Genomic DNA, 72089 nt, shown 5'->3' with positions numbered 1-72089 from the left:
TTAAGTAGTTAAAGATAGGTTCATAGTTTCTTAATACACGTTCTCAATTTTCTAGAATTACAGAATGGTTTGGGTTGGAAGGGACCCTAAAGATCATCTAGTCTGACCCCCCCACACCCCTACCATGGGCAGAAACACCTTCCACCAGACCACGTTGCTCAAAGCCCCATCCAGCCTGGCCTTGAACACTGCCAGGGATGGGGCATCCACAGCTCCTCTGGGTGGCCTGTTCCAGGGCCTCACTACCCTCATAGTGAAGAATTTCCTCTTGCCACCCTCATCGTGAAGAATTTTGTCCTTATAACTATCTATATCTACCCTCTTTCAGTTTAAAGCCATTACCCCTTGTCCTGTCACTACATGCCCTTGTAAAAAGTCCCTCTCCAGCTTTCCTGTACGCCTGCTTTGGGCACTATTTAAATCATTTGTGAAGTATATAGTAATGTTCATAGTGTAGCCCAGAACCTGCACTCGAAAACACTAGTGCTTATATCCTGACTACAGGTACTGGAAATGCTTGAGGATGGAGTTCTCTGCCTGGGTATATGTCAAGTCCACAAATCAGCTCTGAGTTACTTCCAGCTCTATTTTTTTTTTTGGTTCAAAGTGTAGTAAGGCCTTTATAACAACCCAGGAGCAGCTTTGTGCCTTTGCAAATGACCTGTCATCTGTTTCATAGTCGTAAAACTTTTGCTTCTTTCAATTTCTTTAAATTTGAACATCAGAACAAATTTCCTAAACTTTGATTCATAAGTTGACTCAGTTGCCTCACCTGCTGGTTCTGTTAGTTGCACTTTTTTGTGCACTGCTTTGATTAAAGTCCTTTTTTTATGCCTCAGATATTCCACAGATCTGAGATCACAGAATCCCAGAATGTCAGAGATTGGAAGGGATCTCAAAAAAACATCTAGTCCAATCCCCATGCTGGATCAGGAACACCCAGATGAGGCTACACAGGAAGGTGTCCAGGCGGGTTTTGAATGTCTCCAGGGCAGGAGACTCCACAACCCCCCTGGGCAGCCTGTTCTAGTGTCTGTCACCCTCACTGAGCATAAGTTTCTTCTCAAATTTAAGTGGAACCTCTTGTGTTCCAGTTTGAACCCATTATCCCTTATCTTACTGTTGGTTGTCACAAAGAAGAGCCTGACTCCATCCTCATTACACTCACCCTTTATATATTTATAAATATTAACAAGGTCACCCCTCAGTCTCTTCTTTTCTAAGCTCAAGAGCCGCAGCTCCCTCAGCATTTCCTCATAAGGGAGGTGCTCCACTCCCTTCAGCATCTTTGTTGCCCTGCACTGGACCCTCTCCAGCAGTTCCCTGTCCTTCTGGAACTGAGGGGCCCAGAACTGGACGCAATATTCCAGATGTGGTCTCACCAGGACAGAGTAGAGGAGGAGGGGAACCTCTCTGGACCTACTGACCACCCCCTTCTAATACACCCCAGGATGCCATTGGCCTTCCTGGCCACAAGGGCACAGTGCTGGCTCATGGTCATCCTACTGTCCACCAGGACCCCCAGCTCCCTTTCCCATATACTGCTCTCTAATAGGTCATTCCCCAAATTATACTGGAATCTCGGGTTGTTCCTGCCCAGATGCAATACTCTACATTTGCCCTTGTTATATTTCATTAAATTTTTCCCTGCCCAACTCTCCATCCTGTCCAGGTCTCTGGATGGCATCACAGCCTTCTGGTGAGTCAGCCACTCCTCCCAGCTTGGTGTCATCAGCAAACTTGCTGACAGTGCACTCTATTCCCTCATCCAAATCATTGATGAATATATGGAATAATATCAGCCCTAGTACTGACCCTTGAGGCACTGCACTAGATACTGGCCTCCAACAGGACTCTGCCTCACTGACCATGACTCTCTGGCTTCTTTCCTTCACCCAGTTCACAGTCCACCTCACTACCCAATTGTCCAGACCACACTCCCTCAGTTTAGTTGTGAGGATGCTGTGGGAGACTGTGTCAAATGCTTTACTGAAATCAGGGTAGACCACATCCACTGCTTTGCCATCGTCTATCCACCTCATTATGTCTTCATAAAAGTCAATGAGGTTGGTTAAGCACAACTTCCCTTCGTGAACCCATGCTGACTGCCTCTAATGACCCTCTTATCCCTGATATGCCTTGAGATGGCACCAAGGATAAATTGTTCCATCAGTTTTCTAGGAATGGAGATGTGGCTGATAGGTCTATAGTTACCCAGGTCTATAGTTACCTCCTTGCCCTTTTTGAAGACTGCAGTGACATTTGCTTTCCTTCAGTCCTCAGGCACCTCTCCCGTTTCCCAAGACTTGGCAAAGATGATGGAGAGAGGTCCAGCAATGACCTCAGCCAGCTCCCTCAGCACCCATGGGTGCATCCCATCTGGACCCATGGATTTATGGATGTCCAGATTGCCTAATTGCTCCCTAACCCAGTCCTCATCAACCAAGGCAATTCCTCCATTGTCCTGACTTCCTCTGGTGCCTCAGCAGTACGAGGCTCCTCAGGACAGTCTCTGGCAGAGCAGACAGAGACAAAGAAGGCATTCAGTAACTCTGCCCTCTCTATATCTTGTCACCAGGGCATCCACCTCATCCATCAGTGGGCCTACATTGCCTCTGGTGTTAGTTTTATCTGCCACATATTAGAAAAAACTCTTCCTGTTGTCCTTGACCCCTCTCACCAGGTTTAATTCTAAGGAGGACTTAACTTTTACTAGCTGCTTTCCCAGATCCTCTGACAACAGCCCTATATTCTCCCCAAGTGGCCAGCCCCTCCTTCCATGATCTATAAACTCTTCTCTTCCACTTGTGCATACTCGGCAGCTCCCTGTTTAACCACGCAGGTCTCCTGGCTCCCTTCCTTGACTTCCTACGTGTCAGGATGCCCTGATTTTGAGCCTGGTAGGAGAAGTCCCTGAACCAACTATCTTGGGCCCCTTTACCTTCAAGCAGTCTTGCCCATGGGATTTCTCCTAGCTATTGTTTGAAAAAGCTGAAGTTGGCCCTGCTGAAGTCCAGGGTTGCAATTCTGCTTGCTATCCTGTTCCTGCCACATGAGATCCTGAACTCCACCATCTCATGGTCACTGCAGCGAAGGCAGCCCTCGGCCTTTACCGCTTCAACCAGACCCTCCTTGTTAGTGAGGATGAGGTCCAGCAGTGCACCTCTCCTAGTCGGCTCCTCCACCATTTGCATCAGAAAGTTCTCATCAGTGCACTGGAGGAACCTCCTGGACTGTGGCTGGCTGAGCAGCCCTTCCAGCAAACATCAGGGAAGTTAAAATCCCCACCACAACCAGGGCCTGTGACTCTGAGGCTGCTCTCAGCTGTCTGTAGAAGGCTTCATCAACTTCCTTATCTGGTGGTCTATAATAGACACCCACAACAGTATCACCCCTGCCAGCTTCCCCTTAATTTTCACCCACAGACTCTCAACTCGCTCCTCATCTGTGCCTGGACAGTACTCAATACATTGTAGTTGCTCTCTCATGTAAAGAGTGACTCCACCACCACGCCTGGCTGGCCTGTCTTTCCTGAGAAGGACATAGCCATCCATGACCACATTCCAGTCATGTGAGCTGTCCCACCATGTCTCTGTAACTGCCACCAGGTCATAATCTCCTGCCCTAACACAGGTTTCTAACTCCTCTTGCTCATTCCCCATGCTGCGTGCATTGGTGTACAGGCGTTTCAGGGAGCGAGCTGAGCACTTCGATTTCACCCTAGGGCTATGGGAGGCCTCCCAGCCTTCATCAACTCTAGAGTGCTGCCCCACTGATGCAAGCCCAGCTACAACCCCATCCCCTTTCGAGTCTAGTTTAAAGCTCTCCAAATGAGCCCTGCTTATTCCTACCCCAGCATCCTTTTGCCACAGTGAGATAAACCTTTCCCACGTATCACTGTCCGCACTGGTGTCTTATAAAACCAGCTGTTATCGAAGAATCCAAAGCCCTGCCTGTAGCACCAGTCTTGGAGCCGATCATTTATGGACTGAATTTTTCTATTCCCTCCCACGTCGTCATCCAAAAATGGAAGGAGGGAAGAGAAAATCACTTGAGCTCCAGACTCTTTCACTATCCATCCCAAGGCCTTGAAATCTTTCTTCATTCCCCTCAGCCTGTGGAATGCAACTTCCTCCCCACCTGTCTGGAAGATCAGCATTGGGTAGTAGTCCATTGGGTGCACCAGGTTGGGGAGCGTCCTGGTGATGTCCCTGATAGACTGCACACTTCCCTATGATGAGGGTCAACTCTTCCTATTGGGCCCTCTGTCCCTCTCAGAAGGGAATTGCCTACTACAGTTACCCTTCTTTCTTTCTTATCTGAGGCGGTCTTGAGGTGTGGAGTCAATTGCCTCTTTCTATATGACCTCATAGGTGGGCCTCACACCACATCCTCACCTGTCTCTTCTTCAAGATCCAGGGCCTCAAACCTGTTACGAAGGGGCACCTGGGGAAGCAAAGCAGGAAGGGAGGGGGGTTGCCCATGATGCTGAACTGGAACTAGCTTCCAACCCTCGTCATCTTTTTGGTCCCCTACCTCCGCCTGACAGCAACAGGGCAGGAGCTGTCTTGGGTCTTCCCCCTCTGCCTGACAGGGACAGGGGTTCCATCACATTTTGGGGGGCATCCCCCTGAAGCCTCTCTGATTACAGATGGAAAGCTACTGTTTGTATGACAAGAAAACCATTCACCTTTGATAAAACTGCCAGTGTGGTTTGTGTGATCAAATATCTTGCCCTCCTCCGATTCATGTCAGAACAAAAGTGGTTTTTTTATAAGGCATGTGGACTTTTTACTTGTCACTGTATACTGTTGTACATGCTGCTGTTTTTCAAATGGGAGGTCAAGTGCTTATAAAAAGCATTGTTTTGCCTTTACCTTTTGCCCTAGTATGTTTTAACTGGAGCAGAACTACCACACTTAGTGTTGTTACTGTTGTGCTGGAAGGACACCAGTCAGATTGCACACAACCATTTTCTTTAAATTAACTTTGTGTTGAACTGTCTTTGGAAGATTTGTTTGCTATATACTGTTTGCCTACTCTTCACAAAGCAAATCCTAACAGTTAGGAATCATGAATTGTTTCAAGAAAGAACAAAAAATTTCTGAGGTTTTATAGCACTGGGATGGGCGATAGCGACAAAATTGGACCGAAGTTTATGTGCCTTCAGTATTTTTACATGTAGGGTTTTTTCATATCTATTGCTGTCTTAAGTATAATAAACACCCTTTCCCCCTGTACATTGTATATTTATATTGTTAAAAGTGAATGCTCTCCACTGATTATACAAGAAGTGAGTTAGAGCTCTTTCAATACAGATTTATTTATCCCTCTGCCTTTACCATTGCAGTTTTTTACTGTAATATGCAGAAATTCAAGCATAACCCATATGTTTCCAATTTCAAATAGTAGTAACATGTTGTGCCTGAAGCAGTCCCAAAGAAATGAAATGCTCACTAAGTTGAAGGTCCTTGATGGATGAAGAAAACATTTACTGTAGCAGACTCACATCTTCACTGTAAGCAGTTTTTCAGTTCTTGGAAACTATTTATAAGCGGGAAGAAGCTACCATCTATGTACTTAATTCATCTTAAGCACTTCCCAATTATTTTTTAATATGTTGCCACTTTCTGCAAACACTCATCTTAAAACCGTAGCGGGACAAGACAAAGGTTCTTGCTAAGCAAACAGGTTCTTGGATCAGAACTTCACCTCACTCTTTGACCAAAGACTGACCTGGTTTTACTGAGACATTTTGTGGAAAACCTACATTTTCTCTCATGCTCCTTTCTGATGATAAGATGCAATGCAAAGTGGCTTTTACTTGGGACAACTATTGGCAGATGAAACATAGTGGAAAATGAGATCACAATGTGAGCCAAGTGGTGCGATATAAGGCAAAAGGTGAATGGACTACTTGACTACTTTTAGTACTGTATTCAAGACACAAAAAGCATGGCTAAGAATTGCTGACATTCCCTCATTTTACATCATCTATTCATAGAAGTTCCCCCTCAGTTTATAAAAAGGTTCATCTAACACAAGAAAATGCTGTGAATATTTGTAACATCACATTTGGGATTTTTTTTTTTTTTTTTTTTAAGGTAAGCATAAAGTGTTTTGGGGAACAAATGAAAGTTTAAAATGTTTCAATACAAAAAAATTGTCTCGTATATTTTAATAAGCAACAGCTTTACTTTGTAAAGCATCCTGTGCCATTGCAGAAAAAGGATTCCATGTCGGTTGAGAACTTAAAACTGAAAAATGTAATATTAAAGAAACATTTTCTGACTGTGTAGTGGTCTGGTTTATGCTGCAATATATTCTGTTTCTTTTAGGTTAGTGTATTTGCTGATTGCTTGATACCTATACCTAACTCTTTTCCTAACTCCAGTTGTTGTTGCCTGCCTTCTAATAAAGGTCATTACAGCTGTACTCACTACACTTTTCCTATGTTCTTCCCTATTGCTTTAGTTTTTTTCTTGTATTATAATTGTGCAGCTAATAACGTCTTATTTTCTGTTATTGTTTGGTTTTGCTTTTTTTTTTTCTTTAGCACACATGGCCATCAAAGCAAAAACTTGTTACATCGAAAGTATTTTAAGAGGAATAATGCACATCTTCAACAACAGCTGAAATTTAGCAGCACCCCAGGTTTCCCCTGAGCAGGGTAGAAAGTCTCATTTCAGGATGGAAATATGTTATACAACTCTAAGCCAATACAGCAGCTGAAGACTGCTCCATCTATTGAGATGGGGATGAGAGACTTCAAGCTTGCGGGCTTCATCAGTGAGAATACTTTCGTTTTCTCTGTTAACATGCTGTACGCCTTTCAAGCCTTAGGATTCAATTCATGTAACTTTCACAAAGATTTTTTAAAATGTGAAAAATAGCTGAAAAATATGATCTACTTTCACCTTCTTGTTTCTCAACTTTTTTTTGTTGGTTGCTTTTCTTTCATACTCTTCTGTTTGTCCTTCTGTGTGTTGCACAACAGTAATTTAGAGCCTTTTATTGTTGCATCCAAAATTCAGGACTGATGGTAAACAGGCAGTAGTTTAAATAAATAGGTACAAGTATGTGGGTGATGTGGGGAGTGCAGTGCCTCTTTCTGAGATAAAACTCTCAGCCAATCTGGTGAAGATTTAATTCTCTGCCACTGAGTCCAGATCTTCAAGAGTCTGAAGTCTCATACAGGTACATAATGACATGCTGTGCATCAAGGCTAGGACTAGAGCACTCATCAAACCTCGTGAAAACTACGTTATTACCGATCTCTGAATGTAGATGCTTTTATAGGGAGTAGAATCTAATTCAGTTTAGACTGGATTGCAGCTTTCAGCAAAATGCTCAGTCTCTGAAGGCTGGACAGGCAGTCCCCAACTGTAACTCTTGATTTTATGCTTGATGCTTAAATACTTGATGAGTATTCTGGAGAAAATGCTACATTTTGGTGGCCAAAATCTGGCTTCTTCTTTTGTCAAATTCTGCCTGAGGAAGTGTAGTAGAAGAGCTGAATTCCTACCTGTTGTCTTCTCCCCTACCCGCTGAACCAAAAAAATAAATCCCATTTCAAATTCTTGTCTGCTGTTGTTGTAACCCTGTAATTTAATAACAAACAATTGTTTTTCCTCAAGTAGTTAATGAGTGTCCATCCTGGAAAATGAAAAAATCTCTCTTAAACAGCATGGATATATAATTTTTGACACCAGAATTTGTTCTGTTACTTGCAAGCAGAAACAGAAAGGGCAGTGACTAGTGAAATTTGCCAACAGATGAGATCTCATATGTTTTGGATCAGTCTCAAAAGATTACTCTACAACCCCAGTGCTCAGCCACTTACAAAGCTGGAAACAAATTAATGTATGTTTTAAAAATAAAACAAAAATCCCCTCTTGGCCCCTTAAGTGCACTTGGATGTTTGGCCTGAAGTTCTTCAGAGTGTAGCAGACGAGTACAAAGATGTCTAAACAAAGGAGATGAAATCGGAAGTCATGGTAGAATATGTAGGTGAGAGGAAACATGTGAGGTAGAGGAAGAGAGGAAAAGAGACCTCAGAGAAGTGAATGCTTCCAGAGACCATCTCCAGACCAATGGCTTTGCTGCTGGCCATAAACTCAGCTCAGATACTGGAAAAAAAAAACAACAATAAAATGAGATAAATTGTCCATTGACGAGTATGAACCTCTTTAGGGTAGTGTAGGGTAGCAACATGAGTTTCCTGACTAAAAAAGCATTCTCAGAGGGAGAGTAATACTTCAGTCTCAGGTTAGTGATCATCCCCACTCCTTAATTATCGCTGCTTAGTCTAAGTCAGTTTGTCAGGGTAGTGCTTTTAGGTCCTGATTTTTATTTCCAGTCTGCTTCAAGTACAGCTAGTCAGTGTCCATCTGAGAGAGAATCTCAGGTTTTAATGCAAGCATTAAATTGTATTTGTTTGAAAAGCAAAGGCACACCTTCTATAGTACTTGCATAAAGTGTACTGTGTAGAGTATTTTTCCATCTGTTATTTAACTGGTTCTCTTGTGTGTGCATATTACTTGTATGATGAAGGGTCTATAATAGTTTTTATTGAGCTTTTTGGTTGGTTAGTTTTGTTTTGTTTCCCCCCTTCCCTCCAGAGCACACCTCAGTCTGAAAAGCCACGTTATTCTATGCTTGGAAACTTTCAAGAGAGAGCTGACTGAAAGATATTGCATAATGCTGCAGGCTTGCAGCTCTGGTTGGACATTTCTACCCTGCTATGGTGCTGCCTAGCACACACCTAGAGAATGTATTTCCAGTGTTTTGTGTTTAATTATCACTGCCTGTAAAAATAAAAATGAAGATTTTTTTTTTTTTAATATATGATCTTAACACAAAAAATGACACTTAGTGATATCTCAAAAGCTAAAATAGCAGGATAACTCTTCTGTTCAGGACTATAAATTCTGTTGGTGATCTGAAAAGAACTTTCTGTAGCTCCATAAACTACTTTAGTCCCTGCAATGTTGGTGGGTGTTTGGAGGGAGGGTTGTAGGATCTTTTCTAATTAAAAACTTTGAAGTCAAGTATTGGCAAAAATATTGAAATTGTCAGGTTTAGTTCTGTCCTGGTTTTGTTAAAAACAAAACCAATTCTTTTAGTGAATTTTCCTTTCAGCTAAGTTCTTCTAAGTACCTTCTAAGTAACTGCACTTTTCTCAATTTAGCTACATGTTTTGCAAGACACTGTGCTCTGGACTGATAAGAATGACCAACGGAATGCAGAAGGCGGCTTATGTTTAGATTTATTGCTATAAAAAACAAGAATTCTGATAACAGGACATATTTGCAAGGGGGGCTGGCGAGAACAGATGACTAAAATTGACCAACTGATTATTCCATACCATACACATCATACACCAAATAAAAGAGGGAGATTACGAGGGTCTCGCTCTCTTCAACCATGGCCGGCATCTGAACAGGATGCTGCCACTCATGCCTGAGACCCTGCATCCCTGAATCCAGTTCCAGTTTGCTGTGAAGTCCTGCCCAGGACTTCAAGGTGCTGCTGGAGTGAGGCCAACTCCATCCACTGCGGGTGGGGAAATGAGCAACCCTGCGCTACCCCAGGATATTTGAGATTGGTTTTGTATATTCTGTATTATTTTCTCTAATTTTTAGTACCATTAGTAAAGCATTTTAAATCCTTTTTTTTTCTAACTTCAAATCTAAGTCTCTCTCCCTTTTCCTTACCACCCCTTCCTACGCAGGGAGGGTGGAGGGTTAACAGAGAGCATCTGCCACGGTTTATTGTCGCCTTGCATTAAACTTTGACAGATTCAGTGGTGGCCTGTACAGGGAAAAGATAAGAAACACCGTGACAAGTTCTTACCAAAGAACATTGCAATGTCACTGGCTGACTTTTCAGCATTTCTAACCTGTCCTTTCCTTCCCTCTCCTTTTATTTCCAATTCTCTCCCATGGCCAAATTGCTCAAAAGCAGTATGAGATTTAATAGCAGCTGCACAGCACGTTCAGCACAATGCTATTCCTGTATATGCAGAATTTGACTCATCTGCTCAACAGATTTGGAAATATCTTGAGAATTGTGTAAGTAAGGTTCCTCATTTTACAAAGCTGTGAGAGTAGTTTTTCTATTTAAGAGCACAGTTGGTTTCTGAAAAGGGTTTGCTACCTGACTACTCTCTTCTGTCACATCTTTTAACCAGAAGTTGTTTCTACACCTTCCTTCATACATGAAATTTGGCTGTGTGACATACTATTTTCCTTTTTGTGTTTGTTCTCAGTGTCAGTGAATAGCTTCAAATTATTTCTTGCTGAGGCTTTAATTGTCTTGTCAAAAGCCTAAAGATTTCCTATATGTGTTTCAACAAGCTTATCCTCTTTCTCAGAGCCTTCATTAGTCTATTAGATACTGAGGTGGTTAAAGATTTTGATAGGAGATGTGTCCCAGCAGTTGAGTGCCTTCCATTTCAACAGTAAACAACAATGCATTATGCTCTCTGAGTTCCCGGATTTCAGCATCTCCTAAGATAAGATCATTAAATGTTGATTCAACCACAGGGCTATAGAAGTTAATACACAACATGATGCTTCTTGATGCTAGGACTTACTATGGCTTAAATGCCTTTTTCTCTCTTTCTGCTCTGGGTTGGCACTGTTGGTTACAGCCTGCCCATCACAAGATGGTTGGGCTAATTTCACTTTTGGGACATGCTATATATGCTTGTCAGAATCCCAAAGAACTTCCTGGAACTCTTTATGGAGTGCTTCATTCAGCACTCAGTGCAGGACTATGACCGCTGCTTGTTAAAACTGCTTTTATTTGAGGATAGTATTCAATTACTGTGTGCCTTTAGCTGTCATACAAACTGCTTAATCTGTGGGGCTTAGGTTCTCTCAACTTTGTGATGGGAAGATCGCATTTTTCATTTAGTTTTTATTTTGATGCATCAGACTTTAATCAAGGCCTCTGAAAAACATTTTCACAGTCATTATTGCCACTCATCAGGAGGAAAATAGGCAAGGAAGAAATTACTTCTGAAGGGTCTGCACAACCATAAGATGTTACCAATAACATCCTGTCTTGCCTAGGATATCTTAGTCACTTACTGTGTCATGTAATCAAACAGGAAAACTACTAATAACTTTGCAGATCAATTGCATAGAAACAATGGGCTTGATTAAGATGCTGAATGCAAGTTGAAAGTCCCTGCTGACTAATCTTGATTTTTTTTTCTCCCAATTATGGGACTGTACCTTCAGCCTAGCTTTAAAACACACCCCTTGGAGTTTTAAAGACTGGAAATAAATTTAAATTGCTTAAAAAAAACCTCAGACTGTGACAGTCAAGGTATTTATTATACTATGAAAGGTTTGGTTATTAAGATTCTACCCCTCTTCTTTGCCACTACAAAGTGTTGATGCAAATAGGAGATTGCCAGTTGACAACATACATTTGGCCTGTAGGGAAAGAAGCCATGGGAAAAGAATGCCCAGCTGCCTGAACAGCTCGAGGAAAACTGTTGGGTTTATAGTCTCTGGTCAATACTTGTTTTTTTCTTCCCATAAGATGGGTGTATGGAATTTGACAAGTCGCCATATTTTCCATGTAATGATTAGAGCACTTCTAGACTGATCTTGTCTCAAAATATGGCAAAGCTAATGGTGAGAGAAGGCTAATACAATCAGAGGGATTTGGTTTTCTTCCTGTACCTATCAAAGTAATTATAATTAATTGTTGCAATAGCCATATGTTATTATTATGTTTTGTGCAGCTGCAATGGCAAGACAAGCACCCCTGTGGATGAGCTGAGGAGCCTGGCAGAGAAGGAAGCATTGAGATTGTTGCCCAGTTCTTCCTCTTCTTATTTTAGCAGGTATTCTAGAATCAGAAAGGAAAAGATGCCTATTCATCTGTCTGGAGACAAGAAAATCATACCACTACATTTTTTCTTTTTAAACTTTTTTCTTTTTATAATGTACAAAGGGGGTGCTGTTAATTTTTATTTACTTTTCCTTTGTGACTCCCTGTCTGTCCTCTTAACTATTGCCTCCAGCCAGCATAACCCTCAAAATAATGACATAATTTGTATATAACAACAGGGAACAACCAGAAGCAATGACTAGTCAGCAGTCTTCTCACACGATATTCCAAGATCCAGTAACGTTAGGACACTCGCCCATAAAATTATTGATGCCAAGTCCTCGAGGTTTAAAAAAAAATGGGGGCAGATTATACTGACATCAAAACTTCTATCAGAGAAGTTTACATTGTATCATCTCATTCTTTCTTTTATGGTATTAAGCCTCAAAATGCCTATGTTGGAATATTATCCTAGTTTCACAACTGAGTGGGAGGGAGAAGCTGAGAGAGGCAGAAAGGCGTTATCTTATCAAAGGTCACAGTGAGTTTGTGGCAAAGCTCAGTTTGGGCTCCTGCTCCTGTGCTAAAACCCACAGATAGCAGCCTTTTTGCTCTGTAGAGCTACTTTTCTGATTAGCAGCAACTGTCAGAAGGCTTTATCACCTACCATGCTTTTGCTATGAGATGTATATGTCTTTTTCATCCAAAGCCTATCCTCCAGGGAAATTGTATACAAGCATTCAATATTTAAGGTTCAAATTCAAGTATCTCTCACTCTAAATCTTTTGCAGAAATTCCATTTCCTTTTTTTTTTTTTTCATCTTGACTTCATTTGCCAGGAGTTGAGACAGTGGCATAGGGGCACCTGGGAGTACAGACAGAAATGCCGCAAACAATTTGAGTGGTAATATTTCCTTTGTAGCAAAATCCATTACAAGAGAATGCTCTTCTTCTGCACAACGCTTACTGAAGCACTTTCATTAGAGGCTGAGGAGGGTCAGGCAATTTTTCAGTTATTTCTAATGTACCAATTGCTGTTGCTTATTCTGGAAATTAAGTGGATTATGAGAGATCAGTCATTAATCTGATTCATTTTCAATAGGCAAGAGAGGCAGAATTCAGATGTAAGGAACCTGCCATCAGGTTACAGTTACTCTTTTCATTGCCAGCTGGAAAGAAGGGTTTGATAGCAAGTTTTTTCAAGAGTGCAACTGCACTATGAATAGCTGAGTGATCTGTTAACAAGGATGAATTACATTTATTTGATCTGGCTGAATATGTTTGCCGTGTTTTTAAAAATCTGTTTGATAAAAGAGCCATTAGTATGAAATATTTTGTGTTTATGTCAGAATAAGTAGTGTAATCAATGCCAAACATCCTTACCAAAAAACCCAAGTGATTTAGATGACATAGTGACATTCACTGTCTGCAAAAGAGACAGAACAAATACAGACAGCTGAGAGGATGTTCAATTGCCCTTGCCTTTCTGATTTTCAATTATCTCCATTTAGACAGCTACAAGGAAAAAACTGCACAAGAAACTTCCACATGTCTCTGGATGAATTCAATTACATTGACCATCACAACTGTTTTCTTATCACAAAGAGGAAAAATGGAAGCAAGTACTGGTATAGATGCCTTCTGGGTAGTGAGATCTAATGATATTAGGGACAAAGGAAACATTGTAATTACAAGCTAGGGCTTTGAAGTTTGGTGGTAAAAAGATTGAAAACCTTATCCAGAACAGAAAATCTAGATGGATGGTGGCCTATATTTTCATTAGACAGATTTGTGTATGAAATAAGCTAAATTTGTGTAAGGAGTAAGGATCAGCATGTTGGGACACTGATCTGTCTTACCCTCGTGAATCTTTAATTGTCTTTCCAAATAAATCAACTCAGGAGTTGGGCAAGTGACCTCGGTGCAGAAGTGATCTGTGACCCGTCTCAGTGGCTGATTCAACTTGGGTCCAGATCGTGAAGGCTGTTGGGAGTCTGTGAACTGAACAAAGACTTAGCAATTTAACTAAAAGTTAAGTTGAACATTAGATTACCATGTTTAGGGAGCAAAGTACTGCAGCAGATCACTTGGGAATGCTCTGAATTCTACATCACTGCCGCTATAAAGTGCAGATTAGAAAAGAATGTCAGGAATAATTTATGCGGAGTTGATCTTGTAATAGAGCAGAAAAACAGAGCAGATGACCTCTCTACTTCTTTTTGATACTTGGTTCCTGTGACTGTGTTTGAATTTAAATAAGCAAACAACATACGTGTAATTTAAAGTAGCGTTTGTGTACAATTTCATTATTCAGTACTGAAGTATGTCTTAAATAGGAACTCATCAACTGTTTAGGACATGCTAGACTGGAACAAAACAAGGGGGTTTGCTCTAGTCTAGGTCCTGTATTTTCTCCAACTGATACACTTCCTTGTTACTTTAACAAATATTTATATTACATTTTTAAACTTGTTTTCTTTATAAATGTAGTGACGTACTCATATTTCTTCAGGCTGGCCGCCAAAAATATTTTCCTCTTTGCTGCGTGAGGTGTTTATGGCTACATACAGTTGCTCCCACTACATTTTATGAAAGGAACAGTAGAAATTGCAGTGATTAGTGGGTCTGCAACATGCTGGGCTGCTAAGGCAGAGAAAAAATGTAATTTCCAGATAATTTCTAGTACATTATGCACAACAATTTCTCTCTGAATAATTTCTTGCAGTAATTAAATACCACCATTGAGAATACATGCCTCCAATTTCTGTAATTTCAGATATAAATAAGCAGGAGTGAGCATCAGTAGTGAGCTATTCCAAAAGCAGGGTCAGTTGTGATGTAACTGGCCACTGCTGCAGAATCAGGTCACTTTGGGTTCTGGTCAAGATGCATAAGGGTAGCAGAAGCTGGTTAAAAATATATACATGCTTAAGTAGGCAGAGCAGTAATTAAAAAAGACTGGAACAGACCAACTTACAGAAATAGATCAATTAAGCTGATAGTTTTATGAAACTGGGTTTTGTTGCCATTGAAATCAGACATAAATTGTTTGTTGTTATAACACAGCAGTTAAAGGTCAAATTATGTCCCTTAAGTGCAGTTGTGATGTAGGACTTGAGTGTGCTAGCATTAAAGGGCACTAATGTAAAGCCAATGTAGCACATGAGCACAACTTCTGCAGGAAGTTCACTAGAACACATGAAAGATGCCTAAATCTGCTTCTGTGTTAGGCTTTCTCCATTCATCTCCGTGACACTCCTCCATTGTAGTTGTGACAACCGGGCAACTGCATTTGTAGATAAACACAAGTTTATGCAGCTTTATAGAAGTCAAACTTGCAGACTAGAATGAGGACCGTGAGCTTTAGGAGGATTGCTGTTCTTTTGCAGCAGAAAATGCTGCAGGCAGTGTTGCTGGTACTGATTGGAACAAAGTTTTGGGATTTGCCTGTACTATGGTAAACGCCTACTATGAGAAAGTGCTACTTATTGTCAAGTACCAAGGGCTGGTGGCGTACCCTTACACAATCTTCACACATTTGTGGAGCGGATGTGCCAGCTTCAGGCAAGTTTGCAGAAGGGTCCAGCGGGGCTGTTGGGCTCTGAGTCCCTCGTGCGCAGGGGGACATTGGGCCCTTCAGTGTGGGGCTGCAGCATTGTCCTGCAGGCCAAACACCGGCTGGTGGCCACCATTCCTCAACAACATCAACCTGGAGGTGCCAAGGCAGGAGGACACCAGCACGGTTTATATGGAAGTACTTATATAGAACATTCTGATTTGGAATGGACCCACAAGAACCATCGAGTCCAACTCCTGTCCCTGCATGTGACAACCCCACAGTTCACACCGTGTATCTGAGGGTGTTGTCCAGTCTCTTCTTGAACACTGTCGGGCTTGGGGCCGTGACACCTCCCTGGGGAGCCTGTTCCAGTGTCCAGCACCTCTGGGTGAAGAACCTTTTCCTAATGTCCAACCTGAACCTCCCCTGGCACATCTTCCTGCCATTCCCTCAGGTTCTGTTACCGGTCAGTAAAGACCTGCTCCTCATCCTCCCCTTGTGAGAAAGCTGTAGCTGCCATGAGGTCTCTTCTCAGTCTCCTCTTCTACAGGTTGAACAAACCAAGTGACTTTAGCCACTCCTCATATGGCTTCTGCTCTAAATGCTTCACCAAATCCGTATCTGGACACACTGGTAGCTTTATATCTTATTTATCCTGTGGCACCCAGCCCTGCACACAGTGAATGCTGCAGGTGAGGCCGCACAGTGCAGAGCAGAGCGGGACCATCCGCTCCCTGCCCGGCTGGCGATGCTGCGCTGGATGCATCAGGACACGGGTCCCTTGGCTGCCAGGGACACTGTTGACTCATGTTCAACTTGCCCTTACACACAGTTGTTATTATACAGAGGTGTAACTTTCCCGTCGCCCTTCCCAGGAATCATAAGTAACGCTTCCCTTTGCTTCTCGGCTGCTCTGGGGTGAGGGCCGGTGGGGGCGGACAGCAACAGCCCTTATCAGCTCTGCCACTCGCCCGGCCGGGGCAGAGGCGGTGTCCCGGGAAGGAAAGGGGTTGTGCCAGGGATGAGGGAAAGAAAAAAAAAAAAAAAAGGAAGAAAAGCGAGGGTTTTGCGGGCAAGAGAGAGTTCTTCGGCAGGGAAGGGGCCTCGCTGAGGAGAAAGCCGGAGGGGCCGGCCGGGCGCGGCGGCGGCGATAAGGGAGGCAGGCGCTGCGGGCAGCGCGACGCCCTCGGGCTCCCCTCCGCCCGTGGGGAGGATGCGGAGGCACTGCGCAGCACCCAGGGACGCGGAGGCCGCGGGGACATGAGCCCGGGGGCCGGCCGGGCGCTGGGGCCGCTGCTGCTGCTGCTGGCGCTGCTGCGGTGCGCGGGGCGGCGGGGTGAGTACGGCCCCTCCCCAGGTCCCGCCGGCGGGGCCGAGAGGGCGGCGCCCGTCAGCCGAGGCGGGAAAGGCGGGAAGGGGATGGCGGCCCTGGGACGAGGGAAGAGGAGGCGGCGGGAGGGTGGTGTCCTGGCGGCGGGCGCTGCCGCAGCGGGAAGGGGAGGCCCGGCCGTGGTGGCGGGACGGGCCCGGGTGGGCGCCGGCGCCATGCCTCGCCCCGACGGGTGCGTCTCCTCGCCCGCCGTCCCGAGCAGAGGGAGCGGCCGGGTAGGGCTGGAACCGTGAGGTGACTTCAGTGCTGGAGTGAGAAATTTAACGTTATTAACGCTAAATAAGTCGTAAAGTTTTATCCATAGTAGTAAAGGCGGGGGGGAGTGGGGAGTGTGTGTGGGGGAGAAACTGTTTGTTATCTCCCGGAGCAGCAATCTGAGGAGGACACTCCCACGTCTTATCAGAAGATTGAGGTATCATGAGAAAGTTCTTCCTGTGGCTGTTTTTAAATTTAATTTTTTCATCTACGTTGGCTACCGTCGCATGCTGACGGTTTTTGTTTTCTGGTCTTATTAGGAACACACACAAAAAGTATATAAAAGCATTGAGATTAGGAGTAGTAATCTGTGATGCTTCCAGACAGTTTTACGGCAATTGGAAATGCACAGTGAGTAAAACAAACACTGTGCATGTGGAAGGTTCTATCACACCCATAAATGTGGTGCATAAAACAAGCTGGAAAGAGCGTTCAGTTGCCTTCTCCTTCCAGTTAAAGTTACGTATTTATACACCGTGTAAAGGCAGGTAGAATTTTGTCAGAGCTGCTCTATATGCAGTAAGATTCGTATTCTATAAGAATCACACCACCCTTATCCATCTTAGCTGTTTTAGAAGAGTAAAAATTTCTGTAGTGATGTGTCCAGCATTATGAGACAACTTCAGCTGTGCATATTAGTTATTTCTTTAAAAATATAAAAAAGGTGTAAGCATACACATGGTCTGTCTACATTCAGGCTGTCCATTCTGAAGTTTATCATTTGTAAACCCAGTGTATGTGTGAAGATAACAAAAGTGGTTTACAAAAAAACCAAAGAGAAACGCACATAATGTGCTGAAAGTAGGAATACAAATAAAGGAATAAGTTCGTATTTTATGCTAGTTTCAGGTATATTTATAGTCCTATCAGTTTACAGTTAATTAGGTTGTGTGTCATACACTACTAAACTGCTACTAATATAAATTCAATTCTAAAATGATGAAGTCATCTTTCAGCTGGCAATATTCTCAACATTGTTTTTGTGAATAACATTTATACCACATACATGTTGATGATAGAAGACACAAATAGTTTGGTAAACAGGCCAAATGTCTGTGCATAAATGACAGAAACAAAGTAATAGAATAAATAAGGAAACAGAAATCAAGACAAAAAGGAAAGAAAATAATTATAGAGAAGATTAACAATATTGGGTAGAGCTATTTATTATGTGTCTCGTAAGCCTTGCTGCCTGCTGAAAAGCTGTTTTGTTCATTGTGAAAGAATAGATGGGTGGAGAAAACTGTTCAGTGTAGTTTTATTTAATCCTTTCTGTTTGGTTTTTTATTATTATTTTTGGTCTCTGAATACTCTGGCAGTGGTTTTCCTGCAAGTTTGAAAATGAGATGGGAGGACATGGGATTTTGTTTGATGTGTTTTAATCTGCATTTTATCTCCACTTCAAATTCTGTGCCAGTTACCCATCCCAGACAAACTTTATGTTCCTTCTTAAAAAAAATAATTGCATCTTTTTGTTCTTAAAGCACTTGTGAACAGATCAGTTCCAGATGTCTGTGCAACTTGCCACATTCATGCTACATGTCATCAAATTGAAGGGAAAAGTGTCTGCATTTGTAACTATGGATTTGTAGGCAATGGAAGAACTCATTGTCAAGGTATGCTGCCTGTTGGTGAAATCACAAGAAACCATATACATTCCTGAAATGTTCTTTCTCAAGTAATATTACTAAATTATTCAAAACACGGTAGAACTTGGTCATTTCATGGTAGCATTTCCAGAACCTAGAATATGTGTGGCTTGTGGTGGTGTTTTGGTTTTGTGGTTGGTTGGTTTGTTTGCTTGTTTGAATGGCTGGCCGTGAGCTGTACTTTACTTGTACTTCATGTAAGTATTGCTTTGTACTTAGTTGCTTAACTGTTTTACTCAGCTTCTGCTATATAATGAAGGATTTAAATTAATTTTGTCTTAGAAAATGTAGGGGTTTATCAAACATGTAGTTAAAAATAATATTTATTGGTTTATTAAATTGTTTATTGAATATTTTTTATCTTAAGTTCAGCAAAAAATCATCTATACTGGGCTTCACTTTATTATTCTTTTCAAGCTATGCACCAGTGAAATGAAAACTAGACAGCAAAACTGACAATTAAATTCAGTCCCTTTTTACTGATTTTGCAGTTAACTCAGATTACTGTGTAACTAAAAATAATTTAATAAGTTAAACGTCTGTTCTTAATAACAGTGTGCATATACACACAGATTTCTTAAGTGCAAATGTGTTATGTGAAAAGTGGTGTTCAGCATTGTTTTATTACTGTAGCAGGTAGTGTCCTTTTAATTCTGTCTCACACATGACAAATCAGTATGTGAATCAAAGGATGATGTAAAATACTCTGTCTGAGTGTATGTAATATCTTATCACTGCCTAAAGCAGAAGGTCCTCCACCTCTGATCTCTTCCACTCCAATCTCCTTCCTTCAGAAGCACTGGCACCTGCCAGGCCCTGATCCAGTGACCTCATTATTGTGGGAGAAGACAAGCTGCATATTTTACCATGTTAATTCTGTGCCCGTTGGGTCAACTGGGTAAGATCAGCATGAACTGATTGCTGATCAAAATTGCTGCAGCCAGTGCATGACGTAAGGAAGAGCAGAAATGGAGTGCAGGACTTGCTCATTTCAAGAGCTCTTAGATCAGCTCAAGCCGTGTCATGTTTATTCACAGTTTTATCCAGGGACAGACCAACCTCTGTTGGCCTAGGTACTCCAGCTTTCTAGCAGTGTCTACATCCCAAATAACATACAGAGAAAACTCTAAGGGGAGGTGTGGTTACACAAGAATGAGTGAGGAGGGAAGAATATTCTACTTTACCTGATCTCTCTCTGTTTTGTTTTAAATGTGCTGACAGATAAAGATGAGTGCCAGATTGGAGCCAGCAAGATCTGTGGAAATCATACACTGTGTCATAATACACATGGAAGTTTTTACTGTGTTTGCCTTGATGGATACCGAGCTTCCAACAACAACAAGACATTTATTCCAAATGATGGCACGAACTGTACAGGTAGACATCAGGAATCCAGAACTTAATTTTCTACTATACAGATGTGGGGTTTTTTTTCAGTTGCTTTAGAACTTGCTTTCTAATACTATATCAGAGCTGGGTTCTAACAGCTGTGAATTAGTTCCATTTTGCAATCTTTGCTGTGTTACGTATTATTGCTTCACAGTCACATTCAAACAATAATCTTTCCAGAAGAGGAAGCTAGATTAAAGAAAACAAGATTGTCCTTATCTTTACCCCAGAATGTCGTACTTGCGTTTAGTGTAGAATATTAGCCAGTTCGTTGTTACAGTGATGAACTGTTTTAATTGATTAAGATATGTGCAGATACAGGATTATTCTGGGATTGTTGTAGCAGGAAATAACATTGGAAACTATTTGTCAGGTAAACCAGAAACAATTTGAAAGACATCTAGCTACAAAATTGCAATTCTCTTCCTTTCAGATGTTTGAACTTGGGCAGTGATAAGCCTCTTTGTTTCCCAGAAGAGCCATCAGAAACTGTGTAGAACCCATTCATGAAATGCTGTATTTGTTTTAAGCTTTGGTCCTATATGAACTAATTAGAAAATATTACAAAGTGCATACATTTTAATCTGTATTTTTAGATATAGATGAATGTGAGGAGTCTGGGCTGTGTGGTCGCAATGCAAGATGCGTGAATACTGAAGGAAGCTACGAGTGTCACTGCAATGATGGTTATAAATTAGAAAATGGAGAGCTTTCATTTCATCCAGATGGGAACACAGTTTCATGCAAAGGTGAGAGTCTTTGGATGCTGTTTTTACTAGCAGGTAAAATCAGATCTTACATGGCATAGTAGTACCTGCTCTGACCTGTGCTTTTAAGTGTGCAGGGCAGAAGCCCTCTCTGTGCACTTTGTCTGCTGTATGATTTTCATTCTTGGATTCAGTTTCTTCCAGTAATGCCTGGGTGGTAGGGTCAACACTGCATGAGATTTTTACAGGCTTTCCACCAGTGGTTCTGGTGTGCAGGATCAGAGAAGCTTAATACCATGAAGGTGACGTAATTATTTTCTGAATAGGAAGAAAGTGTGGTATAATCCACTTGCTCATGTAATCATACTGCGTGAAGGGGAAGGGAAGAGCAGAGAAATACCTGGTAAGAGAGGTCAAATGAATGAAACAAACCTAGAGGAGAGGAATTGTAAAACAATAGTTTAGCTATTTATTACATACTGTACCATGTGCACAAATAAACTGTTCTGTTTATCTTGCCATTAAAAAAAAAAAAAATTTGAAGCCTTGCTCCTTTCCTCTCTAGTGCAGGTTTTCACAGGTGCAAAGTGCTAGCAGTGTTAGCTGTAGCTGCCAGAGTATGTAATGAACCCAGGCATCCCAGGTGGAGGGAACTGCCTCGATTATATCCAGCTCTTTTCTGACCTATTGCAAGACCCATTAATAAAGCTCACTGCCTGTAGTTCGTCCATTTTTTTTCTGACTGGAGTGCTCCACTTCATTATGTCAGAAGTGCTGATAACCCTGCTTATCTCACCAACTTCTCCTTCCACATGCTGTGCCAAAGTAGTGTGTCTGTACTGACAGTGTCACTTGCAGAGTTGGACAAGGGAGACCTGTCAAGCAGCTGTGCAGAAGGAATGTAGCTTTTTTTGTGCAGGCTGGTTCAGTGAGGTGAAGGAATTGAGGGTCAGACCATTTCATTTCAGCCTGTCCACAGGGCTTCACTTTTCCTGTGCACAGTGAAATAAAGTTGTGAATTGGGGCCTGAAATTTTCCTCTGGTGTTGAAGGATCATTAAGCCATTGCTGTAATGAGCCTGGCACATGCAAAGCACCATCACATTACAGTGTCTCCTCTTAGGTGTTGTGGGTGGCTTCAGCTGTATGCTAGTAAAGATGTAGCTCCATATCTGGATCGCTGTGTTCCTCCAGCTGTGGTCACTACAACTCTTCAACTCTAATCTTATACCCCTTTGGCGGCTCCTCAGATTCATCAGATTTGGTGTGTGTGACCACCTAGTCCAGCATCCCTTAAAGTGATTGTGTGTTGTGATTTTTGTACTGTGAGATCTTTTAACTCAATCTCTTTGCAGAAATCGGATGTGGGTCCCCTCCTGAAATGAAGCATGGCTACATTGTGAGGAACTACAGCTTGCTGCCAGGAAGTGTGGTTCATTACGAGTGTGAAGAAGGGTTTTACAGCAATGAGGGAAAGTTCTCATATTGCACGGCAAATGAAACTTGGGAACCTGCCACTTTAAGCTGTAAAGGTGAAAAGAGTCTTAAATCTTTCTTAAATTCTTTATTAAGTGTGTTTATGCATAGGGGAGTGTGTTTGTGAAACACAGTAGACTGTTTCCTTAATCTGAAGGATAATTTTTCAAGATCTGTCTATTCGCAAAAAAAAAAAAAAAAAAAAAAAAAAAGAGAGAGAGAAAATAAAAGAAAAAAAAGATGCTGTGGTGCGGAATGACCTTACAACCCTTGAAGTTATAAGGAAGGTATGCATTTATTTACGACGCTGAACACACGGGGAATCATTTCACCTAATGCGTGTGTGAAATTACAGTGGCTGTGAGTTTGGTTAAATGCAGTAAAGTGTTACATATCCATGAAAGTTTTAGGAACGCCTATACATATTCATAACCTGTCACCGAGAAGGTGGTTCATATTACAATGAGTTCTGGGAGATCATTTCCATAGCCTCCACCTCTGGCTCCTCCTGGTTGCAGCTGTGCAGTGATTGTGAACCCGGGTCCTCTTTCTCTGTACACAGTCACCTTTGGTCCAGTGTGATGAGTTGATTGGGTCTCAGACTGCTGAGTTGGTTAAAACTGACGTATCTCCTGTCCTGTGCCCAAGTTTCTGTAATCTAGTTCACCCAAGGATGCACCAAGGATGTACCCAAGGATTATTATTTTTGCAAGGCGTCAGTGAAGTCCTGTTTTTCGTACAGTGAGTTACACAGAGTGAAGCAAGGCTAGGCAATAGTGATGTGGGCTAAAGGGTTAGCTCTCTAAGTGTCTTTAGTGATGTGGGCTAGGGTTAGTTCTTTAAGTGTTAGTTATTAAGTGTTAATAAATTAGTTGTCAATTCCCTGTATCAATGCCACCTCTTCTTGTTAGTGTAATAACATTTTTGATGATGGTCCTTGCATTTTTGCAGACACTACAGCATGTCCTTCTGCCTCTGAACCAAGGCCTAGAAAACTAGATTTCTGTAGCATTTCATGGGACAGGCCACTGAGTTAGAAGGCATTAGCTGACCTCTCATGAAAATAGCAATTTTTGTGAAGCTTTTCTTAAAACTGACTGTAGGTGCAGAGGAGAGGAATCACACCACTCCTCATCTCTGGATAGCCTTATTTTTTAAGAGCATTCATGCAAGAGCAAACAGGTTCACATCTCTGAAGTGTAAAGTCTCCTGTGAGGATCTTTAAAACTTGCACTTGCTTCGGTGTTTTCTGCCCATCCTGTTGAAATATTGCTACTTACAAGTGCAGAATTTTGTGACTAGTTAGAAAGTCTGTGTGTTAGTTGAATGACACTTGAAGTGCTAGCTAACAGAAGCTACCCTCTGTGTAACAATTCTATAGAGGAGAATTGTCATTCTGAAAATTATCACTAAAGTGAGGAGTGTTCCTTCTAAAAAATATTAAAGCTCTCTTCTCTCTCTTTTTTCTCATTTTCTTTTTTTTTTTTTTTTATTTGAGAGGGAGATAGAAGTGTAACACTTGTACATGTGCCTAGGGGAAGTGAATAAATTAGAATAAGGATGCTAAATCAGTGTGGTTGGGAGAAGTGAAATATTAAAGATACCAGAAAATTCATAAGAAAGAGAACATAAGACATTTTGAGACCAAATTATTGGCATAAAAAAGAATAATTGAAATAACATTTTTTCACCAAAATAAATAAAGAATAATGAATTTCAAAACAAAAACGAAGTGCCCAAAATGTAAAGAGATCCCCAAAGAAAGCTTGTGGAATGCAGTCCTTGTGAGTTGTTTTGATACGCTTTGTACATTTGTTTTTTATTAATATTTTTTAGTGCTCACTTTCTCATGTGTTTTTTTTAATTTCTACAATCAAACAGTAGGTCAGGTTGGAGTTTCTGAGCACATCTTTCATGGTTAACTGAAATAAAATACATCAAACACCAAGAAACTGCCTATGAGTCTGAAATGACAAACTTATTTCCCCTTTGTATTGCAAGCTCTTTTCCTGGATTTCAGTTAGGACTTCCCTTTTTGTAAAACCAGCATGTCTGACTTTTTTTTTTTTTTTAATATTAGTGAAAGCACCTTTAAATAGATCTTTAAACTCTGAGAGTTTCCCTGATATGTCTTTATTGCTAAGTTAAGTATTTCTCATGACCAGGTGTAAAGTTTTATAATAATTTTTAGGAAAATTAATAAATTTGTCTTTCGTTTACCATCCTATGGTAATTTAGGAGTTTATTTTTTGTAGTCATGATAAAACTGGTAATTGAAGGTAGATCAAACTTGGCAAGATGTGTGACCTAACATCAGGTTACTGTAAGTGGGGCAGATCCCCCTTTTTTATTTGAACATAAGTATATGAATGTAACATGCCTTTAGAGAGTACAGCTTCCCTTGAATATTATTAAAAATTGTCTTGAGGTGAAAAGTCAGATAGTTTAGTGGGAAGATGTGATGTATGTGACAAGGAGTAGTTAAACTATTGAATATCAGTGTTGTGTCATGCTAACATGAAAGCCTTTTCAATGGTAGCTTACTTTTAAAAAAATAGACATCACATCAAAGAAAATACTTTTCTGTGCTGCTTGACTTATTTGTTTTATGCATTTGTAAATGACAACTCAGTGTTTTTAAATAGAGCAAGTATTGCAATGTGTTTTGAACACCATGTTAGAGTATTTCTTTAGCAGGAAACTTTTGTATTGTATGTTTTAGCCTTTTCTGTGTTCATACATTTTCTAGTCCTCGTGCACTTTTGCTTCCTAAAGGCAATTTCTGCTTGTCTGCCTCCCTCTGACTGTTACTCACTGCAAATAGTATCAAACCAGCTTGCCACCTTTGTAAAAGCAGGAGAATCTTAAAGATTGAAAACAAAACAGGGCATTTTCTGTATACTAGCAGCTAGGCTGAGGAAAGAGTCATAGGTCTATCATGCCATACTGAGAGAAAGGCAGAGAGAAGTCATTTTATTTGGAGGCAGCTGTGGAGTAGCTGTAACACCCTCAGTCATGGCATGGAGGTTGCAGAGGACATCAGGGACTGCTGGATTATCACAGGGAAGAGGGTCAGTTGATGATGACGAAAGAAATTCTCATGTGAGTGCAGCTGTCATTACTTCTGCTGCTTGATAAACAAGTTTATCTTCCTCTTTCTTCCTTTCCCTAGGTGTGGATTGTGGGCTTCCACCTTCTGTTTTACATGCACATCCAGCATTTTTAAGTGGGACTACATATGGAAGTGAAGTTACTTACAACTGTGTTCATGGTTACTTTATTGCAAGTGGTAATCAGACTGCAGTCTGCAATGCAGAAGGACAGTGGGATGGTACTGATTTGGTGTGCAAAGGTAAATCAAATCTGCCTTCAGGTTTGTTTAGCATAAATAGTGTTTCAGCCACCATAATAAAAAGGAGTCATCAGTTAGAGACTTTGTCTTTGAGCATTTAGTTTATACAGTTTTTGAGCATATTAAGTTCAGTTGCAAACCAAAAGCCATATATTAAACAGCATTTTTTATCTATGTTGCTAATGAAGTTGCAATAAATTGTTAAAAGTTAACATTCTAAGGACACAAGCCAGATGCATGTTAGGCATTGGGTTTTTCCTGAGTTGAATATTCAGCCTAAGTTGCTGCCATTTTCTAACTCAGTATCTACTCTGTGCTTGAAGCCACTACTTGGAATTTGAACCACTCTTAGCAGTTAGCATCCCCTTAAAATCCTGATATTCAGACAGTTTCCAGTTTCAAACTATCATTGCTTAAGCATGCTATTGTTACTTGACAGGAGTTATACATCCCTTTTGTTATTATGAATGGGAAGAATGTAGCCTAACAAGTTCTTTGGTAAGAAGAAACATAAAGGTATATTTTTAAAAAAGTATTTTGGCCAACGAAATTTCTAGTGTATTATTAGTCTGAGTTCATAATTATTAATTAATGTGACCTCAGGATAATTACAGTCTTTAGTCAGTTTTTACGTTGGCACAACTTCACTTTTCCATTCACTGGATAATATCTTTTGAGCTTGATCCAGAGGGGTTGAGTGTTGTGCTCACTGCAATCAAGTGTAGTAATTTTTTTGCTTATGCCATGTCTGTGTTATGGTCACTCTTTACTTTTAGAATCTTTAATATTCTGGGTTACTATTGTAAATAGCAGGTTCGCTCCTTCTGCATTTTTACTTTTCAATCTGATTACACGGTGGCCATGGGCAGATAGCTCAAGTCAAGCAGCAGTATTTTTTAAATTTCATTACATACTGTCCTTCTATAAGTTAAACATGTTAATTTCACGTGCATTAGTAATTCTAAAGCTTGTTCTTGATCTAATAGGTACATACAGTCATACAAATTGGGATATGAAAATGAAGGTAGTCATGATGGTGGATGTATTGCCTGTTGCAAGACATATGTTTATCTTTAGAAGTTGTACAGGTCATGATTGTATACACTTTGGTTTTTACTTCTTTGTTTTCCTTTGAGTAGAATTTCAGAATTGCTTAAGATTATCCATTAAACAGTTCAAAACACTTTCTTTTCTGCATATAAGCTTTAGTGAAGGTAAGATTTTAATTATGTAGTTTGCTTCTTATAAATGAAATGAAGACTCTTTTATTGGGCTATAATGTTGATTGTGGATTTGAAAAGAGATTTTAACCCTAATAGTATTCTTCTATTGATTTGATCTTTACTCTTTATTCTTTTTTGTTACCTAATTTTATTATGAAGCTCCAGAAAACAACTGACCAAATGAATTCATTTATAAGTGCATTACCTCAGCTTTCTAATTAAGTTTGAAGTGGTCTGAAGAATCCATCTTATTTTCCCCCAGGAGTGCTCTTTCTGCTTGTCCGTAGCAGCTGCTCCTTTTTTTTTTTCAGAGCTTGAATTAAATCCACTAGCAAAGGAATATAATCTTCATGCTCTTCTTTCATGCCGCTGCTTGGACCATATGTTGTTTTTCAGGTCTGTTGTTATTAATGATAGGTATAGATCCACTTGTGAAAATTTGCATAGAGATCCTTGTTCTCCATTTTTAAACAGGACACTATTTAATTTTATCATCTTGAAGGATAAATGTTCCACCTCGAGAGAAAGTGTCCAGTCACAAAATTCTCGTTTCCAAATGGCTGACCTGACTATGAAGTGAAGTCTCTATGAAGTGAGAAAAGGTGGAGTGTTAGATGCCGGGACAATTTAACTCTCTTGAACACTTTGATACACCTTGCCTGTTTTCATTTTCATGTTTTGCTATCTTGTTTTTTTCCATTTCAGAAATAGACTGTGGCAAACCTTTCCTGATTCCACACACAGAAATGATCTGGGACAACTCTACAACTCTATGGAGCAGAGTGTACTATCAGTGTAAAGAAGGATATTATTTTAATGGAGACAAGAATTTTTCAGAATGCAGAATAGATCAATCATGGGAGAATATTACATACATATGCAAAGGTAAATATTACTGCAGGAAGTTATAGTGGGGTGTGCTATTTAAATAGTTTGTCATCGCTGTTGTGAAGGTAGGAACAGGAGGAAGGATGAAAGCAAGAAATCTGTAATTTATAGTGTAGGGAACATGGTGGTACTTTTGGATGAAAGAGTGATGGAAGAGAATGTTAGACATACAACAATTTCTAGTGGATGCCTCAGATCTTTCTATGTCTGTCTTGCTTTTTATTTCAAAAAGAAAGGGACTAATGAAGCTAGAGTTTCCTTGCTGCACTGAGAACCTCCAGCTTTAAAAGACAGGGGAACATCGCCAGATGAGCAGAAGACATTTAATGACATTTTGTTGTGGGCCTAGTACTGTAAAGTGCGGTGTGATGAAAGTAGGTGCAAGGGAATTCAAAACTCCTTTTCCTTTTTTTTTTAATTCTCTCACAATGCCCAAAGTAAAATTTGTTCATGGTTGCCTTTCTAGTCTGGATCTAGTTGTCTGAATTTCAGTCCAGAAGGATTTTCTTATGGAAGAGTGAGTCCTGTGAAAGGAGGTCTCTAATGAAGGTGTTGTCATACTGTGAGCTTGGAGATAGGATGTACTGACATTCTAATAATAGCAAAAACCCAACATATGTTTTGGACTATGGCTGTTGTGCTCCTTTGTGTTCTTGGGTGTCCTTAGAAAGTGGTGTCACAAGATAGTTCTATGACTATGTATCTCTTGTTCTTAAGTAGCAGTGCTGTCTTTTGCAGATGGTAACGTTCCTGTAGCTTTGCGACATCCCTGTGTTTTTCAAAAGAACTGAAAGTGTGTTTTCAACTGCTACCACTTCACAGACTGAGCCTTTACACAAAGAGTTGCCACTTGATGCCTCTCTGCCTCACTTGATGTCTTGAGCATTCACTGCGAATATAAAACACGTGACATAATATAAAACGAGCAACAGATAAGCAGTTGTCTCACTTCTTATAGTGCCCTGATAAAATGGAACTGCTGTTCTTAGAAGTCATAATTAGTATTTCATTTAGGCAATTTGCATAGCTGTACTTTCTGAGTTGGTTTTGAAGCCGGCATTGTGTAGAGTGGCTAAGTTAACCAGGTATGTCAGTCTTCGCAGTGCTGAGACTTCAGTCTTGAGCACTCCGAAGTTTTGAAGGGCCTGAATCTGCAGACTGCACTCACAGGATTACCATGAATTTCAGCCAAGAGCTTTCCCAGAGGCAAAAATGTAGACTCCAGCTCTAGCTGCTGGATCAGAGGGCCAAAAATGTCAGAGCTACAGTCAAGTATAATGGAAAGAACTCTTAAAAATAGCCTAACTAGTCCAAGCTCCTTTGGAAAAAAAAATCATGGATAGGAAATTAATGCAGGGTCTTCAGCTTCTTAACTTCTACATTTTTCACACTGATTAGATGTATCAAATTCATTTCCAATTAAATGAAATTTCAGTTTCAGTAATGATACCTTTCAGATGTGTATGATCTTTAAGGTATGTGTAATTAACCAGTAATTCCACTTAAAATGAAAGAAAATAATGTGGCATTCCAGAATAACTTATGATAGAAGTCAGAAAACCATTTGTCTTTTCCTACTTGCTGATAAACCTCATCAGAAGTAAGGAAGCTAAGAATTTTCCCTGAGCATGTTCCCTTTGGCCAGTTATCACTTCTATATTTCTTAGGCAGTGATTGCTATAGAATGTCCTTTATTTGCATTGTCTGTTGGGGTATATGGTAAATGTGTATGTGTGTATGTAAGTACATTTAATAGTAGTTGGTTTTAATAACAAAATTCATTTTACTAAGAGATGCTGATTGGATTAAGCTGTCAGCAGTGAAGTACAGCAATAGTCATCTGGATAAGTCTTCTTTTCCGAACCCCTGATATGCATACATAAACTCAAGAGGCTAAAGTGCAGAGAACATACAGCAATGAAATACCTGCTGTCCAGTATACTTAGTGTGCGAGTCAGGACATCCTGTATAGCTTGTCCTGGAAGAACTTCTTTTTTCCCCGTGGAGCAGGAATGCGTGGTTTCATTTATATTAATAGCATAAATGGTGTGCTGTTATCCTAGGGACACATTGTGTTGAGCTCTGGTGGGATATCATGGTAAATTTGCAAAGCTTTTTTCAGAGTGAAAACAAGATCCCTTGTGGGAATAATGTTTCAGTTTGTTTCAGAGAAGGGCTTTGGCTACAAAGCATTGTAGCATGCAGTGGTACAAGGCAGTCTGAAACAAAAAGCTTGGTTTTCCCATTGTGAGTTTCAGAGGAGAAATTGTCAACCTGAGCTTTTTTGGTAGTAATATTTACCTGAGAGAGGTTGTTCTCTCTGTGGGCTCAAAACGGGACATAAGGTAATGTAAGACTTAGGGTTGCATTTTTTGTTAAAGTGAAAAGCCTAAAATGAAGCCTTCCCACTCTTATTTTAATTCTTGAGTTAATTCCACAGATAAGTTTGTTGTGTTTTGGTTTTTTTGTTGTTGTTGTTTTTGTTTTTGTTTTTGTTTTTTAATCTGCACTTGCAAATGGCACATTATGCAATGTATATTGTGAGCCTTTACCGAATCCATGAAGTGCATCACTTTGAGAAGGGCAGGGAGGGGAACTGGAGGGTGTCTGAAATGAAAATGTGTGAATTAGTTGGTTTCATCTTTCACTGAGCTTGGACACAAGTGTTTTGAAAGTAAAGGGTCAGAAGGGCTAACACAAATGTGTTAGGAAAATTTTTTCCCCTTGTAATATGTGTAGATTGCGTATATGCATGCATATACAGAGAGAGAGAGAGCTTAACTTCTGAGAGCTTCTTTCTTGGGCATCCAGGGAAAGTTACAATAAATTATGGTGAATTGAGTGCTTATGGAGTTGCCTATTAATACCATGTGCAGCTCTAAAACTGTTTTTGGTACTTTTTCCAATCTTCTTCACAGTTGTGGAGGGGTCAGTTAGTGCACAGAAGGGACAGTGTCTGATGCAGTTTTTAATGTTAAATGGATAATTGTTAGGTAGATTTTGGGGGTAAATAGTCCCTTTACCTACTGCAGCTCTTTTCATCCTGTTTGCAGAGTACTCGCTTCATCAAGCTTGTTGCAGTTTCCCAGGCTCACGTCCTAGAGATATCCTTCTCATGGAGAGGTTTTTCACAGTATCTGATATATCCTTTCCATAACAATTGGCTCTAGCCTCAGCTATAAGCACATAGACTGGGTTGGCTGCTGCTCATTATTCTGATCCTAGAAAACTCCTTCTCTATGTCTGTTTTCTTTGGAGATTGTTAGCATTCAGTGTATTTAGCATCTCTTGGTATGGGTAGCAGCAATATTTTGTCATAGGAAAAACAGTTTGTCCCGTTTCCTTATTTTATTCCAAAGCAAATACAAATCTGCATTAAAGAATTACAGTGTTTAAGTAAGTCTCCAGTACCACTCTTACTATTACAAATGCATTTATTAAAGTATTTTTTGATATATTAAGTGAAATATTGTCCTCGCAAAAGAAGCAGCTGCAGCATAGGTGTGGGAAAAGTTCATGGACATATGAAAAGGCTGGAGGAGTGAGTGAATCTGGCCTGCATGGAAAAGTAATGCACATTATTGGTAAAGTATTCAAAAATTCTGGCAGTGGGAAAGGGAAAACTGACCTCTGTGTGCCTTTAATGCTGGGCCTGACAGCACAGCAATCTTACCTGTCAGTTGTGAGAGGCTTCCAAAATAGTGTTAGGCAGTAAGTGGTGTCAGCACATTGCAAGCTTCATGTACATGGTGTACAGAGGAGAGGACAACCCAGTCCCAACGTATTGCGAATCTGAAACTCAAGTAGGGAAAAATAATCCTTCTTCACACCAATGCATGTTCCATCTGATTCTTAGTTTGGAGCTTCTGTGTCCTAACTTTTCATGTGCATCCTCTTTTTCATGTTACCTCTTACTAAATGCAGTGTGAATTGCATTTAATCCAACAGCTTATTCCAATCAGCATCTTTCACTAAAGGTTAATTTTCTGTTTCAGAATGCTTCATTTTTCTGTGTTGTGACTCCCCATCCACAAGTAGGGTTTAGCTGCATACCTTGACACCTTGATACTTTGTTGAGATAATAACATGAAACTTAGTTATTGTGGTAGTGAGGAATACCTTCAAAGCATCAAGAAAATAAGGTGTTTAGTAGGTTTTGAGCCTTTTCTCAGAAAATTGATGTTTTATGCCAGCATTGAAAATTGGAATGGATGAAGAGGTCAGAGGATACTTGCTTCAGAGATTTGAGGGTTTAGAAGGAAGTCTGGTTTGATTAATAGGTCCAGAGAAGGCATAGCAGATTGTTCACACTGTGCACTTTAAAACATTGCAGAGGAAGAAAATAATTCTTTCTCAATGTGAAAGAAAACAACTTGAAAAAATTCAAAAGCAAAATATGGATCCAGTCTGGAATAAACAGAACAGGATCATTCTTCATGAGTAATTTAACTGTAGATTTGCAAGGAAGATAATTTCCCTGGAACGGAGAGTGTCTATCTAATTAGTCTCTCTTTATTCAGAGTTGTTTTCCCTTTACTTTCACTTTCCATTCTTTCCCTATGCTTTGTCCATATTTCCAATGGCTTATTTCCCCTCTAGCTGGAATCCTCTGGGATGTCAGTTTTTACATCCTCACTTGTACAATACTAGGTGATATAGAAAGACAGCTGGAATGTTTCTATGGTGGCAGCACTGTCCTAATTTTTATTCACATCCATGTGTAAATAATTCATGTCAACCATGATGATCTTGATAGAAAAGGTGTCACTCATGTGTGGACATTGATTCAAAACCTGTGGTTCTGTAGGAATAAGAACCCCATCAAACAGTTAAGATAATTGTAGTAATAAATGACAAGGATCTTAGTTTTTGTAAAGGCCTAATTTGGTACGTTAAATCCAGACATCTGGTAATTTATTTAACTGCCTGGAAAAACACAGGTGGAGCCTGTGTTAAGGGGATTGCTACTTAAATTGAAGTGATGCAACACAGTGACAGCTAAACAAATGTGTAGCGTTTTGCAGACTATTTAGGTGTTTGTTTGTTTTGAAACCAAATCAATAGTCAGTTTGTGATAGCAAATACCCGTCTTGAAACCTCTTTCAGCTGCTGAGTAGATCATGTGCATTTCTGATCTCAGCCCATCTAATCCTGTCTAATCGGACACCCTTTATTGATAGATCTTTCCTTTGTAAGTATGCTCACAATTGCATCTCATGTTTTTGTCCGTCTGGTTCAATACATGAATTACTCTGCTCCTGATTGTCTCCTAGTAACACTGCTAGACCAAAGGAAGTAGTAAATCATTAGCTTTCTGTCTGCTCCTTCCTGCATGACTGTCTCTGCCTGCAGTTTTGTTGCTTCCTTGTGGATTTTCTATGTGTAAAATTTCAGGCTGAACATGAAAACCTGCTGAAATTTTGCAATGCTAGTTGAACTGGAAGCAAGTATGTTACTCAAAATGTGAAAAACCGTGCTACTCTCAAAGCTATGTCTTTGTAAAATAAATTCCATATATACTTCAGAAAGCTATTGTGCATGAGGACTTTGCCTGTATGCTATGGAGCAGGTATCTTGAAACAGTTTGAGCAGAAGTTCTCTTTGAAATGTTGTTTGCTGTCATATAATTTCTGTATCTGAACGTATGTGTGGTGCGTGTTAGTAGCAGATGGCATTTGCTGCATCATTCACAGTTTACACAGAATTGAGCAGGCAAAACATACCAAAAATAAGTAATGTGGGGATTTTTCTTTCCCCTAAATTGCATGTGTATGTGGGGATTGGTGGGAAGAGGTCAGCAAGTGGATGTGCAGATGTGAGTGCTCTCTAAGCGACTTGCAGAAGAAGAAATGTCAGATTGGAACTTGTTCTATCTGCTTTCTGGTAAATACTGTTTTTTCATGCAAGTTCAAAAATACTTCACTGATAAGACATGTCTCAAGTTGAGGTCAGTGGTAGTCAAGTGCTCTTTCAGCTGAGGATGAGTGAACTGTATATGTGGAAAAAGTCATGTGGCTTTAATGACTGTTTAAACATAGAGTTGTTAGTGTGTTATTTTTTTTCCTGAATCAGCAAATAATAACAATGAGTACTGGGACCTGAACTCATGGAGACTGACAAGTGAAGGAATAAGGCTGCACAGCCAAGGGCTAAGGCAGAAGAGCATGGCAATACAGGCATTTATGCAGTGCCAGTAATTACTGTAAAGATTTCCCCACACACTCAAGCACCAAGGGTGGCCCTCCTTTCTAGCAGAGCTTTTGCAAGTGGAGTAAAGAAGGTTGAGACCTTCACTTGTTTTCCTTCTTAGAATTAATTTCTTTGGTTTTTATAGCATTATTTCTCCCCCTCCAGTGCTCACTGGCACCGTTGAATTACTTTGTTGCTTGCTTTTTGTTGTTTCCCATTTCTGTTCTGTTTACCAGCACCTATTTTTCCTGGCCAACAGCCAGATGCTATTTGCATCTCTCTACCCTCTCCCAGAGAGGCCTTTCAGTGTTTGCATTCTCCAGGATCTTTTTCCACCTGTCTGCTCTGGTCTCCAGGCATTTACACATTGGTCATTTCTAGGACCCTTCCCTTAGGACAGGAGGGAGATTGTGAGGGTGATGTGGAGGTCAGCGGAGCAGCAGTGGCATCCAGTGGCCTTCTCGGTTTATCACAAATTGAAATTTCTAGTGCTGAAGTATGATGAAGTCAAGGGTCTTCACTTCTCCCACCTCATTTGTGAGTCAATGAAAGCTGTTGATCAAAATCAGATATGTTGAAGGTCTGGCTGACGCTGTCTGCCAAGACATCACACTGAGGCCAGGTGTGTATAGTGCGTTTGACATGGGGAATTCCCAAGCTCTGGAAGTCACTGGCACCATTAGATTTTACAGGAGAACTAATCTGTCAGGGAACCTGTTTCTCTCTATGTGTGACAATAGTTTTTACAGAGATACCTTTGTGCTGTTATTGGATGCTGTGTTTATGCTACAGGGATTAATGTTAAACCAAGCACTTACTGTACGTTATCCAAACAGAGCTGTGATCAGTAAGTGGGGGGAAAATCAGACCCCTCAGGAAGCCCAGAACTTCGCTGTGGTGTTCGATTTGTGCATGTTACAGCTTTTCAGCTTCTCACTCCTGCTCATGTAGAGTGGAAACTTGTAAGAAAAAGTCTGCCAGCTATTCTGTGGATGTGTGGTAACTGCATGGTGGCCTTGTCTTTCTTGAAGCTCAGAAAGCAAGACAGAAAAATTGATGTTAGAGAAAAAAATGCTGCTAGGTTTGCCTTCTTCCCCCCAAGGAGGCCACTGTATAAGATTTCTTTCCTTGGCTGAATACGTGGCATAATAACTTTCTTGTTGTTTGCTGCTTTATTTTGCTTTATTATTTTTTACTGAGTATTTTATGAACTTACGAATCCAGTGCCTGATTTTCTTGCTGAGCAATCTCAGCAATGACTTTTTTCCTTTCTTGTTACTCATTTTAATTCAGATCTTGTGGATTTGCAAACATTTTCTCTCTGGCTGTGCCCTAATGAGTCGTTTTTGCCATCTGGCCTTTTAATAGAAGTGTATCTGATTTGAAGAATACAACAACTGAAGATACTCTTTTGTTCTGTGTTGGTACAGAAGTCAATAATCTAGAGCTTTTAGACATTGTTGTGAAACAAATAATGAATACAATTAATCACAGAGCCATTTGTAAGGACATTTGTTTTAGAGGACATGCAGATTAATGTCTTTTTCTCCTTCTGTTCTGTGGAAGAGGAAGCTTTCCGTATCATTTCCATATTTAATGGCAGTTTGGAATAGAGGATTTAAAATTAGTTGGGAGTTAAATTGCTCTAGTGAGTGAGGCATCTATTTGTTGAATATGTGGAGATGGACATACTAGGAAAGTTTTATGATAGTTTTACTAATCAGAAGAAAGGAAAAAGAAAATACAGTGCTTCAAAATACAGAATCAGGTACAATTTGGTTCTAAATAACTGCCTACATGTAGAAAGTGTAGAGACTATCAATGTACTTGTATATTTCAGTGACAGCGTCATGTTCATGTGCTACAATGGGGCCTCTGTGGAATGGTTAATGATGTTTATATATGGAAGAAGAGCTTTTTGAGATAAACTGAAGAGTCATTAGAATTAAAAGAATTTAAATTCTTCTACATTAAAATGCAAGCCTAGCAAAGTATTTTGTTTTCATTAATCATAGCAGTGTCTGTAATGCTGGCTGTGTTTTTATGGACTTCACAATCATTAGCTCAGAACATGCTTCTTCAGTTGGCCTTTTATGTTAATTTCAGGACCCAACACAGTTAAGGGAAAACTTAATAAATTCTGCCTACCTTGTTTTATTTTTTCCTGTTTGAAACAACAACAACAAAAACCAACACCAAAACAGAGAAAGAGGAAGAAATAGGCAAGTGCTCCAAACATATTAAGATTTGCATGAGAAATAGTAACTGTTTTCATTCTATTATTACATTTTTGCTCACAGAGGAGGAATTATTCAGTAATTTGTCCATTTTCAATGAAACATGTGTGAAGTGGCAAAGGAAGACTGGAAGACTGGGAGTTCAGGAAACATACACAGTAAGTGGAACCGTATTTGTGGCTGGGACTAGCTTTATCCTGGTTAATTTGGGTGAGTGAGCAGTGGAGATTTGTTTTGTGGGTTTTATTTTTATGGTAATTTGTCTCCTTCTTGTCAGTGAACTGCCTAGAAACCTGAAGGTGTCTGGGTTAGAAAAGAAACAAATTCAAGTCCTATAGTTGAGTGAAAAACTTAAAAGCTATTGGGTTCCCATTCCAGTAAACACTGGAACATCAACTAAACATCTGCTTGAACCTATAAGAAGAATTTCAGCACAAGTTTTTGTTTTAGTGAAGGTTTGTGGTAGAGCTAAGGTCACATTGACATAGAAAACATTGCAAAACTTGGGCTTTGTCCCTATCTGTGATACAAACATTTCAAGTAAACAGTGTATCGTTTGCAGATACTGGATGTAACTTGTTTTAGAAATACAAGGTATGTTGAAATACCATGCCTTGCTCAAGACATTTAACCATCTTATTTTTGAACATTTCAGAACTGTTTTTCATAGCAGTTGAAAGCCACCTTGGTAACTACTTTTTCATCTTTTTTCTTTCCGCCCCCCCCACCCCCTCTATAAACATTAGAGTCAAGATATAAATTCTCAGCAATGAATAGTTCAGTCAGTGTTACTGAAAGCCAAAACAATATGATAAGCATTTGTATGTTTGAAGAATGAGAGCACCCAAGAAAGGTCATTTTTTAATTGTGTACAAATAGGGAAAAAATAAAAAGTTTTTTTTTTTTAGGATCTCCAAGATGGATAGTTTAATGTGGAAAATATGTTTCAAGGTTGTGTGATAATTTGGGAAAACAACCCGTCTTTCTTCTCCTTTGTTATAAACCAATGTATTTTTAGTGTGACTGCTTTTATTGAACACTACTGAGATAGAAAAAACAAGTTCCCAGTTAGCCAAACAGTTCAAAACAAGTGCTTTTCATGTACCCAGTCATAACTGACAAGCTATGGATCTCTGGTATAATGTGCTCTGTGCATGCGTTTTTGCCTGAATTCAGCTATCTGCAGGACACTTAAGAATAATGAAAATGTAAGATAATGTAGGTACAGAGTGCACGCAGTAAAGTTCAGAACGCAGTCTGGACTGTCTTGAGCTCAACTGGATGAGTTTTGTCTGTCCATCTCAAACAAATGACAGGTTTCTGTTTCACTGCAACAGCACGATCTTAGGGAAGCTCGTCTTTTACTTTTGTTTGGCATTCAGTCTTATGACTGCTTCTGCAAGGGAGGGAAGAAAAGCTAGAAAAAAAAAGAACAGAAAGTAGCAAGCAGATGTAGTTTCCATCTGTGTGCTGTAAACAAGAAAGAATATTTACTTACACCTTACTGTTTGTGTTGGAGTTGTTTGTGGGGTCCACATTATAGATTCCTCCTGTTCATTGTTGAAATATATGAAAAAATGTTAATTTTAACAGCCAGAATAAATTAAAGATCTGATTTATTAAACCATCCTGTTGCACCAAAAAGGTCAGTCACAAGCCTATTTTCTTGATTGAGATTACATTCTAAAAAAGACGTAATCCTAGGTTTCTAAGGCTTAATTGAACTAGTATTCTGAATTTTGGAGAGACACAACCAATTGCACCATAATTTTTCTTAATCCTTCAATAGTTTCACATACTGAGCCAAAGATGGGATGACAAGATGTTCTCTGAAGATGTGATATTTAACATCACTACAAGTGAAGATAATCCAGAGGTGTGTTTAGATCTCAGCTCTGGCATTAACTACATGGTGAATATTACTACCATCTCTTCCACAAACATCACTGTTTCAGTTACAGTAGCAGTTCAAACAAAGGGTAGGTTGTATTTTGTATTCTATATGCTTATAGAATAACTTACTGTGCTGCATAGTTCACTGTTTTGAGTCTAGCACTCAGAATAACAGAGTGTCTCCTGGACTGTGTCATTCTTTATGCTGACTACACACATGTAGCCACCATCAGCACCCTTTGTTTCTGAAAGATGTTTTACTTTCTGCTCCCTGTGGCCACTGAGTGTATAAGCAAACAGAGCAGTGGCAGTAAGTGCCCTTCAGAAAGATTTGTCAAACTTGCTTCTTCAGGATTTGTCTCCTGGCTGAGGCAGGATTGGTGCAGTGGCATTCCTGGCTACATGCTGGAATTTCAGTCCGTGGTAGTGTTACTTACTGGTTTCCATTGCTTGCTTTGAAAACTGGTTCTCTGCCTGTGGGAGAATTCCTTGTTGCTGAGCTGTGCAGTACTAATCTTAAGTGATGTGAGCATTATAGATAATGTTCCTATGTTTAGCAGTGATGAGCAATATATTGACAACTAATAGTTGTGGAAAAGGCATGTTCCAGCGGCAGGCTTCTGTAGTAATTTGGTCATGGAAACTTTTAAGCTTGCTTTCTGACATACTAATTCCAATGAGGCAGACCTTGAGAAGCAGTTGCCCTTGCAATCCACAAATATGCATTTTTCTCATGTGCTGTTTCCTAAAGGGCATCAATTGTGACAAACAGTTCTCTGATAATTTTACTTCTGTCAGAAGCTCTGAAGCCCTGGACCTTTCTGTCATTGTAACCTCCCTAGGTCTGGACAAATAAATCCTGTCTTGATTTCCTGAATAGCCTGCTTACATTTTTCCAAAATACATTTTCTCTGAAAAATGTTCATGTTTTATTAACTGTTTGTGTTCATTCAGAAATAAATAAGATTCTACCTCTTTCTCAGAAGAGAATAAAAACAAAACCATTTTTTAAATTTTCAGTTACTCTAGTTCAATTAAATTGAAGAAGGTGAAGTTTTGTAATAAGTTTATCCCTTTTTTATTGTCTCTACAGTAAAGGAAGCTTTCAATAACGTATTAATTTTTAATGATACCTGCTTGAAATGGCGGAGAAATGTCAGGGGAACTGGTGTGGAAGACAGATACTCAGTAAGTGACAATCTGTATTTCGAATCCAGAAAACAATTTTTATCAGTCACCTGTGTGAAAAAAAACGCACGTAATTTTTCAAACATGCACTGCTAGCAGTGTTCCTCATTATAATAATGTCTGTCATAAAAACCCAGGGTGTAAGCTTGCATAGCAACCTTCAGGAAAGAAAGACACCACTATGCTCTTTTGTACAAGTCTCCTGTTTCTTGCTTGTTTTTTTCCCCTCTTGTACTCTGTTTTGTGTTCCCTATACTTTCAACTCTGTCATGTTTAGGCTTCAGCCAACTCTGTTCCAATTCTATGGAAGCAGCCCACTCCACCTTGTGATGTGCCTTCAATCTTCCCTCCTCCCAGCAGGGCATTCTTGCATGAACTGTCTCTGCCAGGACTTGTGACCACCTGCTGTTGTCTCATATCTCCATGTGCTAAGAGGTGCTCCAAGACTATCTATAGGCATAGGATCTATTTAAAGGAAAATTAGCACATTATTAAAATACAGCAAGCATTTTAATTTTCATTAACAGAGGCCTTAAGTTAATAACTTCGTTATAATTTGGGACATCAACAACAAAACAAACATGCATAAAATCCAACTGCAACAAACAAAAGAACCCCATAGGTCTGTAAATTTGTCTGGAAACATGTCTGTCTGTGGCAGATCCTGGAGGGTACTTTGCATTTTGACATAGGTCAGAATGACTAGATTTTGATTTGATCCTCAAGGTCAAACTGGAGAGGTGTTCATGTGAGCTTACTTGTTTAACTCATCACTTTGCACCTTGATGGCATACTACAATGAAAGTGCACTATTACTGGAATCCTATATGTTAGCAGGAAATCAAGACTTGAAGGAAATTATAGTACTAATAATGAAGAGGATAGACTAGGAGGAGAAGTGAAAGAATAGGACAGTGTCAGAACTGATCAAGAGGGTCTGCCATTTCTGTCAAATTTTGGAAGCATTTGAATTTGAGTAACTGTCAGTGCCAACATTTTTGGCACTCTGTGTGCAGTGATGATGGTTTCTTCTGCTGTTTCTTCTAATTTAGAGCATGAAATGACTGAATGAAAGTGATAATATTAAAACATTTCCATGCCATGATTGTTTCATTACAGTTTCATGTGCAAGGCCAGCGTTGGTATCAGAAGGAGTTCTCTCATGAAATGACCTTCAACCTTACCACACACAAGCAGGCTCCAGAAGTTTGTTTTGATTTGCAGCCAGGCACCAATTACTCTATTAATATTTCCCTGGTAGCACTGAATTTTTCACTGCTTGTTTCCATGACAACACAAATCACAGGTAGGTCCTGCAGTTTATTTGCTGTATTTACAAAAGCACCTGTTGGGGGCAAGAAGCTGAAATGAAACAACACTGTTGATCTCACTGCTGTGTACTGGGTTGTCAAAGTTTCTCTTTCCATGCTCAAAATTTTTCATTGTTTTTTGTTTTCAAAGATTTCATAGAATTGACAGGTCAGCAGTAGAAGGGGGAGAGAATGGGTTTGTGATGTTTTGAAGTGTCATTTTGGTGCAGGAGGGAAAAAATAATTTGATGGGTTAGACATGAGATTTGTATTTAGGCAAGCTGGGGTAAATTCCCTGCCCTGCTAGAAGCTCAGTCACTTTTTCAGTTCGAGTTCTCTCCACTGTGAAGTGGAGATACAACACAACTGCACTTTGTGTGAGTATTTGTGATAATAAATATCAGTAAAATCTGCAAGGACCCAAAGTACAGAGGCCTCTGCAAGTACCTCAGGCAGACACCTTCATGTCTAATTGGTAGAGTGCAAAATATAAAAGGCATTTGAGCAAATAAGGTTCTGTAGGGAGAGTCTTGGCTTCACTGTTTAGCAAGATATTTGTATTGCACTAAAATGCTAGGATTAAAAAAAAAAAACCCTGTCATTTTTTAGCCCATTTTTTGTTCAAAGCAGTCTTGCACCATCCCTGTACCGTCAGACTTTCTGTATTAGGTTATTAGTGTTACGCTGTGAAGCAATGTTTGGTGCTGGTATCACTCTTCCCATTGGGGTCACAAATCGGAATAGGTAAGAAACGTGAAAGCTGAGTGTCTGTAATGTTCAGCCACTAGATGGAACTGGTTCTCTTCTAAGAGCTTATGAAGAACTGGGGATTTCTCGTGGTTTTGAAACCGATAGTATTACAGTATTTTTAACAGTAAATCTAGAGGTTTTAAGCTTCACAAAGGCAAAACACATATTGTTTCCTAAAGATGCTGTTTAGGATATACAATTACTTGGATTTATGTTAAATGACAGCAACCATTTCATAATGCCTTTTCAGGAGTTTGCTGGCTTTCACTTGAAAGTAGCAGCCATGAGTACATGTAGCTTTGTGAAAACTAATAAGCTGTCTCAGAATTTGGTTGACTGAAGTAATTTTTTAGTACATACCCAGAGTAAAGGCATAGCTCTTTACCCTGTCATCCTGTGGTATTTCCTAAAGGCTGCAGGATTGCGTCAGGTCACATACTCAGCTGAGCTCTAGAGAACACTTTGCAGCAGGTGCTGTGTGAAGTGGTATTTGTGCCTTGGCAGCTGGCGTATTTCTCTCTCTGCTGAGTTAGTGCTTAACAAATACCCCAGAAAAGATCTTCGTGTAAAAGTTAGGTCATTTCCATTTTGAAAGAAGATCCTGTGACACAAGCCATTTTATATCTGGTAGTTACTCTTTTCAATGAGAAACAAAAGATATCTGTTGCTCTGTGATTAGGAATCTTGAACTAAAATCTGCCATGCAAACACTCTATATTGTGTTGTGGTTTGTTTGTTTGTTTTTTAATGGAAGCCAAAAAAAATCTAGGTCTTTTTGGAGTTCAAATCGAGTGAAAATTAAAAAGCCAAGAGTGATCATGCTCCAAAGCTCACTAAATAATTATAATCTAAATAAGATATTATTTTTGTTGCAATTTCAGCTTATCCAAGATGAAAAAGATACAGTTGGAGTAATTCTTCTGACAGTGTCTCTTTGACTTCTGTGCCTTATGTTTCAGGAATTGCATTATCTGTACAAGCAATTTAATTTTATAAAAAAACTATTTATAATTTTAGAGTGGATGTATAATTTGCTTCTTCATTTGTCCAGTTATTTTGTGATGATGTATGTTGTTAAACCAGATAGTTGTGGTTTGGTGGTTGAAATTACCTCTGTTTTATCTGCCAGCTTAAGTCTGAAAAGTGTTTTCTGGCTCTGATTGTTTTCTGGCTACACAGTACTGTAGAAATGTGAGCTACAGCTTAAGCCCAGAGGCTTCAAGGAATCTGAGACTTACGAAAGTGTTTTACTGTTACTGTACTGGAGGTGGCCTCATTTGTTGCCTAAGGTTTCATATTGCACCCTTTAACAAATGCACAGTCGGTTGGTCTGTTTGCCCAGTTATGGGCAAATTCAGATGTTATATCTCCTTGACTGGCACATGCCTCCTGCATTTTGAGTTAGGGAAGTCTTAACAGTCAACTTTCAAGTACTGTGAAGAGACATGTCCCAGATGGTTGCATGACTACTGCGTAACAGACTTAATTTCCTGACAACAGATAGTCATCCATGTAAATTCTTAAAGACTGTTTCAGAATACAATAAACATGTAAATCCTAGAGATAAGGCTGGGTCTTTTTTCAAAGAGGAAGATTTGTAAATGCATGTTAAGGAAGCTACTTCTATATTCTGAGTATCTATAACTCTCCTGAATTAGGATATATTATATCCATAATATTTCTAAAGAAAAAAACCTAAAACTTAGGATTTAGAAGCCTGCTTTTCTCCCTGGCAAGTAGCATCCTTTAAAAATAGTTATGTAATGAGCACAAACTTGATTTTGCCTGTGATCTTGTGGATGGTAAATACAGTCTAGCACATGCTTTGTGGATCATTGAAATTCTGCTCCTTTCACACTTCCAGTAACAGGCATATTGCAAGGTCTTTTGTGTCTTCTTAGCTTACTTCAGACATGCTCTCAGCACATGTCTACTTGAGATAGGAAGTTGAGTTAATTGTGAAAAATGATTAGGCAATGGTTATATCACAGTTGTATAAAGATGGTAGCAACATTGTCTTTTAAGCAAGAAGGGCGTTCATATCAGTTTATAAGAAAGGAGTCTCTTGTGGGTATACTTTCTCATTCATTCTTTCTGTCCCACACATGGGTCTGTATCTTTCCATTTTTGAAGATCATTTATTAAGGCATGCTTAGACAATGCATGGTTAATTTCATTATTTGTTTTCACATACAAATTCAAGAAGGCTGAATTTTCTAACCATTTACAAGTGTTTGCAAAACAGAATAATAAAGAGCTAATGCTTTTGCTTTTGCTTCTAATGTCATAAATAAGAGTAATTTCTTCAGTTGAGCTGCATAAAAACACTGTTGGTATTTGAATCTCTTTGCAAGTTTTGGTTTGGCATAGATTCTGTATGATGGATGCAACAAAATGGTGGTCTTTGGGAACTTCATGAATGCCTACTTATTTACAGTGTCTGCTTATCATTTTTTAGTTTGGAGCAGAACATTGTGACCTAAGACATCGTAAGACAGAATTTTTTCTTGACACTAGAAAGAGATATTTTGTGACTGAATTACTGGATTACATTTCCTCTTGTAAAATAATTCATATTAGATTCAATTATGATTTCTGATTACTCTTTCTACTCTCAATTATTAGCTTAGAATCAAGGTGTATTTTGAGTTGGTTCTATGCTTACTGTTTCCACATGCTGCCATTTCTTCATACTTGTACATGCAATTTCCAGTGGGTTTGGGTAGCTTTGACCTCAAGCCTGTGTACGTCAAACAGTTGTAATAGTTCCCATGTTTCTCAGCAGCTGTTCTTTTTGGTTTATTTCAGGGTTTCCCTGCAGGCCACACACTCTTGAATATGTGTTGTCTCTCTCTTTGTATGAACACGTAAGTCAGAAAGTAGACTCATAAACAGGGAGTCTAGAAAGTTACTTGAATTAGAAGAATGAGTTCCATAACATAATGACTATAATCTTCTAGAGCTCTGCACTTTTGTCTCAGTATGTGAAAATGTATGACATTACAGATCCGTTTGTGATGTCTAATTTGTTTGCCCACCCATGGATGTAGACACACACGCGAAAGACACATTGTTCTTCTCTATTGTATGATGGAAAAGGTTTACATTCATTCTTTCATAAAGGGACTGCTTTAAGATCTGAGAAAAAGAGCAAAAGACTAAACCTACTTCTTAGTGAGGAAATGAAAGATGGTTGGAGATGTGGTGCTCTGACAGCGCATCACGTACCTGCAGAGAGACAGTCCATTACAGCGTGCAGCTTCAGATGTGCAGCACAAATGTTGCAAAGAAAGGAGTTTCTGATTTGTCTAATGGGAAAAGGGGAGTGATTTTAAACCTGAACGTGATATATTTTTTTTTTAATGTAGGTAGGAAATTAGCTGAGAATCCTGTAAACACTTTCATACACATGTTAATGCATGCACTTGTAATTTTCATGTAGACACTACTCAAATGCATGATATTTAATTTTATATGAACTCCACCTCTCTGTTATTTTTCTGACCTCCTTAATATAAAGAATTTTTTCATAAATATTTGTGAAGTCATGATCATTCTGATCACATCTATCAATCTGTTTACAAAACGCTTGATATAGGTGGTACAGTTTATACTTTATAACCAATGCTGTACATGCTGAACAGAATTATTTGCTTATTCAGTCTTTTCTGTCTGTGTGAACTGGGAGTTCTTTCGTGTTGCTTCAGGTAGTCCTTTAAGTAGTTATAGTGATGTATGTGCATCAGCCTTTTTGTTGTTCTCAACATGTTAGCGTAATTAGCATTAAGTAAAATAGATGAAATGCAAATGAGGAAAAAAAAAACAATGCAAGTATAGGCTAAAATGGGGAGGAAGATAGATTGTAAGCTCTTTTTGCTATGAATTTATGCATGAAAATATCACACATACACTCTGCTAGTATTTCCATTTTTAAGATACAATCTTTAAAGATTTAAATAATTATTTTCTGTAGATGTGTTCTTGGTTTATTTAACCTACTTCCTTCTCTCCCTTCTTTAAGTAATGTTTTTCTCCGAGTTAAAAATTTATTCTTAGTTTTTGTTAAAACAATTAATCTGTAATATGTAAACCTAATTACTCTTCAGACAGTAATAAAAATGGTTAAAGAAGCTTTTTGATTGCATCAGTACCTCTACCTTAAAAAATACAGCAGTGTTTATGACTTCCTTGTTTTAAAATCCAGTAAAAAAATTTTTGGACATAAAGCCCTCAAGTAACCATTGTTTGCAGGAAATAAAGATCACGCAAATCGTATTATTTCAGGAAAGGGTTATATCAGTTAGAACTTGGCCTTAAGAAAAATCTTTCATTTGACTTCCCTGAACTTGAGAAGAGTTACCGTCTGTTTTTGGATTCTGAGGTTCAATTCCATTATTCTATTTTTAAAGCTTTATGATTAGCACAAAGTTGTGAAGGGATGCTGTAGACAGGGCTATGCTGGCACCAAGCTAAAGTTTTTTCAGTAAGGCAGAAATCATTCAGTTTAACAGGTTTTAGTGCATATCCATATGTAGGGTGGGACAGAAATGGATTTGTGCATTCATTTTTGACCCGTCTGTGTATAGGAAATTTGGAACCTTTCTTGCCAGCATTATATGTGCAAAGGTAAGTAGCACAGTGTTGTCTCAGAGTTACAGCTTCAGAGCTTTACAAAGGATGAGATGACAGGAAAGGCTTTAAATATTCCTGTTACCACTACTGGAGAATGTCATAAAAGGGTCATGTTCCTTGCATTGCAACAGTTTGCCTCTGTGGTCCTTGGTTATTGGCAAAAAACAGGGCTTTAAAACAAGAAGTAAACAGCATATTTCCAGGATTAAAGAAATAAATGCAGCTGTTCCATTGCGAAATGCTTTCATGAGAAGTAATAGTAAAGTGCTTCCAATGTGACAGCTTTTTCTGAAGCGCGTGATTACAGTATAACACTGAGCGAGTGTTTGCTCCCGTGTTGAGGCATGTGCTGTTTGCAATCGTAGGCACCTCCTAGCTGGTATTTCTTTCCTGCAGCCTGACCTCGAGTTCAGAGGGACACTGAGTGCATGGATTCTTATTGCAGAAAATGAGCCTCAGTATGAAATGTCCAAGTGTTAGTAACATAGCACTGCTATGACAGTGGAGTGCTTCGAGTGGGACTGTCTCTGGATGCGCTTGTGTTTCTTGCTATGTTTTGTGTATTCCTGGTGCTGTAACACCAAAATGACCTAACCAAACTAAAAAGCTACCCTGTCTCTGACAGAGGGAAGCCACTGCAGAACATTAAGGATTTGCTAGATACTAATCTTATTTCAATCCTAAACATTCATAGCTGGTTTCTTCACTGGTAGTTCACTCATAGCCTGGTTTTGAAGAGGACCTGGTGAAGGTCTAGAGCAATTCATTTGGCTTGGTAAGCTTTCAGGATGATTTTTGCCAAGGTCAAGGTGGGGTTTTTCTTGCTAGGGATGCTTGTATGGCTTCTTGTCTTTATTTTAGGCACACTGTTCTTAAGTTGTTCCTTTTCCATGTTTCATCGGTTTAAAGCAGACATCATGTAGGCTTTCAAATTTATTTTTCATAGGCTAAAAAGACAAGCTTTTGGTTCCCTGCTGAAAGACAATTTCTCCTTTGTTTGGATCTTTCTTGTAGCCGTCCTGTGCACTGATTTCACTTAGCTCTGCTGGACTGGTGACTGGAACTTCAGACACTGAAATGATCACTCCTGGGCCTTCTGTACCTCTGGGGATACTATTCTAGAGTTACAGAAACCTTGTTTCACAGACTTTTTGTTTTGTTTTTGTTTTCTGTTATGATTTTGGTGACTAACACTCATTCTGAGATGTACTAATATACTCTTCCAACTACTCAAAGGAGCTTACAACATATAGCAAGAAATCTTGTTAGTAGCCCCAGGTGTATCACTTTGTACTTTCTACTGGTGGATTTCATCCTGGTTCTGCAAAACAGCCACAAAGGTGATTCAGTTCTTCTTGTGTAATGTCTCCATACTGCTTTTATTGTACACTAACACTGAGCAGCAAAATTCATCTGTACACACCTGGACTTTGCACCATGATTATTAACAAAATTCAACATATATGTGCAGCTGTCTGCATTCCAGCTATTTTAAAAATATGTGCATCTCAGCAAGCAATGCCTGATGTGACCTAACTGCAGCAAATTTCCATCAGTTTTGTTTGGTTTGTCTCCATGGCACTGATTATTCTTTCTAACAGTGCTCTCTGGCCTTGGTTTTCTGTATATGAGCACTGCATTTGTTACTGCAGATATCACATCAGGAGCTTGGCAGACCAATCTTCAAACAGCCATACCTATAAATATCTCTGCTAGTTCTTCTGGACTTCTGGGGTAGGTAATATCTGTGCTTCTCACTCTGCCCCCTTGGTTGTACACACGGAAGTTCTTTTATTTCTTCTTCCAGTAGTAGTAATATAGTAGTAGTAATGATAGTAGTAATTTCCATTACCACAGCACTGGTCTCTCTCAGCGTGCGGCTGTTGTCATTGCCATTGAAATTAGAGGCAGAAGTGTTTGTTCAGTTTTGGCGTTGATGCAAATTCCCACTAAAACAAATTGCAGCTCTGTACTCATATTTAAATCCAGTTTAAGGGGTGGATATTGCTAGCTGACTGTGAGCAGTAACTAAGGAAGTTGCCTTCTTGAAAGTGTTTCTGGCATTAATTCTCCTTTATTCATTCTATTTTATTTCTTGCAGTGGGCTGTGTGATTGCAGTTTCATCTTTTTCTTCTTGACCATTTCAGTTAGTTTAATAAATAATACTGCTTCTTCCAACAAATCTTTCCTGTCTTGTTTCTCTGTGGTCTGTCACCATTTGGGGGCATAATTATTTTCCCTAGCTGGCAGATAAACTTCAATACAGGGGTTTGAGTTGGGGTTGCCATACCATCATGCTCTTATTTGTTTTATTTTAGTTTTTCTTGACCAGACTATGTTGCCTGCGGACTGTAACAGTCAGGAGTTTGAGGCTCAGTTGACAGAAGAAGTTTTTGGGGAAAAAATAGCTAGGGACCCTCATGCCTGAAATATTTCTGAAATGTCTCTGAAGCACTGGTGTTTTTTTACCTTTTAGATCTCCCTTTCCCAGATGTAGAATTTGTGGCAGTAAAAGGTTCTGCACCCTTGCTCAGACTTCGGAAAGCAGAAGATAGAAATGGGCCGATCAGGTTTGTCTCTGTGCACTTTTCACCCTTTCAAGAAACATTCTGCAGCTTTATGTTACTTACATACTGGAATTTCTTCTGGGAGTTAGATTATTTGTATTAGAGATTAGAGAAAACTTAAACTGCAACTCCCAGTTTATTGTCCCTTAGCAGAGTAATATTTGGCTTCAGATTCTTCCTGCTTTCTGGAACAAAATTCCGGTTTGGATAATTCTGAGTTTTCACTGTTGGTTTTGTTGTTTTTTCTTTTTTATTTTTTCCTTTGTCCACAGTGAAGCCACAGTAGGTTGTTATTGATGGATCCAAGCACAGCTCTGAGCAAGTAATTCTTCTTTTCCAACAAACTCATGCAGGCAGTACATTTTTTTTATTAAGAGCCAGAGGCAGTGGTGAACCATGTCTGTATTTATGCATATTCTGAAATAGTGTTTTCATATTGATGTATTACTACCAAAATGTACTTCTAGAGAAAAAGGATTTACATCTTACTAAGTGCTGTTTGTGATAGAAGGAAAGGGTAATTGTAACTCAACGTTGCACTAAGGCAGAAAATATTTGAAAGCTAGTAATGTTTCAGGAATTGAGTTGTGTAATAGCACTAGTAATTACTCTTTCTATGGTTGGATACCATAAACTAAACATTGATTTGAGGGGTCTGAAGACAGATTTTATTAATTGTTTACAAATTCTATCTGTCCTTTCCTTCTTTAAACAGAAATGTCTTGTTTCTGGGAAACTATGAATTGTTTTAGAGGCCAATGATGATGCTTCGTAGGTGAACTTAAGTGTTAGATGAGAGGAGCAAGGAATAGCCTGCAATAACTCAGTTTGCGCTTCTGAGCAACATGAATGAACACGTGAAGTGAGTGTCCATTTGATGAGAAGAATCAGCTCTGAGCTGTGCGTGCAGTGCTTCAGTTTCAAAATACAGTGGAACACACCAATATTTTAGTGTAAGATGAGTTCATATTGGGCATTGAGAATAAAAAGCATTTAAGGGGTTACAAGTAGAAAAGACAATGTGAATTAACGATTGTCTGACGTATATTACATTGAAATGAGGGCTAATGTTTACTTTTTTTTGTTTCACTCTAGTCTTTATCAAGTGATTGTCCTTCCTCTGGGTTTGCAAAGCACTTTTATTTGTGACTCGTTTGCTGCTGCAACTTTCTTTGGTAACACCACTGACGCTAAAGGATATGTGGCAGCTGAATTTCAGGCGAAGGATGTTGCTGATAACATGTCAATTGCTCTTGGAGACAGACATTACTACGGGAAGTTTTATAATGCTCCTTTAAAGCTGGGAGAAGAGTATTGTGTTGTTTTGAGAATAATAAGTGAGTGGAATAAGGTAATGGATGTTTTAAAACCTTTTCTTTATACCTGTCAAATGATATGTTGCTGGGAAAAAAGGAGGAAAATGCTCACTTTGTGTTAAATTTTTTATGATGTTGTAAGGATCTGTTAGTTGACAGAATTAGATTAGGTCTGAAGCTCTTTAAATAACTCTTCTCATTCTTTACAGATATTTGTGTCATTGTAATGTTAGAGCAACTTAGGATGCCAAAAGGCAAACAGTGGAAAAAACTGAAAATGAAGGGCCATCACTGCCCTCAGTAACTGAGGGTGTCTTTATCGGGCCAGGAGTTAATGAAAGAGATTAGTATGACAGTATGAAAATTGCTCCTTAGCAATGAAATCTCAGCTATTTTTTAATTGAATGTTTTATAGTGAAGTATTCCAGTTCTCCAAATGACAAGGAAAAATGACAACGAAAAATACCTTCCCAGTAGCAATGAATCTCAACTCCAGCTCCCTTGGGAAAGCCTTTTGGGAAAAAAAAGCATATTACTAGCATTATTTTTGGTATTTTTAAAGTAAATACGTATTTTAATTAGAAATAAATATACATCTCACCTGTCTAGTGCTCCAGTGTTTTGCCTCCCATTATGTTGTTATGCCAGTAGTTTTCTAGTCATTATCTATCTCAGGAGTCAATAGCTTGTAATTTTTTTATAACATAAGTCTCAGCAGTGGGGCCAGGTGGTAGATTTTTCATGTGCATACATTTCCTGAATGTCAAAAATAAAAACAGAACAAAGCAACCTATACTAAATTAAAACACGCTTAAACAGTGCCTCACCCTGCAACCCCCAAAATTAAAATAGAGTTTTGGGCTTTGTGTATACAGCACAAAGCAGGGAGGCATGCAAAAACTCATCTGTGAGTCACTTGTAAATAATCTTGAAAGCCTACACCCAAATCTCAGTAAGTGAAAACAACTTCTATTAAGAAATACAACTCTGCTTCAGTCCAAAGTGAATGAAGTAGAACAAGTACATGTAATAGCTGTTACTGGTATCTGCTAGTCTGTGCAGTGTATGTTTTTTGTGGCATCTACTTTAACAATAGTGTAAGAAGCTTTTATAGCACAGATAAAGTCTTTTTCTAATCCTGATACAAATCTGTTGTCATAAATTTTTGATTATGTGAGCGAATAAATAGGGAAATGACATTTGAAAGCATTTGGTTCATAAATAATGTTAAATTAGCCGAAAATATCCTGGAATTTGGACAACTGTAAATTTTAGAGAAATTTACTCTGTGGAGCATGATTGTTAATCACTCAAATGTAGACAAGTTTAGCCACTTCAGGCACTCCTAAATACATCCTTGAGCTCAGTTTATGCTTTCTTGGGTTTTACGCAATATTTACTATTGTTACTTGTGTTGAGGCTTTTCTTGCTCAGAACAGTGCAGATTGCTTATGCATCTCTGGCAGCTGTTTGTTAAACTGCTTCTAAATTACGTTATTCTTTCTCTTTCATATAAATTATTTCCTGATGTTTCATCTTTAGCATTGCGAGATATATTTTCTAGGCCACTGTTTTAATGGAATATTATTACTGTTGTTTGTAGAAGTTACTCTTTGCTTCCTTCCATTTAAATGCATCAGCTTCTTGGTATACACTTTTCTGTATGACTTTTGCTACTTGACGAAGTACACAAGGTTACATACAACATTTATAAATAATTGTAAGGATTGCAAATCCCAAACAACTTTGATTCTCAGCTATTCTTTGAAATGGAACTTAGACATGTGGCTCAGAACTACTGGTTTATCTTCAATTCTCATGCCTTTGTATTTTGTGTCATTGTTGGTATTAAGAAGGTAAAGAAATTCTGATTTATAAGTTGGGGGTTGTTGAGTTTTGAGAATTTCTGGAAATCTGATTACTTAGGTAACTGAATTTGGATTCAACAGTTAATACTTAAAAATCTGCTTAAAAAAACAAAAACAAAAAACCAAACTGCTCTTTAATTGGCCCTCAATTATTAACACACGTGAAATCAGCATTTCCATAGTGTATTTTACTTGTGAACACATCTGCACTTGAATACAGACACATATGAAATATAGGTCATAACCTCCTAACTCATGTTGCCTTTATTGTACTTTTATGTTCTGTCAGCTTCCAGAGCCTCTTCTGGCTCCACACCCCTTCATGCTGAGAATGACGTGGTTTCTACAATACATGCTGCAAAATCATGCCTTGGTTGTGACTTTTTATTGCCATTATTCCTTAGTATAACTGACAATTTTTTTTTGTGGTAAGGGTGGGCAAATCACTTCAGATAAAATTGTGTAGACACAGTTGAGACAAGTAAGCTGTCCTGTTTCACTGAGAGCATGTACATTTATCCCCATCTCAGATTCGGAGGTCCTAGGAAAGGTATCTGCTGTGTGGTTTTTACTTTCAGTTTATTTTTCAAGGTGGAGGATTTAAAATGCATATTTCATTTGTACAGGATATTCAGATGTGTTAAAAGGCTGATCTGAGGAAATTGTTGAGAGTGTAGAAGGAAAACAGTTAGGAAGGTGGAGATACTGGAAATTACCATTTTCCATATTACTGAATTTGGCAGTTGGAGAATGGGGATGATGGAGACCAAGGGAGGATTTGGGAACAAACAAGAATTTACTGTCATTATCATGAAAACCTTACTTAGATGGAACAAATTGTCCACCCTTGGAGGTGTCCTGCTCCATGAGGGATACTGCTAATTAAATAACTCAGACCCATCTGGTACCTATTTTAATCTTCAATTATTACTTTATGGATTCCATGCTGAGCAGAGAACCAAGGCTTATACTGAAGGGCAAGAACGAAAAAAGAAATGTTAGGAGTTTAAACTTATTTGACATTAATTTCTTTAGCAAAACTTATTTGAGATTAATTTATTTAGCACACATTTTGTTCAATGTCAGCATCAGATTTTTTTGGATCAAAGAGTTTATGCATGCAACAGGAATAAGAGCAGGCCTGTGAAAGGTGAAAATGACATACAGTCTTCTCAGGAAAAATTCTGTAAGTTTTTAAAAAAATTTGAATCAAAATGACCCCCATTGTGAGAAGAGTCTGTTAAAACTAGCCTAGTAAAAAATCAGATGAGAAATGTGTATATGCATGGCAAAAATGTTTTCTCTTTTCTCCAGAAATCTTTTAAGTGTGTGGCTGTGGAAGGGGTTTCTATCTCCAGTTTAGCTACCTGTGAATATCCAGGTTGAAATATGGACTTTGAGATCTGTGGACATTCAAGTATTTGGAGGAGTAGTTTCACTGATAACTGTCTGGGAAGGTGCTAATTCATCAGAGGAAGGGGTTTACGATTTAGTACAAAGCTCAGATCAGTGCAATGCTGAGATTCCTGGGACATCTGTAACTTCTCAGATATGCAGGAGATGACTGATTTCCTGCAAACTGCAGTGTGCCACCGGGGTAGCTATTTCAAGATGATGGCACTCACAACATTGCCTCCAGAATCTGGCATTTGGTTGAGTTTTTAAATCCACCCCTTGTTCCTTTTTCTCCCTCTCCTAAGAGGATTTTGTCAGTGTTTTGTTTTTTTAAACAACCAAAAATTTCTTATTAAAAATGAGTTTAAGAAACACTGAGAGTCCACAGTTCAGCATGCAGACACACAAAAGTAAGATTAGGCTTATAAATGTGCCTTTGTCCTTTTGTGCAAATGTCTCAAAATGTAGCCTTTCATTTTATGGAAACATACTGTTATCCAGAGCAACTTAATACACATTTTGCCAAAACATGAAAAATATATGGGTATGTATTCTATGAATGTCTGTGAAAGTCATTTAGGAGGAAAGTACGCATAGAAGCAGTACAAAAATAGACTTCTCAGTAATTATACAATAGACAATAGAACTTAGAATAGAACTTCTTGTCTATGTATGAGTGTGAAGTGCTGGGGGAAAAAAAGATGTTCAGGGGCCAAAGCTTACTGTGAAAAACCCACAAACTTGTTAAACACTTGCAAAGGCAGATTGCTAATAAACTTCTATTCAACTATTGTGAACATTAACTACTATAAGTCTTCAATACAAATTGTTAAAAATTACCAAGCAAGTTGTCATAACTGAAGAAACCCTACATCTAATGTTCGAAAAAAATGCTATTAAGTACCGTATTTTAACACGTATTCTAAATGAAGATAGAGTTAGTACATCATATTCATCCTTATCTTAGCATTTAATAAATTCTGAATTCTTATCCGAACAGCTTCAAAGATCCTTTCATGTTACTTGTGTGCCTAGGTTGCAGAAAGAAAGAAAGAGTGATGATCTAAAAAACTAGAGCCAGCCTTTCATCAAAGCTCTGTCTCAAATCCTATCTTTATATTTTATAAGCTTTTCGGACAAGCGAGAGACTGCTACCAGGGAAATAACTAACTCAATTTCCAGTAGTAATAAAATACATTATGTTGTGGATGGCTGCTCTTGCAGAGGGTGTTAGCGTTAATAAATATATCTTATGAGAAACAGAGATTTTTATGTTTTCTTTTTCAGGTGAAAACACAGTCCTGTGCTGTTTGGGCACAAATTAAAAGTAAGTCAATTTTTCCTTCAATGAGACAACAAAGGTTTTGTGGCTTTGCTTGACAGCATAAATGGATAATTGCTGTAGCTGTTTCCTCATATGCCATTAATGATTGGTTGACTTTGAGGGCTGGAAAGGTTAAAGGCAGAAAAGTTGCCCTGCTCTTTGATATTCCATTCTCATTGATTCAGTAATCCATTCTAAAGTGGATTCTCTGGTTTATCCCTCATTTTCAGTATTACTCTTTCTATGCATCACCTCTAAATCTTTACAGCAATTTTTGTGCACAAAGAGTCTGTAGCATAGAAGATGTGAAAATTTAGAAGTCTGTTTTAAGATAGTTTTGTGCAAAAATGAAAAATATGGCTAATTTTTGTTCTTGGAAGTACAATTTCTTAGGATACTTCCATAACTGTAAAAGCCAATTAATCTCTCAGCATGGTTTTATCCTTGTTTTTCTTTTTGACTATAAAATGTTACCTGTGAATGAGTTTACCTCAGAGGAGTTTGGAATCTGCTAGACATCCAATTTGCATCCTTTCCACCATGGTAGAAAGTACTCTCTTCACCAACTTCATCAGGTTTCAGCAAAATGCAGACATTCATTTCTCCTGACAAAGTGGAACCACTGGAGTCCCCTGCAAACTCTAAATTCTGCCTTTGAGTTGAAAGGCTCACAAATTGGAGTTAGAAAATGCAGTGACTCTGGAAACAGTACTTTGGAATGATAATAAATCATGTGGTGCCTGGAGCACCTGAAGTGCATCTCCTCTACTGTTCACAAAACCCTTGCGTGACTATTGCTATTACTGATCTTCTGGTGACAGCTGTATGTTTATTTCTAGGTTGCGTTTTGTTGTTTACTCATGTGACATGTTTCATTCACTGCCACACTTAGAATAACTAATTTGGGCAGTTTGTGGTTGTGGATGCTCGGCTTAATATTAAGGATTCCCTAGCAATGAGGGCTCCATTGCTAGAACTGTACAGGCAAGAGCTGTAAAATAACTCTGGAAAGACAGAAAACTGTTCTCTTCTGAATTTGTCATTTATGAGCTTACAGAGCCTCATCAGAGACTGTCTTACACATCAGTGGATTTTGGTCTTGGGATTAAAAGAATGGGCATGGGAAGATGGGAGTAGGACAGGTCAGGCTTTGGCTTTCTGTTGTAAATCTGTTTACCTTCATATTGAATGGACTTCCAGCCAAATGGCATCCATGGTCTGATGTACTTGTGCAGCTGGAGAGACTAAGAGTATTTTTGGCTCACCGAACGCTTTGAGGAGTGTTTCTTAATTCAACTTGTGTGGAGGACAAATCTGTAAATTAAATCTAAAGTAAATTGGCCTGTTTCACATGCTGTCTAGACAAAACTACACATTGCATGATAAATCGTTGCCATAAAAATTGGTAGAAAGCTGTTAAAAGCACACTTCCGTCTGTCACAAATAAGTAGAAGGAATTTTGAGTGTGTTAAATATACTCTACGATTTATAGGGAAGACAGTTCTGTCACTTCTATGGAGGGCTCTCATCTGGTCTACAGATGCATAACTTGCTTATGGAAACCGGTGTTACAGTGACATAAGGACAGACACAACTTTAACCAAAACTTAACATTCTTGTAGATTGAACTGATTTTCCTTGTAGAGTCCCTGTCTGAAATTCTTTTTTTTGCCAGACCCACAGCACGTTTACAGGTGAGAGGTGCTGCACAGATATGAGTGGTGCTTCACCAAGCAGTATCACGCAAAGATGGTAAACTGGCCAGGATCTTTTTATGACTTTGTATGATTTTTTGTGCTTCAGATCAATTGTCGAGGGTGTTTTGGGTGTGTGCCCAGCCAGCTTTGTGCCGGTGCATTCAGATGAGCCAAAAAAGGGTTCAGTTTAAGCAAAAGAAGTAGCTTTTCTGATGTTTGGACACTTGGATTCTCATCATGGACATACACAATATTTTTACTGAATAAGTGCCATTTTTACAAAAATTAAAATTTTTGCTAAAACATTAAATACTAACGCTTGCAATATTTGAGAGCCAGCAGAGTTGCAGAATGTTGCAGGAAGAAGATGGGGCATCTTAGATGCCTGTGGGAAATCCACTAAAAATACAGGGTGTTTAAAAAAGATGGACCCAAATATGCTACTTTGAAACTGGGTCCATCTTTTAAAACACCATTTAGGTAACCTTTGACTAATGCTGAAGATCTGATGAAGGTGGTGGGAAGCAATTGAGTTTCTCTTTTCTCAGATTATCTTCACCAGTAATTCTGGTTTTGACAGCAAATCACTGTAAGCCTTCTGTTCTGTCCCTGGGTGGGTTTCAGTATTATGGGCCTGGGTAAGGCAGTAATTGCCAGGCTTATGTCTATTCTGTCACTTGGGGAGGGAGGGGAAAAAAAAAAAGAATATGATTTAGAATGAAATTGCCAGAAATGTTGACATTGAGCATCTGAATTTAAAAAAAAAAAGGCAGGGTACTGAGGAGTGGAGAAGTATAATAATTTTTGAGATATACACCATTTAATTTTCCTCAATTGGACAGTAACTACTAGATAGTAAGTTCCATTACTACTTGACTGAGCAGTAAGTCCAGCATCTGAGTTTTGTTACAGAATTTTAGCTTTGAGTAGACTTAATTGGTCAGTCACCAGACTGAAGCTATACTATTTGATGTTCATTCATTTGAATTGTTTGATATTTTATTTCAGACTTATCACCCACTCTGCAATACATGACTGCTGTTGGATTAGGGTCAGTTGCTGCTGTCTGCCTTATACTGTTCCTGTCGTTCTCAGCAGCACGGTATGTATTGTTATTAACTCCACTTTTGCAGTCCTCCAGTACAAAGCTTATGTGTTTGTCTTTTCAGATAGCTTTTTTTGCCAGCCTGCTTGGTTTAGGCCTCTTAGGTGGTTAGAAACTATTATCAAGAGTTCCTTCAGTGACCATTAATGCTGTCCATTCGTTGAACTGATGCCCTCTATGTCTATGCAATCACTGGCAAAACATCTGAAATGTATGGGGCTCATCTTAATAAAGGAAGGATTCTGACAGTAAGTAGCACCAGGAATTTAGTTCAAAGGTGTTTTGATTTAATGATAACTAAATAAAGTTTATATGCTGTGCTACTCTAAAAGTGAAGTAATATCAACAGAAACATTGATGTACTTTTCTTATGTGAGGAACCAATTCCTAACTTTATTCAAAAGGTCTAGAAGGATTGTTTTTCAGTAGCAGTTGAGCCTTAGCTAAAGGCCACAACAAAAAAGTGTTAGAATTTTGTAAGAAATTGATTTCTTTCTGTTTCATGATCCATCATGCAGGGGCAGTAACTTTTTAACTGTCCTCCTTTCAAAGGTACAACAAATGTGTGCCTTTAAGTAATTGTGAATGCCTGTACCTGTGTAAAATCAGACTAAAAAATATGTCTTTGTTGTTGTTTTAAAATGGTTATCTCTAAGAGCAGTCTTGTGACTTGTGTCCCTGGAATGGCTGGGAACCTCCAGCTTGGGGGCTGTGAAGTCAAGCATTGATCTTTTAAGCGGCTTATTTGGCATTCAGAAATAGAAGGAGCTAGTCTTTTACAGGGCTGGAGAAATTAGGATTATTTGTAGTTGTCTAAATTTCAAATTTGTTCTTACAATCTAAATTCCAGATTAAAGATTCCACAGTGTCTTTCTTTAGGTAATTAGAGAAAGGGATCTCATGGTTCCCTTGGCAATAGGATGCAGTGGTAAACTAGAGCTTGCAGTCTTGATTGTTTTGAAAAGCATTGTCGTAGTCAGCTTTGATGTTTGAGGCAGAAGGGGCTATAACTATCTCAGTATCAGAACTAGCACTCCTGGCAGTGGGCTCGTTGCAGGAAGAAGGGCATCCTTGGGCTGCCACAGTGTGAAAGGCTTCTCCATTATTTCAGTTTCTCTGGTGGAAATGTGACAGGGGGATATGAATACTTTTTAAAACTGTGTCAAATCAATTAGCATAATGGTGATAGGAAAGCTGTTTAAGATAATAGGCAGTACTGGAAGAATCATGTGTGAATATCAACCAGTTGTGAATGAGTGTAGAGATTAGATCCTGAACTTCCATTTCAGTCTTCTTTTAAAAGGAGTGAGACAGAATCCTTGGCAGAAATTAAAGCTGCCCCATCCCAGTAGGAGACAGAAAAGCGAAAACCCATATGTCACTTGTGATAAGACCCATCACAGTGCTCACAAGAGGTAGCTGTAATATTCATTAATAACAAATACTCTTTTAGTTTTAAATAATCATCAGTTTAATGCATTTCTGAGTAAGAATGTAATTTGAAAAAACATGTGAAATCAGCCTTCTGCCCTGTACAGTTGTAAAGCCATGGTGCTGTTTTAGGCATTGTGCTCCAAGAAAGATGCAGCTCATCAGGAAAAAGAGACAAAGGAACTTGACAAGAGAGACATGAAATCTGGCTGATCCAACTGCGAGTAGAGTTAATCTACTGGTGGGTTCCTTAGCCTGGCGGAGAATAGACTGTGAGGCATGATATATAAATACGCAGAGAGCCATTATAGGAAGACAAACTTCCTCCTGTACATATTGCCCATGGTACATGGGCCATCCACGGGCAGTATACACCTGTGCTTCTGAACAGTAGGAAAGGGAGGCATGGGAACAAATTTCTGCAAATGCTGTAAAACCATGGCTTCTGGGTGGTCTGCAAGAGCAGGTTAAACTTTTGTCAGGAATGACACAGCTACAGCTGATCCTGCCATGGTGTGGGGTGAATGATGTTAGATTATTTCTTGGGGTGTCTGTAAGGTTTCCTGTTCTGCAGCTTCTGTCACAAAGAACCACTGTATTCAAGTGCTCACCAGCTTGCCACATGTCTGCTTCCTCAAATGTTATGTTACTGTAGTGGGACAGATTGTGAATTCCCCCTAGCTTGGTTGCTGACAGCAGCTTTAACTGTTCCTCAGTTAGTAAAAGTCTGGCACTGGATTCACAAAACACACAGCCTGACTGACTGCTGATCTCCTTAGATATTATCAGGTTTTTTTTTTCATTTTAAAAATGCATTAGCCCATAGTTGTTATTATCAAGGTGCCTTGTCACACATTGGCCTGGCTTCATTCCTTCTAAGCCTTTGCTTCACTTAATATGTGATGCCCATTCAGATGCATAAGGACAGTGTCAGAACTTCAGCTTTCTGAAGATCTGCATTGGGCATAAGTGTTGTCAATGCTAAGGTTTACATAGGCCAGGTAGTCATCAGACCCTATGGGAATGCTTCCTACCCCTCTTGCACTGGCTACAATCTTCAGAATTTATACCAGCACCTCAGGTCTTCAAAAAACTTCAGAAACTCGGTCATTTATTCTATCACATGTATGATGCATGTTCTCTGTCAGGTTCACACTTGAGTCTTAACTGTTTTTTCAATTATTTTTTTAACTGGATTTTTTTCTTTTCACAGCTCTTATCTCCACAGCACAGTGCACTCCCCACCTGCAGCTTTAGCCTGCGAGGCTGTACATCTGTCTGCTACAATGGACGTGGCACAAACAGGGATTATATCGTCATTCATAGAGACTGAAAATGTCTCTCTTCTCTGATGTGTTATCCGCTGAAGTCAGCACAGAGAAAATGCACTTTTCTTACCAAAGCCAGCATCTATTGGTTATGGATATATCTGCACGACACATATGTAGCATGGGCAACTGGAAAGTGTTTGTTACTGGGAGGGAGATGTTTGTTGTTTCCCCTTGTTTCCCGATGGTGTAATATGTAAAGCAGAACTTTCCTTAACAAACAGGTTTGTGTTAGAGACATTAACATGTGTCCTGTGTGTTGGCCACTGACTTCCAGCTAGTCCAGCCACGTGAATGCCTGATGATGAATGTCTGTATTTTACTTTATTACATGAATAATCCCCTGATTCAGTTGAGACTGTCTGAGGATGAACTGCTGCTTTAGATACCTTTAGACAGATAAACTGGCCCATTATGAGAGAAAATGCACATCAACCCTTATATCAGATAAAGTGCTTATTGTACTTCCTCAGTATCAAAGTCAAACACTTTAATCAGTCATGGATAATGGTACTTCAGGAACAAGTACAGAGTTGTTAGCCATGAAATTGTCAGATTTAAATAGTGTCAGCAACAGATGTGTTCCAGAGATATTGCAGTCATTGCTCATAGCAATTAGCAGTAATTGCAAATAATATACCAATCTATAAAACTGCAGGTTTTTTTGCCAAAAAGCTGAGCAGTTTTAATGGCATGTGAAACTAATTGAAATAAGGAACTATCTGTGTTAAGTGCAGTTTTGCTAATTTCTGTTCTATAATTACAGCTGAGTAAAGCCATTAAATCATTGTCTGGTTAATGAGCTGGTGTGTAACATCTGGTTAGAGTCAATAAAGTACAATTAATCAATTTCCTATGGCATACTCTCAGTTAATATTTTTCTTCTGTAAGAAAGAATCACGTGTCTTTGATTATTTCCATTCCTGCTCAGAAGTTGCTTTGAGATATACTAACAAAATCATTTTCTGTTAACTGTTGAATTAAAGAAGAAGTTGGGTTTTTTTACTCAGTTTGGTAATTTTTTCCAAGTTACGTTTTGCGGTTTAGCACTTTGAATATATTAGGCATCTTCTTGGAATTTTAAATGTTTCTGATTCCTGCTGGCTTTATACTTTTAGATATTCTGTCTCTCTAGGTGGTGTAAGTCCTTTATTGGTATTTAAAAAGGGTATTTTAAAGTGTAACAGCAGACTTCATTGTTGGTAGCAGAGAAGAATTGCAGTTGAAGTTACGTGAGAGAGTTTTTAACTGCTGCACCTACCTGGGGTGCCTTTTTCAAATCTGAGCAGATACCATTTCTGTTACCCAGCATTTCCACTGCTCACTAAATCTGCCCTCCAAGTTTCCAGTAGTTAGTAGCTGAGTAAGAACTCCTTGGTCTACATTAGTGATTAAGAGCTGGTAATGTTTTCCTTTGCTGGTGAAAGAACAACTTAGCTGTTCATGCTGGGTTACTGTTACTTGATTTTTTCTGCTGTGGAATGCATTCTCACACATTCTGCTTGTAATTCCCTTTCTCAATGGAACAGGTTGCCAAGTTTTGGCACAGCAGTATCTACTTCTGCATTCTGGTTCATTTTCCAGCAGCTCTGGTCCTGTGAAGTTCGTGAGCAGCTGTTCCTGAATAAGAGAGAGCTAGAGAGGCAGGAAATTATTTAAAGTGACAGAGGTGCCATCATCTATGAAAGAAAAACTCATTCACCTTTTATTAAACCAGATCCAGTATGTTATTCAAGACCAGGAACATGAAGTCCATCTTGTCACTGGGTATAATTGAAAAGTTGGAGGTCTACATGTAACCTTCATCAAGTGGTTTCTTTTCTGTGTGCCTCTTCATTACGTAGCTTGTATTTTCTTAATGTTTTCAGACCAAGGTTTCTTTTCACCAAACATCCACATAGTGTATTTACTGACTCATTTGGACATCTCTGCATAGCAAAGCAGTGCAGCTTATTAATAGCTAGGAACAGACCAGTGGCAGAGAAGCCATCAGGCAGGACTGCTTGCCATCTTCAGTTCTCTAAGACAGCTATGGTCCTGCAAGTTTCCCTCTTTGCCTCCTTGCTTGGTCTTGGCAGCCTGACCTCTGGCTGAAAGCCTGGCTTCATCTCTTGTGTACTTATCTTCCTTCCATCTACATCTGTTTCAGTTTAATGTGGGAAGCACAGAGAAATAATTTAGCCTTGCTCTCAGATAATTGTGCAAATGTTAACAGTTCTTTTGTTACATCCTCTGTCTTTCAGAAATATTGCTCTATTGCTCTCGAGCTTTCCAATTGTATTTTTTAAATTCTTTTTTAGGGAAAGTAAAAAGTTTTAAACAGTAGGAAATTAAGAAGTAGCTAGAATAGAAGAAGGTTCTTAAAAGTTTTACTGAGAACAGCTGTTGTAGGACTGGACGAAAGAACAACTTGAAATTATAGTGCGTGTACGTACTTACGTTTGTTAGAGAAACAAGCTTGTACAGTGAATGAATCAATGAATCAAGAGTACTGCTAATGAAGGCCTGTTCGCTGACATTTCATTAGAAGGAAATATGCCATTATACTAGAAAGGGTTTCACTGCAAAACGTTTAGCCTTAGATAGCAGATTTACAAAAATAGTTCATGGGAGAAGATACTCCTAACAGGTCCCATTTTGAATGGTGGTTTGGAGTTAGAAGTGTGTGTCTATAGGGGTGCATTTGCTACTCAGATTTGTAATCCTTGTAGTTGAATTTATGGAATGACCTAGCACCTCTGTATTTTATATGTAGCCTTCTGCCAGACTAATTGCAACATTGGCGTAATCACACCCTCATGGACTGAGAAGTTCTAGAGACATTTATAATGATCCTTTACTGCTGTTCCTCCAGTTAACACTGAAATTCTAGATTTTCTTCCAATGTTTTTTGTTCTGCTTCCTCTGATATGTGTTGCACACCCAGGCCAAGTAATGTAAAGCCAACTGAAGCTGCTCTGCTTTTACTGCTGATCTGTACTCATTCAGAGTGCCATACTGAGATGTGATATATTGAGACACTGTTTAGTTTAGATACATACCACTGTCTGCATTATTTCTGAAAGGTTTTTGTCTGTAGAGGAAACAGGAAGTTCTTAGCCCTGGATAAACAATTCCATATAAGCTTAAGTTAAACTATTTTTTGTCTTTTTTTTTTTCTCTGTAATAGTGAGATAACATGCAGGTGAATGTAATTTTGATGGTGTGTAAAATGGAAAAACATTTATTGTAAAATAAACTTCCTACTACATGTCACTGATGGGTCCTTTAAATCTTTTGGTGGGATGTCTTTGATAGAGACAGCCAGAAACCATTCAGGCTTGTTTATTTATTTGGGTGTTTATACTCTCAATCAACTTTACCTACGGGGCCAGATATGTGGGCCAGTGTGCTCCTTATTTCTGCGTATGATCGCAGATTTAACTGTTCTCCATCAGCATTCCTGCCTCCCAGGTCTTGTTCTGTTTTGCAGGGTCATTTCCTATTCAGCAGAGTTCAGCCAGAGTCCATCCTGAGCTGGCAGACCCATGATGTCTCACACAGATGGAAGTACTTCTGTTCTAGTGACAGCATTGCTGGGAAGTTACAAAAGTCTCTGAAGAATCCAACTGTTGCATTGCTTGGAAGGACAGAGGTGGTGGCTTCCGATAACATTCTGAGCAGGATCTGAAATCAGCTGGTGATCTCAGAGCTGAGCTCTAGCGGAAAGGAACAAGTGTCAGCATTGCAACAGCACCTCCTGGCAGCTGGAGAAATGCCTTTGTGGACAGCTCAGACGCTTGTTTCTTTTGGCTCTGACAGAGGTGAGGTCTGAGGAGGCAGAGGATCATGACAGTGTTTGTGATATGGTTATTATGGACCTATTTCCACTTTGAGGTAGACAAAAATGGCACCTTTATGGTCACAAAAAAAGGGAGACTTGCTCTGAAGTTATTTCTTCTCTTCCCTTTCCCTAAATGTCTATGTGTATTTTTTTTTCCTAGAAATACCGCCTTTGTTCCTTCAGTCTCACAGCCGAATAAGGAATAGTGATCTTTTATTGGTGTTTTCCCACCTTGAGGCAGTGCAATTGATACATTTCAGTTTCAGTTAATGTTTTGTGTTCCCTGGTGTCCTTGTTGGGTCACCACTTAGTGGAAAACTGTATACGTTACACGTGTAATATATACATGTGTATGTATACACATATATATATGTAGTTCGTTCTGTTTTTTCCATTCACTTAAGAAGTAACTGAAGATACAGTCAGAATTTTGTAGCAAGGTTGGGGAAGTTCAGTTTCTATCCCCAGGAGTATGAAAAATATTAATAGAGTGGGGAGCAACAGTGGAAGGATTATAGAAATAAAGTCAGTTCTTAACAGAAGGTAACTTCCAAAGGCCCAGATTTTCCTAAGCAGCTTTTAGCTTGGAATGTTTTAGATTGACTTTGATGACAGTTCCTGTAAAAGTCTCTCCTGCAGCCATGCTGGGACAAGTGAAAAGAGTGCAAAATGGATTGAGTAGTTTGGTGAAGATGTTTCAAGATAATGGGCAGAAATCAGCTGTGCCACTGCATTGGAAAAAGCCTGATGTAACAAGAATGTAGAGGTGGTACAAGCCAGTTCCCAGCTTTACCTTTCAGCTATGTAAAATTGCTTAATCAATTTGGCTCTTGGCTAATGAAGATGCCCAAAGTTCCATTTTGTTTTGCATTCCTGTGAATTCTGACCCATTCTAGGTATTTTATTTCCATGTGCACAGTTGGCCAGTCCTTTCCCGTAACCCGAGATGTTCATTCAGGCACACAGAGGCAGGTGAACGTGGAATTTCCAGATGAGTAGCATTTGTAAATATCTGCTGAGAGGCAGATAAATAGTGCTTCAACAGCAGTTCTGCATGTTTGCAGTATACCAGTGTGTTACTGGCAAAAGAATAAGATGATTATTATGGGATTATGCAGCATGTTTCAGAATGTCTTGTGGCTAAATGAAATCTGTCTCCTTCCAGTTCTGTTAAGTATTACCTTCCACTATTTATTTTTTCATGGCTTTAAGCTGCCAGATGTTAATTTTTGTTACAATAAAACAGACTCAAAATTGGACAGACATCCAGCTATTCTGTGGAATTCAACTTTCTTCCTCAGATTTTCATAAAATTCTCTTGAAATTATGGAATTATACAGGCTCTCACCTCATGCCATTTGACATTGGTCTTTCTAAATTTAGGGCAATTATATATATTTACATTAGTTTAGAATATGCTCTTATGGTTTAACTCCAGACAGAAAGAGGAGACCAAACAGAAGATTACACTGTGGATTTTTGTGAGAAGATTGAAAGCAGTAACTGTAGGAATGTTACCTAGTATGGCCACAGCAGTACTTTAAGAATCTTCAGCAGTAAAGTTATTTATCCACTGTTTTTCTACACAGGAGGTCAGTATGAAGCAAGGTAGAGGGGAATTTCCAGCTGCACATTGTTTGAAGACGCAATTTTGTCCTATTTTTTTTTCTTCATAAAAGATTTTTCTGCTGGTCAGTTCAGCAACATTTGAAATTAAACAGGATTGTTTGAGTTAGTTTAGGATCCTGTTGATCTGTTCTGCTTTCTGCTGGGACTCCTTGGAGTCTGTTTTCTCATCCTCCATCTTAATAATTACCACAGCAGAACTGATCTATATTTTTTGAACAGACCAGACTGTTCGGACAAATTTTCATGTAGTGACTTTGGTGTTTTGCAATGAAAAGCCAGGCTGTCTTTGACAAGGTATAACAAGTATTTCTTATGTGATAATTTGACTTAATGCAAGCACCCTTTCTGGCTTTGCTCAGGTTCGCCCTTCAAAATAAAAGGCAGAGTTCGTGCAAGGAAACGAGCTTGCATTTAGAGTGACAAAGTAAGGTTTAAATGACAGCGACTTTGTAATCCCAGGAGTGATGAACTCAGAGTACTTGGTAGAGTACCAGCAAGCAAGAATTCTGCCATAATATGAGAAGTTATCCAATTTCATCCCATTTAGAAGTCACTCTGTTTTGCATTTATCCATAAACATGTCCCAGCAGATGACAGTAAATCAGTGTGATAGTGAAATACATTTGCCTCCAGTTATTTTATCTGGTACCTGGAATTTCCCTTCCCAGATATTTTCCCCATGTCTGCCTTGGGTATTGAGTAATTGCTTCCTGTGTGTAGTCATATCCTAAAATGCTCTTTCTGTAAGGTTCAAGTCTCTGCAGTCAGGATATGCTCATCCACGGAATCCACTAGAATCCAGTTCTATTTTTGCCAGATACAGTGGATTCTCTGGTACAAGTAAACGATGTTACAAATGTTCTGTCTGTGCTTAAGGAAACATGCAATACAGTCAAATCTCTCTGTCTCTTGCATGCAGTGGAAATTACTGCTTATTGTATGATTAGTCTCCTGTGCTGCTAACAGCACATTTAGCAGCATGCTCAAGCTCTATTAGAAATTCAGGTCAATCACAAGTTACAAATACAAGGAAACCCAGGCTTGGCTGGGCCCAGCGTTCACAGATCTGCTTGTTATCTGAACTCTTCCAGCACACCCGCAGGCTGTTTTCTGCAGACAATTACAGAGCACTGTTTTTTTTTCAACACTCATTTGCAGTCTGTTAATTCTTAAAACCTATTACGAGAATCTCAAAATCAGCGAAGCTGAAGGCAGCTGTCATAGAGAATCATGGAAGTGTTTTTTACTAGAAAAGAGCAGTGACATCCTCTAAACTTGTGTCTTGGAATTGAAGAAAAAAACAATGTGAGTGCAGGCTTCCTTAAGCAGGTCTTACACAATAGCTGCTGGTCTGGAATGATGACACATAAGCAGAAGAAGGAGATTACAGACAGACTCGGGCTTCCTCAAGGAAAAGGTTTTCCAAGTGCTCTGGTGTTCTGCGAAAGATGGATGCAGCCCCAACAATATCCAGGGAACATGCAGTGCACAGAATGTTTACAAGTCAAATCTTGTTGTTTGTATGAGTAGAGGAAGCAATAGGTTTATGCAGGTATGCTGTGGTGAACTCAGCAGTGTAGAAGACTTTAAATGTGAAGGAAGGAAATGATTAGATTCATTTAAGTAACAAAAGCCTTCAAGTCTCAGACTTACAGAGAGTTTTTAATGGTGGCCTCTAAAACCATTCTTTTCATGGCATATTCATGTTCTTACACATTTAGGTTCTTCCCAGGAGCTGTGCTGAGTCTGCAGGTACCTACATCTCTAAGGCTCCATATTAGAGCCTACTGACCATGAGCCCTTGCGTGTGTCAGCTCAAATTTATTATGGTTTTTGCACCTTGTAGCTTATTGTGCTAACTCTGGTATTGCCTGGCTCTGCAAAAATTTGCTGTGTTTTAGTGAGAAATGAGTGATCTGGGAGAAGGGTCCACTTCAGTCTTAGTCTTTCTCAAAGCCATAGAAATCCAGCTACCGACTGCTGGGAAATCACAGGCTACGGATGAGTCTTGAAGCTGCAGAAGCAGCAGGTTTCTTTCCAGCCATCCTCGAGTACAAATCACTATTGTAAGTCCTTGTTTTTCCAAGTAAACAAGCAGCTTTCAAAACCAATACAAATCTTTCTCTTCCTGCCTTTGACATCCTTAAACAAATGTACTGTTCTTTGATTTTCACTTTGTTACCTTTTTATCCTGTATTCATTTTCTCCTATATTATAAGTTACATTCATTTCCCTTTGTCTTTTTTCCCAATGGAGTCAACATCCCGTGGGAGCATATGACTGCGTTTTCTTCCTCTTTGTAGGGAGGGGACAGTGATGGGTCTTTTCTGTTGGGGGACAAACAAAACCAAACAAAAACATGAACAAAAGAAAACAAAAACCACGACAAACCAACTAAACAAACCCAACCAACCAAACAGAAAACAAAGAAACAAATAAGAAAACCCCGCACACAACAAACCACAGCAGTTAAACCCCTACAAATGTGCTTGCTGTGACATTTGCTCATTTGCACTGTTCCTTTCAGATTGCAAATCAAGGCAGAAAGGGTGCATGGGTACACTTGGAACTTTCCGTCCAGCAGCAGGAAAACCAGGAAAGAGAAGAAGTGGTGCACGTTAACTCATTATAATATAATTTCAATCCTTGTCTTGCAATCTGACACCAACAAAACTTTGCTGATTCTTCACGATAAATGACTGATCTAAGACAAAAATGCTAGGGGGAGTTCATATTTTAAAAGTGCAGTGAAGAGGCAAACTGTCCCAAGCTGCCTGGGAGCACCATCCCGAGAGGAATTGCCTGTTTTGCTGCTGGAATTTTGCAATGGCATTGCTTCCTCTGCTACCAGTCATTGGAGCTGCCTTTATCATGGTTCTCTGCAGACTCTTGGGACGTTTGCCATCATACTTTTCAGAATCACAGGATCTGCTGCGTATGTAGCCTCTGCATTTCTTCATGGCACTCCTTAACAGACTGCTTTTGACTCAAGACTGGAACCTGTGGCTGTTGATCCTTCTATCATGTTTGGCAGTTACCAGATACTTGCTTTTGAGATAATCTTTACCAATAGATTTTAAATCAAGGGATAAGCAAATGAAATGTGGAGCAAATGACAGAACCAGTCTATTCACTCCGATTTCAGACTGCCAAAGGCCGCCTTGCAGAAAACAACTTTCCTAAGTGTCAGTAGAGAACCATTAACAGAAAGATCCAGCTAAATGAAGAGGAGGTGCCCTGGCACCCGTTGGAGGAGTTATTTTGTGTAATTTTTGAAGTTTTTAAGAAAAACAGTGTTCACTTCAAGAGTGAGCATTTCTATGCAAATAGATCTGCTTCTGAGAGAAGGTTGAAGATCAGCTGTTATTTTGAAGCTGCAGCTTCTAGAAGTGCTATGACTGGCTCTGGAGAGTCTTTGTCTCCTAAATTATTTCAGTTTCTTTTCAGAAGCCTGTACCCTTCCCTCCTCACTTCCCTTGAAAAAAATCAGAAAATTAGTTTAAGAATAAGGTAGACAAGATCGTCATATGTTTCTGAAATAAATCAGGGTTTGCGTCAAGGCAGAGCTGGTAAGTTTTGCTTGGAAGGTGAGTCTGGGGCATGCACCTTCAGCAAAAAGAGACCCCCAGTGGTTTTGAGATAGGACACTTCATTACGTGTCTGTGGTCAGGATTTGCCTATTTGCTCATGCTAATCTGGTGACTGACGCACTGGCGCCTCTTTGAATCATTTATGGATTCGGCCACTTGAAAAATATTGATAAAAAACATATATTGTCAGAGTTTTTTAAAAAACAAATGTGCAGATCTGTTTAAAAACATTATTAAATAACCCAGTTTTGCTTAAAACCAAATTAAACTGAAACGAAACAAGTAGATGTTATGGACAAACTGCATTTTTAGGCATTGCTGTATTTACTTTATTTTTTTTTTTTTAAACTGCTGCCTCTCCTTTTCAGTTGGGAAAAATCTTGTCAGTACCCAATGCTCTTTCTTTCCTATGTGCAACAGAACATTTATAATGTTTCCTCTGCTGGTTAGCTGGGGTAAATTATCTGACAGTGCATCTCACTGGGATGAAGAACCTTGTCTCTCATTCTGAATGTAGATCGTCTCACTCCCACGCCTGTCAGTTCCTGCCTTCATTACCTCTTCTTAATACATCTTTTTTCTTGAAGAACTTAACACACTTTACCGTAAGAAAGCGGTAGGAACAAAGAAGTTAGAGGTTGTACTGTCTGTCGCAGAGTGAATTGGTGGAAGCATAAACCTAGAACTATTGTAGTTTGACTGGCAGGTTTGTATTGTGAATACTGATTCAGACAACGCTATCCCTTTCTCTTCTGATAACTGTCTTTAATGGCTTTGAAGGCGGTTCTGCCGCATGTACTTGTCTGTGATCATGACCTGTTTTTCATTGGGTTTACATTACTTTGGTGAAGGAGAATGTTACACACAGTGCTTGCTAACGTAGGGGTATTTCATATGGATTTTTAGCCACCTTGTGCTCCTGAGTAGAGCAATACATTTTGCAAGTGGGTTGAAAATAATATTTCATGCTGTAGGAATGCATGTATTATTTATTTTTACGCGTTTGGTGAAAATATGTGTGAGTGCTACACTGAGGGGTATTATATCTATTAAAAAATATTAAAATATTGTATACTCTGTAGCTAGTTGCCTGCTACTGGTTCTGGCTGAGAGGAGGGAGCCATCGGCCTCTGCTAGATCGATCTGTTTGCTAGCTTACTTACACAAAGAAACTACGAGTAGAGCAATCTGTCTGTTCTGTAACTGCTCTGTCAGCAGCGGGCAGTGTTACCCGTGCAGTTCCCCTCAGCCACGATGTGGTCTTCGCAGTTTCTGTTGCTTTACATCAAATACCAGCTAAACCCACAGTGTCCTGGTTTTCTCAGCTGCAAGAAGGTGGTGACAGGCAGCACAGGACTTGCCGTGGGGCTGCGGTGGGGTTATCTGCTCTCTCATACACTCTTTGCCTGCCAGTGTCCGGTCCAGGCTGACAGATGCAGAGACTGGAAAAATCAGAAGCAGCTACTATAATAGCAGGGACTTGGGCTTTGAGCATTTGGTTCTGATCTGGACACTAGCTACTGCATGACAAACGTCTGGAACTCCTTTGGGCCCCAGGAGGAGTTAGAACAATAAATGCAGCCAACTTTAGTGAAAGTTTAATTTCTCCTTTCTCCCACTTTGTGAGAAACACCTCACTGACAGCTGCAGAGCAGTGCTAAGCCGTGGCTGACAATCAGAGTCACAGATTTATTTTGGTGGAAAGATACTCTCAAGAGTTCATCGAGTTCAACCATAACCTAACTCAGGCACTAAACCATGTCTCTAAGAACCTCATCTACACATACTTTAAACACCTCCAGGGATGGTGACTCCACCACTTCCCTGGACAGCCTGTTCCAATGCCTGACAAACCCTTCCATGAAGAATTTTTCCCTCATCTCCAAACTGAACCTCCCCTGGCTCAACTTGAGGCCATTTCCTCTTGTCCTATCACTGACTACTTGGGAGAAGAGACCAACCCCCTCCATGCTCCAACCTCCTTTCAGGCAGCTGCAGACAGTGATAAGGTCTCCCCTCAGCCTCCTTTTCTCCAGGCTGAACAGCCCCAGTTCCCTCAGCTGCTGCTCATCAGACTTGTGCTCCAGACCCCTCACCAGCTTCATTGCTCTTCTCTGAACTTGCTCCACAACCTCAATGAACTCTCACCCAGCACCTCACCTTTCTTTTCGGTCCTCACTGAAGTCACTGGTGGAACATACAGACATTTTCTAGGGGAAAGGGCTGTTACCACTGCAGGAAACTTTGGAGAGAGGCCAGGGAAAAGCAACTCTGTCACAAGAACATGAGTTAGGAGGGGAGTGACTTACCAGCCCTGACAATTTGAGGGGGCAGCCAGACAGGATATTTACAAGTCAGGAGCATGCACATAGCAATTGCAACATCATGGTCACTCTGGTTGTGCTGGTGAGGGGAGCAGGAGAAATTGTATTTCCTCAGCAAAACATTTACCTGCAGAGAAAAATGGTGCAATAGGAAGAGTGGGGAGAGCTGAAGCTGCAGGGTTAGGCCTCAGATCATATTTTTCCCTGGAAATACTGGGATTTTTTTTTCTCCCTTCCAGAAGTATGGAAAGTTTGCCCCTGACTTAAATTTTGCAAAGCTCAGGGGGAAGCAGGCACCATTGCAGCCTGGTTGTTCAGTCATCCATCAGAAGTCTCATCATCTTCTTGTCCTGTTGAGAGGAGGAGCTTCTACTTGAACTCCCTTTGCAGAAGGCCCTGAATACTGTAATCCTAGACACTTGCATAGTAACTGTGGAAAGTGCCTCCCCATCCAGCCAGAAAATCATGCTCCATTGCTTTCCATGCTAAGCTTCCTGCCATCCCTTCAAGGAAACAAGGCTTCCCACTGCTTTCCTGTTTTCCTTTTCTTCTTTTTGCTCTTTTTCTTTTTTTTCCTTTTTCTTTTCTTTTTCTTTTTCTTTTTCTTTTTCTTTTTTTCTTTTCCTTTTTTCTTTTTCTTTTTTCTCTTTTTCTTTTTTCTTTCTCTCCTTCTCCTTCTCCTTCTCCTTCTCTTTCTTTTTCTTTCCCTTATTTTCTTCTTTCTTTTTAAATTTTTCTTCCCTTTTCCCCCTCCC

General features: G+C 39.4%; 1 protein-coding gene across 3 annotated transcripts; it reads left to right on the top strand.

The window, feature by feature from the left end:
* Positions 1-16297: 16297 nt before the first annotated feature.
* SUSD1 (sushi domain containing 1) lies at positions 16298-63223 on the top strand. 3 transcript variants are annotated; one of them, XM_080362686.1, is made up of 16 exons: positions 16298-16745; positions 18539-18670; positions 19925-20080; positions 20689-20841; positions 22154-22330; positions 25447-25626; positions 27555-27734; positions 36227-36321; positions 37953-38142; positions 39150-39244; positions 40364-40550; positions 48414-48507; positions 49600-49855; positions 54371-54410; positions 57113-57206; positions 59854-63223. In XM_080362686.1, exons 1-16 carry the CDS (start codon positions 16670-16672, stop codon positions 59990-59992), a joined length of 2244 nt encoding a protein of 747 aa, XP_080218812.1. In that variant the 5' UTR covers positions 16298-16669; the 3' UTR covers positions 59993-63223. The 3 variants fall into 3 exon arrangements, with proteins under 3 accessions (XP_080218812.1, XP_080218813.1, XP_080218814.1); XM_080362687.1 differs by lacking the exon at positions 39150-39244 and having other exon boundaries at positions 37953-38039; XM_080362688.1 differs by lacking the exons at positions 37953-38142; positions 39150-39244.
* Positions 63224-72089: the final 8866 nt, after the last annotated feature.

This window comes from Nesoenas mayeri (assembly GCF_963082525.1).
Source record: "Nesoenas mayeri genome assembly, chromosome: Z".
NCBI classification, from domain to species: domain Eukaryota; kingdom Metazoa; phylum Chordata; class Aves; order Columbiformes; family Columbidae; genus Nesoenas; species Nesoenas mayeri.
The sequence above is the reverse complement of the archived record's forward strand: the minus strand, read 5'-3'. Positions and strand labels throughout refer to the sequence as shown.

What these genes read in the sequence shown, in the direction of transcription:
- SUSD1 (XM_080362686.1), top strand. Translation starts at nt 16,670, where the DNA reads ATGAGCCCGGGGGCCGGCCGGGCGCTGGGGCCGCTGCTGCTGCTGCTG. An exon ending in AGTAGCAGTTCAAACAAAGG is followed by an intron (nt 38,143 to 39,149) that starts GTAGGTTGTATT and finishes TTGTCTCTACAG; the next exon opens with TAAAGGAAGCTTTCAATAAC. An exon ending in CTGTCGTTCTCAGCAGCACG is followed by an intron (nt 57,207 to 59,853) that starts GTATGTATTGTT and finishes TTCTTTTCACAG; the next exon opens with CTCTTATCTCCACAGCACAG.